Below are 70,518 nucleotides of genomic sequence, written 5' to 3'. Positions count from 1 at the left end.
CAGGCTCTTGAGCTCTGTGGAGCCCTCCAGAGTGGGTCATGCCATGAGACCAGGGGGACTTGGGTAGAGCCCACCCCTCTACGGGTGCGGGAAGAAGCTCCTTCAACATCAGCAGCTCATCCAGGAGAGCCAGGCACAGCCAGCACTGTCCCAAGACACCACGTCTCCTTCTTCTGAGCTGCTCCCAGAGTGTCTCCTATGTGCTTTGGGGTCTCAACCTCATGCAAAGACCCTATGAAGTGCTTAAAGATGGCATTCCAAAGCACTGGTCGCTCTTGACTACATCCAGCCACCTGCCAGAATACCTCAAACAACCTCCAAAACTGGCCTCCTGAGGTTGTTCTACAGGGGATCTTTGCAGAAGGGATCAGCTGAAAAGATAAGCAGTGTCTACCAGCTCTGTGCCAAGTGCCTACTTCTGGCTGGAAATGCTAAGGCTTGGGAGGGTTTTCTCTGCTAACCTAGGCCCTGCTGATGCAGCTGTCAGTGGTTAGCTGGATGTCAGCTTGCCAGAGCATCAGGGAAGGCTTTAGCTCTGCACTCCCTACAAGCAATGCAGGACCTGCAGGTTGCTGACTCTGCCACATCTCTTGCCATTACTCCCTCAAGCAAGTGCAGCTCCCTGAAGCAAGACTGCCTGCCCAAAGTTTGTGTGTTTGCTCTCACCAACCTGTATTTTTTAGCTTATTATGCTGCTACAGACACCCAGGTTGGCTCTTTCGTATGCAAAGACTCCAAGGGCTCTGCAAAAGCTCTTATGTTGGATGGCAAATGCATTAATCCTGGAAGCTCATGTGTGTGACATGGAGATACAACACCAGAGAAAGTGAAGTGACACCCAGGCATAAAGTACAAACACTCAGTCTCATTTATTTGATCCTGCTCTCATGTCAAGTGTTGTAGCTGTGGTTCTTACCTGCTTCTTTCTCTGAGACTTGTCCATTACCTCAAGCCAAACAAGGGCTTTTAGTAAAAGGGCTGGGTGCAATTTTTTGTCTGTAAATTCCAACCTTTCTGCTTGTGACTGCCCCAGCAATCATTCACAGCCACCCAGCTCAGCTCCCTGCCCTCAGTGAAAACCAGCCCTTCTGGAAAGGCAAGTTGTGAGCAGGGCTGCAGAGCTGCTGTGGATGACCAGGCAGTCACACCATCCCTGAGGAACAGTGCTGCTCTGGGGAAGGGAAGGTCAATGCCTCCGTGCTAAACCAGCCACAAGAGCACGGAACTGAGTTTCCCTCGGAGGAACCAGATGTATGTGCCTAGAGGACAGCTGGTGACTGATAATTCATGTTTCCACCATGTTTATTGGGTAAAGCTAACTTAGGTGTCTATGTATGAGCACATCTGCTCTCGTCATACACACAGTTAATGACACAGGGTTGTACTTTGCAGCTTTGTTGTTCTGTCCGGGCAGGGGACAGAGCCCGTGCTCCCACCTGTCAGAGCCAGAAGGGAAGGCTCCTCTCTCCTAACATACTACATCAATATTGGTGTGTCATGCTCCAGTGTGCCATGATCTCAGAGTGACAGCACCCCAGACTGATTTGGGTTGGAAGGGACCTGAAAGATCACCTAGATCCAACCCCCCTGCATGGGCAGGGACCCCTCCCAGCAGCCCAGGCTGCTCCAAGCCCCATCCAACCTGCCCTTCAACACTGCCAGGGATGGGGCAGCCACAGCTTCCCTGGGCAACCTGGGCCAGGCTCTCCCCACCCTCACAGCCCAGAATTTCTCCCCCACATCCCATCTCTTCCGGTTTTAATCCATTCCCCCTTGTCCTCTTGCTACAAGCCCTTAATTTGCTTCAGACAAAGTCACTGCAGAGCGTAAAAAGGTCTCAACCAAGTATGTGTGTCATCCTGCCACCATGGAAAAATCTCATCCCAGGTGCTGTCCAGAAGTCACTGCATGCAGTCAGCACTGGGGGACTTTTCTCCAGCAATGTGGACATCACCAAACAGATTCAGGGCATCCCAGGTCAGGACAAAGCCTGGTAGCTGTGCATCCTGGCAGGCCTGGCCCCCTGGCAGCTTTTCTAGGGGCAGCTGAATGGTACCCAGAAAGGAAACTTCATTATAGGAAGAATATGCAGTGCTAGGAGCAACAGAGTGATACTCAGAGAGAAAAGGAATTGCACCTAAAAAAGCCCCCAAGCTTTAAAAAGCAAGCAGTGAACCCTGGAGGGGAGGTGGAAGATCTCCCCTTCAGAGGGGCAGCCCTCCTCCTCTGAGCTGGAAGATTCGTTGCCCTTTTGCTCGCACGGGCAGGATGGTTGAGCAACCCAATAAAGGGATGGGAGAGTCTGTCTGTCCCACACAGAAAAGGTTCAAACTGGGAATCCAGGCTGTGGGTGCCTGGAGGAGGCACAGGGAGCAGGAGGAAGATCCCCCGAGATCCCTGCAAGGATTTCTGCAGGACCACACCTGGCAGCCTCCGTGTCCTCTGCACACCAGGCATCCTTGAAAGGTGAGGACATCAGTTTTATCTTGCCAGTGAAGTCTTTGGTCCAGAGAAAGAGCGATGGGGCCTTCCTGGTTAACAGCAAGAAGCTAATTAGATTTGCTCCTAACTTAATCAAATTCTGAGCAAAGTCATTAAGAGTTCTAATGGCAATAAGTGACTTAGAAAGTTGCTAATGAGATGCCACAGGGAACTGCCACACAACCAAAGCTGGAAGGTTTATTCCACAGTTGCCCTAGAAATTGAAAGCATATACATATAAATAGATGTATATATTTGCTCTTAAATGGGAGCCTGCAAGAATGGCATTTCTCTTCAAGGTCCTCCCAAGGAAATGGTCCAACATACTTCTGGGGACTGTGTCAAGTCAGTTTAATGGTCTGGAGGAGAGTGCCCCTCCTGCCAGGCACTGAAGAAGGGCCAGCAGATAGCATGACTCAGTGGCAGTCACTAGCTTTTCTACTCTGCTGATTTTGGCAGTTCCCCAAGGAGCTGCATTCCAGATCCTGCAGAGCTGCAGCAATGACACCCAGCAGTGTAAGCTGCAGAGTGGCCTTAAAAGGGATGGATGTCTTACACCTCACCAGGAAAGGGCTGGTGTGTTTTCCTTTCTTAGAAGTATCTGCAAAATAAACCCTCTTGTGAGGCTATGGGTCCTTCCCCCTGCCCCAGCACACACCCCAGCTGGGCAATACACAGCCCTCAGTAATTCACCTGGTTGCCAGAAAGTCCCCTTCTGAAGGCTGGCCACTCCTTCATCATCAACTCACATTATCTGGATCACTAATTACTAATTAATCCCAGTGTGGACTTCACATTCAGAGGCTTTTCATCAACAAAACTAATTCCAGAAAAGATAAATTGTATGTTAAAAGTTCTCCAGGATTAAGGATAAATTAATTACTACAAGAGACAAGCCCTAACCTCCTGTTCTCCCATTTAACATTCCATAGTAATTGTATTTCTGCACTTCCATCAGAGTAATTCAAGACACTGCAAAGGTGGGTAGACCAGCATTATGTGCCAAGAGAATTATCTTCCTTCCAAGTCACTGCCAAGAGCAGGAACAAAGCCCCAGTCTCTTTGATATTACATCCTTGTATGATTGTAGCATCATAAGCCACATTTTCCTCTCATGAGGCATCACTGAAACCCTCGTCCCAAACTGGGTATTTTCATTTTGTTTGCTTTTGTCATAAAACTAAACTGCCTTTGCCCCTGCACCGCTCCAAGCCAGGAGGCATTTCTTTTCAGTGGGTCAGGGGTGGGAGGAGACAGGATCAGAGTGAAGAGACCTGGTTTTATTTCCTTTTCCTGTGCCCTCGTGGTCCCCAGGATGAAACCCCTGCTCCCCTCCAGTCAGCAGCAACTTGCCCAACAGCTCAGTGAAATCAGAACTTCACCTCAACAGCAAATGGCAGCAGCATTAGTACATGGAGCATTTTCCTTCCTTTCATGTCTTTTGAGTGTGCACTTTTTAATTTATTTAGGCAGAGGATGGTGTGGAATGCTTGCTTTTTCCACCAAAAGTCATGTCTTCATTTCAAATGCATGACAGAGATTTAAATACTGGAAACCAGCATGGAAGGCAAACATTGCAAGTTGTACTTAACTGCTCTGGGTGAATGAATAAGCTTTACAGAGCAAATGTAAACCAAAACCATCTGAACATAAATAAGCTGGTTTCAGCAGTCCCAGCCTACGTCTAAATTTAAACTTCACTTCAATAAAGCATGAAAAACACTAAGCTTACACTTAAGAGAAGGAAAAAAAAAGGGGGGGGCAGGGAATAAGAGTTAATTTAAAATTCAAAACAGAAAACAAAGAAACATCTTAAACAGTGCAATGTAAAATAGTGAGAGGCGACTAGCTAACAATTACCTGATGGTATAAACAATACCAAAGTGGGATGCACAATTCTAATTGTCAAAATGACAGCAACTGTGGTATTTTGGCAGAGGTGAAGGCGTCTGAATGGTGGCTGTGACTATTTCTAGCTAACAGGGTAAATTAATCTTTTTACTACAGCAGTTAACAGCACCATTTCATAAGGAAACCCGATGCTGCTTGTCCCTGTTTCAAGAGCTGTATCTAAACATCTGGGATGATTTTATTGTTAAGAATGGTGCAGGGAAGGAGGAGAAAAACCCCAAATGTCTTGCTATGTGCTAAGTTACATATAAATTACAGGTTGCAGGTCTCCAAGAAATTATAGTCAGGAAAAACATGCCTCTAATTGGTTTAATGGTTCTCAAGCAGAGAATATAGAACCTGTACTACATTGCAAAGAGGCTGTATTTCTATTTATAGGACAAAATTACAATAAGGACTAAAACTACCATAAGGACTCAACCATGTATTTTCACAGGAAGCAGGTCTGGGAGCTCAGCTCTTCCATAAGAAAGCACATCAAGTGTTTCAAACCAAGCAAAAGTTGCAGAGAGTAAAACATCCCTCATAATTGTCTCTATTTTATTCAAGCATTGAAACAGAAGATACTTGATATGAAGCATGATAAAAAAAGAAAATGACAGAAAAAGAAATTTCAAGAAATCTGGAAGCTTTTCCTGATTTCATAAGCTTAAAGAAAAATTTGGAAATCAGGTGTCATTCTCACCAGGAAATAAGTTTTACTTCTTGTAGGTCACTATCATAGCCCTTTTTTACCCCATTTTGGGAGAATTATGCAATTATTGTCTCTGCTCATCCACAAAGCCAAAAGCAAGGCAAGAACACAGAAGCCATGTTTGTTTTCTGCTAATAACATTTGCTCTCCTGGCTGTTTACAGAAAGTATAATCACAGAGAGTTTATTCATGAGAGAAATTAAGAATATCACTGATTATTACTCATATTTTTGAAGTGAATGGAAAGCAAAGTTTAAGTCTGTCCTCTCCACTGCTTTTCATGAAATACCAAGGGAGATTCTGATTTAATTTTATGCATATTTTAAAGTCTGGAAATAGTAGACAGGACCCAGAGGCACACTGGAAAGATGATTAGAGGAAGGGAAGAGGTAGTGAGGCAAGGTCTTCTCCACTTGGTGGGAATCATAGAATCATTAAAATTGGAAGGGACCTTAAATATAATCTAGATCTAACCCCCCTGCATGGGCAGGGACACCTCCCACCATTCCAGGCTGCTCCAAGCCCCATCCAACCTGCCCTTCAACACTGCCAGGGATGGGGCAGCCACAGCTTCCCTGGGCAACCTGGGCCAGGCTCTCCCCACCCTCACAGCCCAGAATTTCTCCCTCACATCTCATCTCCAGCTCCCTCTGCCAGCTGGAAACCCTTCCCCCTGCTCCCATCCCTCCCTGCCCTTGTCCCAAGCCCCTCCCCAGCTTTCCTGGAGCCCCTCCAGGCACTGGAAGGTGCTCTCAGGTCTCCCTGGAGCCTTCTCTTCTCCAGGCTGAACACCCCAGCTCTCCCAGCCTGGCTCCAGAGCAGAGCTGCTCCAGCCCTCCCAGCATCTCTGGGGCCTCCTCTGGCCTCTCTCCAACAGCTCCACGTCCTTGCTGTGCTGGGGACCCCAGAGCTGGACACAGCCCTGCCACAGCAGCTAGAGTGGCCCGTGCCTCTGCACCCACTCACAGCAGTGCTGGTGCCTTCTGGACAAGCTGACTCTGTAAACTTGGTCTGGGCTAAGCAACAGTCTGGCCAAAACCCTGCATAAAGCAGCATTTGCAGCATTTCTCAGTGCTCAGCCTGGAGCAGTGCCATCCCACTGCTGTCCCTTCTATCTACTGTTCAGCAATAATTTAGCTAACAATCCCGGGATAATTTCAGATCATGGGCTAGCCTGTGCTCAGCAGTGTGTCTTGCCATTTTCCCTCCCCGTGCCAGTGCTGGCTCCAGAGAAGGGCCACGGGGCCAGCAGACCCCACAGCAGCCTGGCCCTGGCTCTGCCCTGGCTGCTGAGCAGCACAGCTGGCTGCCCTGCAGAAAGGAAACACCCGTGTTCCTACATGGCTTCCAGATTTTATTTCCTTCAAATCATCATGTTTAGTGTGGCAAAGTGGTTTTTGGTCCAGGGGGAGGCTTCCCAGGGTCGGGCACAGTAACACAGAGAGCAACTGGCCATGAGTGAACTGGGCTGAGCTGGTGCAAATTGCTGGACCCATCGCACAGCAGTTTAAATTATGTTGATCTCCACAGCAACCAACGTACTGAACGAGCTGGATTTTCACTACAAATGCACGAGGTTTCTAAAGCACAGAGTGTGGTACACAAGCTCTTCTCCCCGTTGCAGGGCACAGGGAGAGGCAGCCCCTGCTCTGAAGTGCTGTTCCCGGCCTCCCTGGGCAGCACTGTGCCCAGAAGACAGGGCAGGACAGGGAGGACTGACCCCCTTCTCTTTGAGAAACAGGGGAAAAGGACCCCATCCCAGGCAGGGATGAATTCTGGGCAACACTTGTGCTTTCCAGGGAGGAACAGAGGGACAAAAGACAGGGCTTTGCAACCTGTGGTTAATGAGACAGGCGGGAAGATGACAGGTGCATCCACTGTGGCTTCGGACTGTTTCTTTGACCATGAAGAAAAAAACATGGCTATTTTACCCAGGAAAAACACCTTAACCCTCTGTACTCCAGCCAGGGGAAAAAATGTCATGCCCTCATGACTGACCAAGAAAATGAGTGAGACTTGGGAAGAAACAGCATGTTAACATTAAGAATGCTCCTGATTAAAACTGAACTCTGGCAGTGGAGAGCAACTATTGACAACACTTCTGCTTCAGGCAGGCGTGATTTGAGCTCTCCCTTCATCCTGCAAACACTTAACTGTGCATACTGAACTATCATCAGAAACAGTCCTTTTGGATTCTGGTCTAAACCACAGAAACTTCTCTCAAACACAGGAGAAATAACAAAAAGATCTTGCAGATCTCCTCCGTTCACCTCTTGCAAATAGGATCAACCTAAAGTCAAACCGTCGTTTCTCCCAGTCTCAGCTTTACACCGAAGCAATTATCCCAGTGTTACCCCTTCTATCTAATGATAAGCAATAATTTAGTCAAAAGAACACCAGACAGCATCAGAGAAGCATGCACCTTCATCCTTCAGCCACAGAAGCACAGCGTTTGCTGCAGAGATGTCAGATTGCCATGACATGATGACGACTGCGTATAATTGATGGCAGGAGTGGATAATGTCTTTCAGCCAAATGAGTTACTGGCTGGTTCTCCTAATTCTTTGTCCAGATCATGGTTACCTTAGCAACTTCACATTACCCCGGGGAACTTAAAACACATTCTTCTGCTGAAACACAGGCAGGGTGCCGTGCTGTCTGGTGGGTGCTTCCACACCTCCACAGCATGTTGCCAATACACAGACAGTGTATATCCAACTAATTATTTGCCTGAAGTATTTATTATTATTATCATTAAAGTAGGATATAGTAGTTCATGGCAGGAAAGACTGCAGGAGTCAGGAACAACTGCAGCACACGTTGTGCAGGTATGTTTCTGTTTCACAATTCTGCTGAATTTCAGAGGGGAAAGGAACAGGAAAGATTTAAGCTCTCACAAAACACTTCTCTGTTCTTCTCCATTTTCAACAGCCTTTTGAAAACAGAAACCTTGCCTGTGTTTTGATAGATACACCACAGAAACAAATACCATATATTTATATCCAAACACACATATGCACCAGCACAGCTTGAGAACTGATGGAAAACAGAGGTTAGTTTAAAACTGCATAGGGGTTACACAAAATAATTCCTCTTTCTAAATGCTCCTTGATCTTTCCTAGCAATAAATAACCCGTTGGGGCAATCTGAAAATGATACACCTCCCAGTCTCACACAGCCAGTGAACAGGAGTAAAAATAACCTGCAGCCAGAAGTTACCCAGGCTCAGCCTTGGCTCTAGGCAGATGGAACAGGCAGGAGTTTGGGAACTGTGGGTCTGGGCCCTGTGTGACACCTGTTGTGGGGGCTGCAAGAAGGGACAGGAGGGCTCCACTTTGTGCTGCAGTGACGGACAATTCCACGCAGGACAGGGACGAGGGATCACAGGAATCTCTGTAAAACCAGAGACTGCACAAAATGTAATTTGGCAAGGCTTGTATGATAGACAGCACTTCACTAACTTACCCCGAGGTTTCATGAACGCAGGGCAAAAACCACATACGTGGTGAAGTAGATTAAAAAGCCAATACTGCACTGAATTTTAAAGCTACATTTTGACATGCTTATAATTGACTTGCTCTTGAAGGCTACCCAAGCCAAAGTACAACCATTTCTTAGGTACACTCAAACATTTTGTTTCCACTGTCTGCCGAAGTGCGTTTTTAACCTGCACAAAGGAGGAAATGGAGATTTTTCCTGGCAGACCAGAAAATACACCCACATTGTTCACCTCTCCTCCAGCAGCACGAGGTATCACTAGAGCCTCAGCTGCCCCATAAACTACAAAGACCTCGCAGTGCATTAAAGAAGGAACAAATCATGCACTTGGCTGCTTTGCAGCAGTAATTGCCTGTTCCTCCCCCAGCACTGGCTACTTTATTGTTTTTAACTATGTTTGTTAAGATTAAGTGCCAGCCCTAGGAACCTGAGGGGTCGGGTTTGTTCAGACTGGCCACGTGTTTCAGGGGGTTCAATCCTGCACCACGATGACTGTGCCAGGCTGAACGCATCAGAACTCTGGCTACAGAACCATCCATTACCAAGCATAAAGAAATAAAACCCCCAATTACCCAACAAGCTGGGTCATGGCAACCACCTGCACGATCTGATCCTACCGGGCAGGAGGGGGTGGATGTCCTGCCATGGGCATGAGTGGGGGGAAGATCAGGCGAAAAACTTGCAGCTGTGGGAGTCCTTTGCAATTAGTCACCTTCATCAGGCCCTTGCCAGCCCACCCTGTGTCCCCTGTGCTCTGCTGTCCTGCAGCAGTGGTGCTGCAGGGGTGCTGAGCCGGTCTGCTCTGCGTGGCTCTGGAGGGGCCAGATACAAAGGGATTTCTCCCAGCTGGAAACCCTTCCCCTGCTCCCATCCCTCCCTGCCCTTGTCCCAAGCCCCTCCCCAGCTTTCCTGGAGCCCCTTCAGGCACTGGAAGCTGCTCTCAGGTCTCCCTGGAGCCTTCTCTTCTCCAGGCTGAACACCCCAACTCTCCCAGCCTGGCTCCAGAGCAGAGCTGCTCCAGCCCTTGGATCATCTCCGTGGCTCCTCTGGCCTCTCCAACAGCTCCACGTCCTTCCTGTGTTGGGGGTCCCAGAGCTGGACACAGCTCCACTGCACATGACAGATGTCACTGAATTTTATCTCCTGGTAACAGTATTTCAGGCCGTGCTTGTTAACAAGGCTGGACTTGATGATCTCAGATGTGTTTTCCAGCCTTAGTAATTCCATGGTTCCATGACTCTGGAACACAGAGCAGTGTGCAAGCTGAGCTCTTCACAGCACCTAGCTGCTGGGAGGTCACTGGGAAGTGGCAGGAGACACCAAGATTTTAGTAATGTTGGTTATCCCTCAAGCTAGAACCTGCCACTATAAAAGGACAGAGCTTCTCCTGTGTCTTCATTTTAACTGGAAACAGCAAGTAATCTACACTGCATCTATGGCACAGGGAGCCCAGGCAAGGCACCTCTACCAGTGGGATGCATGACAGCTTTTAACTACTGTCCTGCAAACCAGGGGTCAAAAATGTCACACACACTGTGGCACCACTTGGTACTGATGAACAGCTCTACCCACGTTAGTGTGACAGCAAAGCAGCTGCCCTGCTCAGGTGTCTGTTATGGATTCTGGAGCCTAATTCTTGACCCATTTCTGTCAGTCATCTCTGACTTATGACATAAGCAAGTTCATTATTCAAATGTCACAGCTTTCTGTGAGTAACTGTGATACCTCAACCACGTATCTAACATGGTTTCTCATTTTAATACACAGTACTTGGTTTCTTCCTTGTTAAAGTCTTCTACTGACTTTAATTACACTCATGAGAATGGAAAAGTGAAAAAAAAAACACCTTCTTTTGCTAGGCCTTGGGTGGAAAGAAAAGGTTTTATGACTCAGAGAATCACATTTTGGTGACTTTGAAACTTCTCATACTCCTGATCCCAGGCTGAAATCCACTGTTGACATCCTGTAAATGAAGTCAGATCTCAAAGTACTCAAACTGATTAAATGAAAGCCAGGCAGACAACCAGTGCACAAATAGTTCACTTCTTGACCTTACATGCTTGGCAGATATGCTTATATTCACAGATTAAGTGGCTTGGGGAGGAAATATGGACCTTATGCTGCAACACCTACGTGTGTTCGCATTTATATTTTTTTAAAATAACGATGTAATATCCCACTCCCTCGGGAACACCATGTTAATTGTTCACCTGCCAGGTCTGGCTTCTGTAAGTCTCTTTGCCAGCCCCAGTTCCCACGCCGTAGCGACAGGGTTTGTGACTGTCTGGGTTAGTTTCCTCCTCGGGACCACTCACAGCAGACCCTTCTTCTGGCTCCCAAGTGCCTGGGCAGGGGGCTGGAGCTCAGGGCTGGCGGGTGGGAGGCAGCCAGGGCAGGGCAGGAGCCAGAGGTGCCGAGATGGGGTCACCTCAGAGAGACACAGCCCCTGGAAGGAGCACGAGGCACCTGAGGAGCACGAGGCCACAGCATCATGGAATCCCAGGGGCTGGGAGGGACCTGGGAAGACCACCCAGCCCAACCCCCCTGCCAGAGCAGGGTCACCCAGAGCACATCACACAGGGACGTGTCCAGGGGGTTTGAATGTCTCCAGAGAAGGAGACTCCACAGCCTCTCTGGGCAGCCTGTCCCAGGGCTCTGTCACTCTCACAGGAAAGAAGTTGTTCCTGATATTCACATGGAACCTCCTGTGCTCCAGTTGCACCCACTGCCCCTTGTCCTGTCACTGGACATCACTGAACAAAGCCTGGCTCTGTCCTGCCCTGGTGCAGCTTGAAGCCCTTCCCTCTAGTTCTGTCCCTAATCACCTGTGAGAAGAGACCAGCACCAACCTCTCTACAATGACCTTCCAGGCAGTTGTAGAGACTGATGAGGTCTCCCCTCAGCCTCCTCTTCCTCAGGCTAAACATTCCCAGCTCCCTCAAGCCTTCTTCATCAGATGGATTCTCCAGGCCCTTCCCCAGCTCCGTTGCCTCCTCTGTCCTCGCTCCAGCACCTTGAGATCTCTCTGGAATTGAGGTGCCCAAACTGGACACAACACTCCAGCTGTGGCCTCACCAGGGCTGAGCACAGGGGGACAATCCCCTCTCTGCTGCTGCTGGTCACTATTTCTAAGACAAGCCGGGATGCCACTGGCTTTCTTGGCCACCTGGGCACACACTGGCTCATGTTCAGCCGCTTGTCAGTGAGAACCCCCAGGGCCTTTCCTGCCAGACACTTTCCAGCCACACTTCCCCAGGCCTGGAGCGTTCCTGGGGTTGCTGTGGCCCAAGTGCAGGACCCAGCACTTGGCCTTGTTGAAGCCCAGACCATGGACATCAGCCCAACAATCTCATCTATCCAGGTCTCTCTGCAGAGCCTCCCTGTCCTCGTGCAGATCAACACCCCCACCCAGCTTGGTGTCCTCTGCAAACTCACTGGTGACACACTCTGTGTCCTTATCGACAGCATCAATAAGGAAGGAGTCAGAATTCCTTCCTGGAAGCCCAGAGAAGATGGTTTATTGCAATTCTCTGACCTGCTGGAGCTGCTTTAAGCGGATACAGGCGTTGCATCCCACCAGACTCCTCAGCAGGAAAGTGAAGAGTATCACAGCTGGTAGCAGGAGGAGTGCAGATGGTGTGTGAAGCTGGAGTACTAGATTTGAGCACCCAAGTAACATTCAGTTACTTTAGGTTCCTGTTTTAAAGTGTCATAATAAAAGTGTGCTGCACTGGAAGTGTAACTATCAGCAGACAGTGCAGCTGTCATCTCACTTAATTAGCTCCTGCCTGCTGCTTTCAGCAGATTTGGTCCAGCTTGGTTGGGTTAGCAACTTCAAGTAATACAAGGTGTGTGTCTAGTCCAATCTTTACCTGAGTCCAAATTACTGAGCATTATAAATCTAATAATTGATGGTGAAAAAGCAGCCTGTGACAAAGCCTCTTTCAGGGATATGGGTTGCTGAGGATGCTATTCCCTGTGTACCTGGAGCAACCAAAGTGCAAGCTAGGACAAAATTAAGTGACACTTTTGTCTTGCCCATAACAGCTGGGTTGTGTCATTTAGCTTGGCTAAACTTTCTCAGAAGGTCTGGCTTTCTTTTCTGTATTATTTTTAATCTAGAGATCTTAAAATAAAAAATCTTGAAGAGCAACTCCTGAAATTGGCCAACCAGGCTGATAAAAATCTAGTAGAGCTAGATGCTGTTCAGGAGCAAGAAAAGCTTGGTCATCAGTTCACCCAGGCTGCCTCAGAGTTTAAATAGCTCTAAAGATGAAGGAAATAACTGTGAACTTGACATTGCTCCTTGGTGGAGTTTCTGAGGTAGGTCCTGCTCTGTCCCTGGAAGCAGCTGGGCAGAGCCCTGGCATCCCTGCTGCAGAGCCCTGTGCATGGAGCACTCAAAACCCTGCAGACCTTGAGGCTGAAACAGCCCTTCACCCTCTCTTGGTCTGCATGAACCAGACTTTTCCAAAACCTGGTACTCAACACGGTAACAAAAAAATACCTCCTAATTTTTGAAGGCACAAGTGGTTGTCTCCAGCAAGCTTGCTGGAGGAGTTGGTGATAATTTTGATGACAGCCATACAGGTTTGGTGGGGGTTTTTTTTGGCAAATGATTCTTTTGTCATGTAAATAATGTTGGAATCCCCGAATTGGTCAGTAGTGGAGGAGCAGCAGCTCTTCCTACAGATCCCTCTGTGCAGGGTTTTAGCCGTGGTAGCTGAACAAAGAAGCAGCTGCAGTTCAGTAACTCGTTTGGGGAGCACAAATCTGAGAGTTTGCAGTTTTCACCTGTGAAACATTCTAGTAAAAAAACCCAAAAACAACACAGCAGTGTTGCAAAATCTCTCCTTACGGAAGGCATAGAGGAAGAGAACTTGGACAGAGCGGCTGTGTTTGATTTTATCTGTGCACAGAAAGGTGCTGCAAAAACTGCCCGGCACTTTTTGCTGATTTCAGTACCGGGTGAAAACACAGGAAAAGCAGTAGAAGGAATGAAAACAGTCTGCTTTTATCTGCCTTTACTTCCCTTTGGTGGCTGCGTCTCCTCCAAGCATAACCATGGCCCCCTGACTCCCTCTGGCTGCTTCCATGTCTCCCCTGGGCACACACTCTGCTCTCACACCTCTGTGCCAGGGCCTGGATGGTGCTGTTGCCCAGCTACCAAGCTTCTTATTTAACAGCTCCTTTCTCTTCTAGGGCAAAGCAGACCATGGATGAGGCAGCAGGTTACAAATCTAGCAGCACGGTCAGCTTATTCCCTTCATACACTCTCCTTCTCCACTTCAAACAACAACCCCCCCCTCCAGACCTTATGTATGGATAGTGGCCCCTGCTTACAGACAGCCACCATCAGAATGAAGCTTAAGCTTTCTAAGATGAAATTATTTCTCACCTTGACACTTGTGGAATGCTGTTTGAAAAAAAAAACAAAACAACACCTAATTATCAGCAGGTCCAGAAACTGCACAAATAGTAAAGCTCATCTGAGCATGGAATTTGCTTTTTTAAACAAGAAAGGGGGAAAATGAAAAGCCTTCTTCCATATCTACTTGAACTGATGGAAGAAATTATTTCACTAAAGCATTTTGTGTCAACATTTCTTAATTCAATTTTGCAAGATAAGGTTGAGCAATTTACTGTGAAGGAAAGCTCTGTCATTAGCCTAAAGGTGTCCACTAACAAAGCAGCAGCAGCTTAAGTGGCTCAGCATGCAATCACACCTTTAATTAAAAAGGTGTAACTTCACACACTGACAACACCACAGCTTCTTCTATATAGGCAAGGCCTAAAGACCCAAGGCTCTGCAGCAAGGAGAATGCAAGGCTGCTGGCTCCCATGGGATGCATCCAGGGTGTTCTCCTGGGGGGTGTTCCTGAGAATATCACCTTGTAAAAACAAAGGGTGAGCTGTGACACCACCACCAGCCTGGTAAGCTCTCCATTATTTGTGAGCCTCCTGTTGTACATCCCTGTCCACGCTGACACTGATCATACAAGAGCTGGACCAGATCCTAAGTTAACTGAATGACCAGAAAGGTTTCATTTCCTGCAAAAGATGACTGACACTCTGCGTGTCCTCTCGTGTGAAAACTCAGAGCAGAAAGAAGATCTGCAAGAGGGTGAAGTGAGGAAAAATTAGGCTTTGCTTTTGCAAGTGCTGAAGGTGCTTATTTTTCCACCCTGAACCTTTGGCTGGTTTTACTGAAGCTCCCAGCTGTGTGTCTCATGGATGAGGTTCCCTCTGCTTTTCCTGGGGCTGTTGGAAGGGGAGAGGACCTGCTGCCTTCTTCCTGCAGGGATGTGTCTGGGAGCTTGCTAAAGGGGGAGCAGATGGAAAAGTCTCAGAGTTGGGAGCTGAAGCAGGGTGCTCTGTTCCCAGGTTTTTGTTCAACTGGTACCTGAAAATACAGAGGAAACATGATATACACCACACCCCAGAAACAACAAAGAAAACAAAACAAAAGACCCAATCACTAAAGAAAGAAACAGAAGAAAAAGGAAAAAAAACTCCCCTAAGGGCTGAGCATGTTTTGAGAGAGCTGAGAGCTGAGAGGGGGGTGAACACACTGACTTACTAAAAGCATAAACTTTCTTCAAGGCACTTGCAAAAATGTTTTTTCTTCAACTTTCTTGTACTTTTCATTTTTGTGTGTGCAGACACTGGCTTTGCTGCAGATCTTATGACCTACACATTGAGGTACTGTGAAGAAATCACTGACATCTGCTCTCCATCCCCTGCTGGTCCCCGAGGTGCTATTATTTATATAATAAAGTTATTTTAAGAAATATCCACAGTCTGGAGAACCAATCTTGCAGAGAAACAATGCAGGCGACCTCAGTTGCCACAAATGGCAGAGTTCAGATAGAATTGTGCATTATATGGTCCAGAGGTTGTGCCTCTTAGCTTTCCTCTTGTCTATTTTATTTCTTTAGTTTGGCCAGAAGATAAACATCACCAAAAAGTGAAGCTCAACAGGTAGATACTGGGAAATGTGCTGAGGGAAGAGCATTGTATGAGGGTGTGTATCTATATCTACATGTATGTATGCATATGTAAGGTGTGTGTGTATAAGAAAGATATTTTGGTCTAGGGCAGTACAGAAGAAAGAGCAACTACTAGTGCAGGAAAAGGACAAAAAAAGGGGGAGATGGAAACTGAAATAGTCTGACCGTGGCAGCCCAGCGCAGGGCAGATATGGACATGGTTTTGAAGGTAAAGACAAGATTTTAACTTGTCTTAACTTAAGAACATGCTTGTGAAGAGAACACCTTTTAACTAGTGTGGTTGTAAACCCCAAGACTGGACAGGTACTTTTTGGTGCCAGCTGACTGAGGGGCATGGTGAGCAGGCCTGAGACTGGGTATGGGGAAAATGGAAGTGAAGTTATTTTAAGCTGCCTGTGAGATATTCTCCAGGGATGTAAATAGTTTAAATGGCAACCTGCAGTCAGCAGAACTGTTGGCCTGTAATTTTGGTCAGTGCTGAGATGATCTCTCTTTCATGTCAGCTCCTCCTGTGCAGCATGTGGGAGCCTTTGGGTGCTGCTGGCTCCTCCTCTTAGGAGACTGTGGGGGGAGAAAAAGGGGATTTCATCAAACGGATAAAATCTGAATAATCACGTGCCTGCACTACACTCACAGAGCAGTGTACCAAGATGAGGACCAGCCTGTGCTAAAAAGGCTGCAGGCTGCTGTTCTGGTGAGTGGATTAAACTGATGGGATGATAAAGCAGAGCAGCTCCCTACAGAAACACTCAGTTATCCCTGATTCACCCCAAGAAATCTGCTTCAACTATTTGGATGCCCAGCATATTCCTTTCTATATGAAAAGGAAGAAAAACAACAGCCAAGAAACAAACCAGTAGCTAGGGATGGTGCTGCAGCAGGTGAAGCTGCCAAAGGCTCCGTGAGGGACCAGGACCCCTCATCACAAGCTGCTGTGTGTGGACAGCTCAGGGCAGGGAGGACCCTGCTGTTCCCACTTAAGATGGCTATTTTTTTTGGCTATTTTTTTCAAGGCTGGGACAATTCTTTCCCCAGTTCCTCCATCTCCTCATCCTTCACCTGAGGCCCCAGGGCAGGGGCAGCCAGAGCCTGGAGTCCTTCAGGGCAGGAACAGCAGCTCAATGAACGCAGCTCACCTGGTCCAGAGAGACCTGGGCAGGCTGGAGAGGTGGGCTTGTGCAAACTGCATGGAGCTCAACAAGTGCAAGGTCCTGCAGCTGGGCTGGGCCAGTCCCAGTCCAAGCCAGGCTGGGGGAGAATGTCTGGAGAGCAGCCCTGAGGAGAAGAGCTGGGGGTGTTGGTGAGGAGCAGCTCCCCAGGGCCCGGCCATGTGCTCAGAGCCCAGAACCCACCCGTGTCCTGGGCTGCATCCCCAGCAGCGTGACCAGCAGGGCCAGGGAGGGGATTGTCCCCTCTGCTCTGCTCTGCTGAGACCCCCTGCAGGGCTGGGGCCAGGCTGGGGTCCCCAGCACAGGAAGGACGTGGAGCTGTTGGAGAGAGGCCAGAGGAGGCCCCGGAGATGCTGGGAGGGCTGGAGCAGCTCTGCTCTGGAGCCAGGCTGGGAGAGTTGGGGTGTTCAGCCTGGAGAGGAGAAGGCTCCAGGGAGAGCTGAGAGCACCTTCCAGTGCCTGGAGGGGCTCCAGGAAAGCTGGGGAGGGGCTTGGGACAAGGGCAGGGAGGGATGGGAGCAGGGGGAAGGGTTTCCAGCTGGCAGAGGGAGCTGGAGCTGAGATGTGAGGGAGAAATTCTGGGCTGTGAGGGTGGGGAGAGCCTGGCCCAGGTTGCCCAGGGAAGCTGTGGCTGCCCCATCCCTGGCAGTGTTGAAGGGCAGGTTGGATGGGGCTTGGAGCAGCCTGGGCTGCTGGGAGGTGTCCCTGCCCGTGCAGGGGGGATGGGAACGATGACCTTTCAGCCCCCTGCCAGCCCCGGCCGTTCCGTGATTGACTATCGCTAATTAACCTCCCGCTCCCCCCTCCCCCCGCCCTTCCCTGCCGGCCCCGCCCCAAGCCCCGCCCCCCGAGCCCCAGGCCCCGCCCCCAGGCGCCCAGGCCCCGCCCCCGGACGGGCGGGATGGCGGCGCGCGGCGGGCGGGCCCGCGCAAGATGGCGGCGCTGCGTGAGGGGCGGCGGGGCGGGCTGCGGGGCGGGAGCAGCGGCGGCAGGAGCAGGAGCAGCAGCAGCAGCAGCAGCCTCCTGCAGGTCCGGCTCAGCCGCTCCGCCCTGCGCGCCCTCGACACCTACCGCGCCTGCCAGGTGAGCCCTGCGGCGGGGCCGGTCCCGCTCCCCGAGGCGGCCGCGGGGGGTGGTCGCGGCTCTGCCCGCCGCGCGGCGGGAGCAGCTTCTCGTCCTGCCCCCGGGGGGTGTGTGTGTGTGGGGGGGGGGGGGGGGTTCCCGGTGTTTGTTTGGCGGGGGGAGGGAGGCCGGGCAGGCAGGCTGCGGGCCCGCGGGGCGGGAGCGGCGGGGCCGCCTCGGGTCGGTGGGTTGGGGACCCCCCCGGGGGCTGTGAGCAGAGAGAGACCCCTCCCCAAGGGGCTGTGAGCGGAGAGAGACCCCTCCCCAAGGGGCTGTGAGCAGAGAGAGACCCCTCCCCAAGGGGCTGTGAGCAGAGACCCCCGGGGGTTGTGAGCAGAGACCCCCCCCCCCCCGGGGGCTGTGAGCGGAGACCTCTCCCCAAGGGCTGTGAGCAGAGACCCCCCCCCGGGGGTTGTGAGCAGAGACCCCTCCCCAAGGGTTGTGAGCAGAGACCCCCGGGGGTTGTGAGCGGAGACCCCTCCCCAAGGGTTGTGAGCAGAGACACCCCCCCCCCCCCCGGGGGTTGTGAGCAGAGACCCCCCCCCCGGGGGTTGTGAGCAGAGACCCCCCCCGGGGGTTGTGAGCAGAGACCCCCCCCGGGGGTTGTGAGCGGAGACCCCCCCCGGGGGTTGTGAGCAGAGACCCCCCCCGGGGGTTTTTTGGCCTAGACCCCCCGGGGGTTGTTGCCCTTTCTGGGGGGCAGTGCCCCGGTGGTTTGGGTGTAGTTTGAAGTTGGACAGTTCTGCGCGTTGGAACACATGACAAGTTGGAAATTGTGCTGACTGTAATAAAACTGCCTCCTTTACTGCAGGTAAATACATCTTGGGAGAGGTTTAATTATTTCTGATTTATGAAGCAGCCTGGGTAAATTATTTACCTGTGGGGTTTTTTCCTAAGCTAGGATCAATTTCCAGGGTAATGTAATTTTGCGTGAAAAATGAGCTGCACATGCCTAATCACCAGGATATTGCAGGCTGCATGAAGAGCTGTTTGTGATCATTCTGATCAGGGAAATGACTGCATTTCTTTTCCCTGTCTCATTCTTTCTACCTCTCTCTAGCTGTCAATGGGAGTGCAGCTCTTCTTGCAGGTCTGGGTCCTGCTGGAGCGTGGCTGTTTGAGCAGGGGTTTGGATGTGCCACCTGAGCAGTGGAAGGGTAGGGGAACACGGGAAGTTCAAGCTCCATTGCTCCAGCCTCTGGGATTTCTGGGTTTAAAAAGGCACATCTTTTAAACTACCCCACCTAATCACGCTCCCACCTCATCCAACTCTTGCAACTGGCAGAAAAACCTGTGGTGCTGCTCAGGAAACGATCCTCGGCGTTACCCTGTTGAAGATGCTTTTTTGTTTTCATGATATTTGGTAAGAATAGCAGCAGCAGGGGGAGGAACGACACAGGGAGAAGAAACTATCCGTTTCTGTTTGCTCCATTTTAAATAGGTCCAGCTGCAATTTTGCTGTCTTTCCCCTCTGTTGGGTGCTAGGGGAGGACAGGATGGATGGTCTGCAGGTTGTGGCACCTTCCTTCTCTTCCCATAGCCTCAATGCTCAGCTGCTTTGCTGACCCGTTCAGTTCTGACTGTGCAGCTGAAATATCTGCAGTAAAGGTGTAAAATCAGCATTGCCAGGACTTGGGGAGGGCAGTAAAGGGGATGCAGGGAACCTGTAGCTCTGTGCTGAAGATCTTACCTGTGTGACACAAGTAATACCACAGGAAGCCTGTAGAGGTGAGAAATCAGGATAACCCTCTGCTGACTTACTTCTCCCATCACCTGTAGAACCTAGACAGCAGGTAATCAGGCTCTGTATACTTAATTGATTAATGTCCACAATTAAACAGTCTGCATAAAGAATGAAGCACTTGCTCCTGGTTGTTACCTCTGCTAAGAATTTTCCTAGCTGGCATGACAGCTAAAGAAAACTTGAAAGACTCTTGAATTCTTACATTAAAAGCATCTAACTTCACCTCCACCTTCAGAGATGCAGAACAGAGGTGGTTTATCTTCAGCTGCCCTGATTTCTGCAGCTCAGTGTGTGCCAGGACGAGTCCTGATTCCCTTCTCATCTGCTCCAGTGTGGCCTGGGGCTGGCTGGGTTTGGGTGGTGGAGGACATTCTTCTTGCCTAGGTTTTCTTAGACAGTATTGAGCAGCATGCTCAAAGGTCCTCAAGCATCATCTGTGGCAGCATTAATTTAAAGCATGGCTAGTTTTTTTGAAAATCAAGTCCTGTGTGGCAGGGAGTGTTGCTCAGGCTTTGGCTCCGTCAAGTGCTGGGTGTTGCTTTTGGGGGCCAGAGCTGCAGCTGCTCTTTGTAGAGACAGTGGTGAGAAGAGCGGGGTGACTTTCTCTGGTGCAGTATCCGTGTCCCATGAGTGGGCAGGGGGTCCAGGGCCCTGCTCCAAAGGCAAAGCTGAGCTGTCCCTGCCAGCCTTGGGCAGAGCCTTGCTGGCTGGCGGGACCACACTCCAGGATCTTGCTGCTGCTGGACGTGGCTTTGCTGACCCTGGTGACATTCCTCGAATCCCTTGTGTTGTCCTCTGGGACTGTTTTGAACCGACTTCCTCATTTGGGGGGGTTCTCCTGTTTTACCACCCGGGTGCAGTGCTGGATGGAGAAGCCTGAGAGCTCAGGCAGTGGGAGGGCTCAGAGGGCATGTGGCCGGGATAAGCCCTGGGAGCAGAACCTCCCTTTTCCAGTGGCAGCTGATTAGATTAGCTCAGGTTGTGGTGTGCAACCCCACCCTCCGTGCAGAAACTTAGCCCAGCAAATAACAAAAACCACTTTTTGGAGGCCTACCTGTAGCATTGGCTTACTGTGTGGTCCTCAAAAGTGTATGAAGAGAACAGGCTCACAAGAGGTGGAGTAGTTTTACCTTGGTGCATGCAGACCCTCTCAGCTGGCTTGGCTACAACATATCATAGAATCATGAAGGTTGGAAGGGACCCTAAAGATCACCCAGTTCCAACCCCCTGCCATGAGCAGGGAACCACCAGACCAGGCTGCACAAAACCTCCTCCAACCTGGCCTTAAAAACCTCCAGGGATGGGGCATCAACAACCTCCCTGGGCAGCCCATCCCAGCTCCTCACCACCCTGAGAGTGAAGGATTTCTGCCTCATATCTCACCTCAATCTCCCCTCTCTCCATTTAAAACCATTCCCCCTTGTCCTATCACTATCTTCTCTAATAAAATACAATATATTAAATATAATATATAATTTCACACTCTGGTGGTGGCCTGACCTGATCTGCTGACTGCCCTGAAGCAGGTCAGAGGATACTGCACAGAGTGGTGCCTGCAGAGCAGTGGGGACAGCAACTGCCTCCGACTGATATGTCTTTTTGAAGAATTAATGTCAGTCTACAGTTGTGTTTCAGCTGTGCTTCTCCAGGTAAAAGCAGCTGGAGGTGTATATTTTATTCTGCATGCTGTTCAAGCAAAAGCTTTGGCATGTGAAATCTGAGCTTTTCAAACCAAAGGATAATTGTGACCCTTAGGAATCTGTTTTGCATTTAAAGTTTTTGCTCTTCAAACAGTCATTGGGGTGTTCCAGCTGCAGAGCTGCTGAGTCAGTAAGCTTCTAAAATGCAGTCTTTGCCTGATGTTCTCCCACTCCAAGCAACTGAGATGGAGTCACAGGGCTCTGCCATGTTTCCTTTAGGAGGGTTGGATTTTCCCATGGCTTCCATCTGCCTCAGGTAGCCAGGGTTTGATCTGGGGGTTAGCAAACTCATTTGTTTTAAAGGTCTGTCCTTTTAGGGAGCTCTGGTGGTGTCCTGCTGGGAATGAGGATGTGCTTCTGTTCACAGATGGGACAGATGTCTTAGGTTTTGATTTCATTCCTTTTGAGGTCAGCTCCCACATAGACACCTTGTTAGCCTTTTCAGAAAGGCAGCTTGTATGGCCCCACAGCTGTGCTTCAGTTTAGGTGTGTAAAGGTGGGGAGATGCTACCTCAGATGAGCAGGTGAGTCTTGGCTGGAGAGGGAACTAAAGGTCGATGGCACAAAGAAGACAGGGAAGATAAGCCCTAGGAAGAGAGAAATGCAAACTGGAGTTGACTGGGAGTGATGGAGAAGACTGGGAGCCAGAATTATTTGAAGCTGTGAGTGAGCAGCCAAGGGCTGAGCTCAGCTGGGTATTGTCCACTCTGCCTCCCAGGGAAGGTGATGGGCTGAGGTGAGCAGGGAGCAGAAGCATGTCTGGGAGAGTTTGAAGGGAAGAGTCTAAACAGCATCCAAGGAACAGGAGAATCTGGTCCTTGCAGGGAACTTCCAGAGCCTGCAGTAGAGCTGGGAGAGGCCAAATTGCTCCATTCTGCTGTTGGCACATAAATGAAAATCTGCCACTAGCATGTTTGCCACCAACATCCAGCCTGCAGGAGAGGGGTGTGCTCTCTGGGCCTAAGCAGGAATGTGCCTGTGACACCTCCTAGTCTAAACATGCTGAGGGAGACTTGATGGCAAGTTGTGGTGTGTCTATTTTCATTTGATTTCTTGAAATCAAGTTTGCATGTATCCTTTATGTAGAGGGTAGCGGAGTTAATTGATCCAACCAAGACAAGTATTAATTATACATGCATTTTAATAAATGACTGGTTGATTGGAAGCTTTTTTAAACCTATTTCCTGATGGCAGGAAGGCCTAGGTGATGTCACTTTGCATGTTTTTTGTGTTGTTGCTGACTTTTGAGTCTGATTTCAAACAAATCTGTTATTGGGGGGGGAAGTCACAATCCCTACAATTTCTTTGGGGTAGCTGGGTGGCAGCTGTAGTTTTCCCAGAGGTACTGATGCCTTGCTGTCCTCCAGAATTCCTGCCTTGTCTCACACAGGGGACTTGCCCTGCATAAATCAGAGGTCTGGTATGAAGTGACTAAGATGCATATCCTGCTTCAGATGTCGGGAGGTTGTGGCTGATGAGACATGGGACTGCAGGAAAAGCCTGGGGCAGTGTCCTTGCAAACATGGTGGCTTGGCCATTGTCCCTTGCCTGCTCCTTGCTCAGGGGATCACTGGAGACACAACTGAACGGGACATCCAGAGTGAAATGTTGAGATGGCTTGATTTGGGGTTTCCTGACTGCTGAAAGCAGAAAGTCCTATTCTACTTCTTTCCATTGGAGAAAGCAACCATTTAACTTATTTTTCGGGAGTGCCATCTTCTAGGTGGGCGAGTTGAATGAGGTTATGGAAGAAACCCACGAGTGCTGGAGGGAGCAGGTAGAGAAAGGAGCTGGACCTTCCTCATTCAGGCACCATGAGCTGTTGAGCAGTTGCTGCCCATGCAGCAGAAATACAACTTTGTTTTCCAGTAGACCTAAGATTGGTTTGTCAGCTTCCCTAGGAGGAGCATCCCACCTTCTGAGCCAGCACCTCTGCTGCTTCCCTACTCCCAAGGCTGTTCCTGTCTAGCCCCAGGGCTGCAACATCATTGCTGTGGCTGCAGGAGATGGGGTGAGCTGATGAGATGCACCAGGGGACCCCGTTCCCTTCCACATGTGCATGTTGCTCCTGCTCAACCCTGGTTCTGGTGCCAGTGCTGGTTGTCTGGTTTTGGGTCTGAGTGGTCAAGCATTCCCTTTGGCAGCATCCCTCATGGAGACAGCACTGCTGTGCACTGGTCATGGGTACAGGGGAGGGAACCAGGAGCTACAGCTGAGAATATAAAGTGCCGTCGAGTCTCAGTGAAGATGAGAACTTGGATTTTTCACACCTGATGTTCAGAACTACCAGGTCATCATCTCTTTCTGGTACTGCTTCTGAAATGGTAGTAGTGCCCGTGGATGGTGAACAGGAGGGTTAAGTGCACTGGTATTTGAGGTATGGAATCAGAGAATGCCAGGTTGGAAGAGGCCTCAAGGGTCACAGGATGGATAGAAATGTTTTAGAAGAGCCACTGGTTCAAAGCAAAGTGAAGAACTTGTTTGTATATGCAGAAGGTATCAGTCTTACTATATTTTACAATATTTGAAGCCTGACTGGGACAGGTTGCCCAGAGAAGCTGTGGCTGCCCCATCCAGGACAGGTTGCCCAGAGGAGCTGTGGCTGCCCCATCCCTGGCAGTGTTGAAGGGCAGGTTGGATGGGGCTTGGAGCAGCCTGGGCTGCTGGGAGGTGTCCCTGCCCATGGCAGGGAGGTTGGAGCTAGGTGGTCTTTAAAGTCCCTTCCAACCCACACTAGTCTGGGATTCTGGGATTGTCTGGTCCCTCCTTTCTAGGTAGGAACACAGTTTAGATGAGGTGGCCCAGCCCCTTGTCAAGCTGAGTCTCAAATGTGTCCAGTGTTGGTGAATCCACCACTTTCCTGGGGAGATAATTTCAATGTCCACCTATTCTCATAGTGGAAGATTTCCCTTACGTGTCCAATCAGCATCTTCCCAGGGGTAACTTGCACCCATCACCCCTCATCTTCTCCATGTGACTCCTTGTAAAAAGGCAGTCTATATCTTCTTGGTCACCACCCTTCAAGTCCTGGACAATGTTGAGGAGCTCTCCCCTAATCCTTCCTGAGGAAACCTAGCTCTCTCAGCCCTTCCTTGTACTCCTGGTCTTAATGAAGAGCTCTGTGTCTCTAGGGTTTGTGTAGTAACCAAGTTGTGGAACCATGTGCTAAAGGCTTTTACAGTGCTTTGTTTTCCTGCTCACTGAGCAAGACTGTTCAGATTATGTGAAGACATATTTTTAAAAAAACAACCAACTACAACTACCCACTGTAACTGCAAAACTTACCAGAATGGCTGCATGGAAGGCACCAAATTCCTGGTGTATCTCCATATCCGTGCATAAAAATGGCTCTTCTGCCCCACAATGTGGTTGTTTCCATATATTGCACATGGAGATGTCAGAGCTGGTGACCAGAACTTGGGTTCCTCAGTCCCTGCAGCCCCTGGGAAGTGGGATGTGACTGACACCCTGGCTGGAGTGTGTATGTGAGGAGGGGTCCCCCGTGGCACTGGTATGTGTCTGCAGTATTTGATGGATCTGTGCAGGTAGTCTTTCCTTCAAATGGTTTTTCTTCTCCTTGAGAGAAGGAAAGACAATATAATATATTAATGTAACTTTGTGTAGTATTAATATAGTATAAACTAAACATTAGAGCTTTTCTCACTTTATTATAGCAATATTATATTAATATACAGTATGTATAGAGAGAATATAGTTATGTATGTATTATATATATAGTGTATATATAGAGAAGAATTCTATCTGGATATAGAGAGTCACAGAATGGTTAAGGTTGGAAGTGACCTATGAGCAGGGACACCTCCCAGCAGCCCAGGCTGCTCCAAGCCCCATCCAACCTGCCCTTCAACACTGCCAGGGATGGGGCAGCCACAGCTTCCCTGGGCAACCTGGGCCAGGCTCTCCCCACCCTCACAGCCCAGAATTTCTCCCTCACATCTCAGCTCCAGCTCCCTCTGCCAGCTGGAAACCCTTCCCCCTGCTCCCATCCCTCCCTGCCCTTGTCCCAAGCCCCTCCCCAGCTTTCCTGGAGCCCCTTCAGGCACTGGAAGGTGCTCTCAGGTCTCCCTGGAGCCTTCTCCTCTCCAGGCTGAACACCCCAACTCTCCCAGCCTGTCTGTAGAGTGGAGGTCATATCATAAAATAGAATTCCTCAACATAAGTTATGCTGATACATGGTCATGCTGTGGATTGGCAATAACCTTTCTGTGCTGAGTGCACAGCTCTAAGCCCCAAGGCAGTGAGGAGAAGCTGCTGGGAGGAGGAGAGCTGGGAAATCCTTTGGGTGGCATTACCAGAGAGCCACCACTATCTGGTTCTGTCCTCCTGCATAATATGTAGCTCTTTAAAACATATAAAAGCATATGAAAAAATTTATTATACATCACAATCCAATGTGCTGATAGGAAGGCATCATCTGCTCACCCTGAGTCAACGTGCCTGAAAAACAGTAGATAATTAGCTTCATATACAAGGGTGGTGCCTTATATATATCTGAGTTATTTCAGTATAGTGTGTGTGTGAGCAGATCTGGAGTCTTGTGAGCAGGTTCAGTCCCTGCCCAAAGACTAATAAAAGGAAATTACTGCACCTGGAGAAGAAGGCCAGGTAACTCTTGAGTTTCTGTCCCCCAAATTAGAGATTGAAAACCTGACTGTCACAGGTTCTGCAGCTAGTTTTGGTTTTTTTAACCCATCCTGTGAAGGAAAACTTACTCTGTATCTTAAATTAAATCTTTAGATGCAAATAAAGAGCAATTGCCTAAGTGAAGTGTGGCTGGAACTGTTTGTAGCTTAGTTTTCAGCTGAGCTGACACCTGATTATTCCTGCCCCTTAGCAAAGTGATGCACACGTTGCTTCAGCTGGTTCAGGTTCTGGGTTGTTCCCTTCCTTGGATTAATGAGGTGGGACTCAGGAGTTTGTGCTCCAGGTGTGGGGTCCTAGGGTTCTCCGTTTTGCACTGTTAAAGAAGTTTTGGGCTGAACTGGCCCAGCTGGTGGGAGTGTCAGCTCAGGTGTTGGGGGGGAGGAGGTGCTGGTCAGATTGGCACCAGAGGAGCAAGGTGCAGGGATGGGTCTGGCTTAGTGGTGGCTCTGCAGGGTGGAAGTGAGCCCACCTCTGACCAGGTGTCTATCCTGGAGCCAGTTTCACTTCAAATGTTCACCAATGGCCTGGAGAAGGCATTAAGATGCCAGAGCTTAGAGGCAGTGCTCTGGTTTTTCAGGTGTTCAGGAGGTTAGGGCGTGGGGAGCACAAGCAGTGTTTGCCCCTATCCTGCCTGTGGCAAGGATTGGTGAGGGGATGAACAGGAGGAGCCTACAGATCAAAGCATGGCTATGTGGTTGGTGTCCTTGGCAGGACTTTGGGTTCTGTGACCACAGGCTGCTTTACAAGACCCCGGGGCTGCTGGCAAAAGATGAGGTACACCTCTCCCAACAGGGGAAAAGGATCCTGGGTCAGGAGCTTGGAGCACTCATAGAAAGGTCTTTAAACCAGACTTGAAGGGGGGTAGGGCTAAAACTGGGCTTGCTGGAGAGGAGCCTGGGAGCTGCTCACCAGTACCAGCAGGAGGGATCCCAAATGGTTGTGATCACACCCCCATCACCACTGCTACCCCATGGGGAATAAACCAGGCCAGCCAGAGTGGCGTAAAACGTGTCTCAGCTGTCTCCCAAAATGAGACCCAAAAGGTCAGCCTCCTGAAGTGTCTGTGTACAAACACACGCAGTCTGGGGAACGAACAGGAGGAACTGGAGCTCTGTGCTCTGTCAGATAGTTATGATATCCCAGGAGGAACTGAAACATGGTGGGATGATTCATAGGACTGGAGGATCATGATAGATGTTCCAGGCTGTGTGTAAAGACAGGCAGGGGAGAGGAGTCACACTCTGTGTTAAGGAAAATCTTGGATGTATACAAGTCTGTGATGGTAATTGTGGTAACCCTATTGAAGGCCTCTGGGTCGAAATCAGAGGTGTCATTTCCAAGGGAGACCTCACAGTAGACATCTGTTACCAACCCCTAAACCAAGACAGCATGACCAATGAAGCAACACTTGGGTCACTCAAGCAAGCTTTGGGTCAACAAAACCTGTTCCTGATGGGAGCCTTTTAACTACCCAGACATCTGCCAGAGGAGCAGTGCTGCAGCTCACCTGGCATCCATCAGGTTCCTGGAATGTGGAGCAGACTGCTTCCCCACACCAGTGTTGGATGTGCCAGCCAGGAATGGGGCACAGCTGGACTTACTACTCACTGACCAAGAGAACCTGCTCTGTGATACCTCGGCTGGGGACAGACTTTGCTGCAGTGACCACAGGATGGTGGAGTTTGGGTCACTGCTGGGCACCATGAAGGTTAATTCCAGGACAGAGGGTTTAGATTTTAGAAGAGCAAACTTCAGCTCACTCAAGGCTGAGTTGGAAGGGATCCTGTGGGAAGCTTCCATGGAGGATGAAGGAGCTAGTGAGTGCTGGGAGTTTTTCAAGAACTGTCTTCTAGAAAAGCAAACCAGTTTGTCTCCTCTAAAGGCAAGGGAAGTAGGTGGAGCAGGAGACTCCCTTGGCTTAACTGTGAGCTTCTGGGTACGAGAGGTGGAAAAGTGGAACATTACCTGTTGGACCTGCCAGGGCATACAGAGATGCAGTTGGGAAAGCAGAAGCTCAGCTTGAGCTGAAATTGGCCAGAGATGTCAAAACCTTCAAGAAAGGGTTCTTCAGATATGTTAACAACAAGGAGAAGCAGAGATCAAGAAGTCCTCATCCCTCTCTACTTGGTGCTGGTCAGACCACACCTGGAATATTGCCTTCAGTTCTGGTCCCCAAAATGTATGGGACAGACTGGAGAGGGTCCAGAGAAGGCCCACAAGGATGATCAGAGGACTGGAGGACTTTTCATGTGAGGAGAGACTGAGAAAACTGGGTTTGTTCAGCCTAGAGAAGAGAAGGCTTCAGGGGAGACCTTATTACCATGTTCCTGTACTTAAAGGGTGGTGGCTGCAAAGAAGATGGAGACTCCCTGCTGACAAGGAGAGACACGGAAAAGACACGGGGTGATGGGCACAAGTTGCTCCTGGGGAGATTTCCATTGGACACAAGAGGTGAATTTTTCCCCATGAGGACAGTTAAACACTGGAACAGTCTCCCAAGGGAAGTGGTGGATTCCCCCACATTGGACAGTTTGAAGTCTCAGCTTGACAGGGAGCTGAGCCACCTCAAGTAAACTAGAGTAGTACCTAGAGAGGTTAGACCAGAAGGTCCTTGAGGTCCCTTCTAACCTGGCGTTCTCTGATTGACCCTGAGCTAAGGAGCTCCAGAAAGACCTTGCTGACCTGGTTTGGTGGCAAAAAACACGGCATGTGGTTTTCAACACAGGTAAAATGACATGTAGGGGGGAAAAAAAAAAAAAAGGTCTGTGTGCCATAGAACTTGAAATGGGCAGTTGCAACTGAAGACTGAGAGATCTTGGAGTTGCTGTTTCCAGTCCTGAGAAAGCATTTGTTTGGTATGCATCAGCCAGAACATCTAGCAAAGAGCTGGGCACCCGCTGGTAGGGTGGCGAAGGTCCTGGTGGTGCTGTGTAAAGCTCTTGGGCACCTTCATTTCATGTCCCCTGTGCAATCCTGGTGTGTGAGGGATGCAAGGGAGGAGAGGTGTCCTCTGCTCACTGTCTCCAGCTGCAGCAGCTGCCTTGCAAGGAGAGAGGGTGAAGGACGTGGGGCTGCAGCTTGGGGAGTTGTCAGTGATGAGGTAAGAGCTGATACTGCCTCTACCAAGATACCAGAGCACGAGGGCAGCTGGTGGGACCATCGAAGAAAAGCAGGTGGGGCAGGTGCTGGATTTCTGCAGGCTGCTGTTGTAGGAGGCTGGTGGCAGGCAGCACCAGCAGGTTCAGAGAGGGGCTGGACTAATTAAAAGACAGGTGCACCCTCTGACAATCCTAATGAGACTGGGTGGTGGGGAAGGATGAGGGGCATGAGCATGAGAAGTGGTGAGACTGTGGTATCCTGCAGAGAGCTGCTTTCCAAAACTTCACCTTCCGTGCTGTGAGAAGAGAAACACAGGAAAACTGAGTTATCCTGAGGGAGCAGAGGGAAGGGGGGCTTGGAGAAGTGCTCCCTGCATCCCTGCTGAAGCCTGAGGTCTTTGTGGTGGCTGTTCTGTCCAGAGCAGTCAGTTTGTTGGACACTGAGGGGACAGAAGGTTTGGCTGAAGGGCCAGGGCCCCCTGCTTACCACTCCAGACCTTGTACTAGGAGGTAGGTGAGACTTTCTGCTTGGTACCCTGCTACATTCATGGTGTTTTGATGCCATTTCCTCACACTGAAGCAGGGGAGGTGGCTGGTTATGCCACCATGGTTTCTCAGGCTCAAAAACCAGCCTGTGCCAAGTCCTGTGAGAAGGTGGTGGCTGCTGCCTGGTCCCGGGCAATTGTGGCATTGCCCGTCGGGCTCGGTGTGTGCTGAGCTGCCTGCATGTGTGAATTTCTGTCAGAGCACTGCACCTCATTCTGGTAAACCTCCACAGGGGATAGGATTTGTAACTGTGTGCTGGGCTTGGTGTAAGTAACCCATTGCATTCTTTAACTGAGTTAACTGCTGGGTACACAGATGGGTATGTTAACACTCTTAAACTTGGTGCACTTTGAGAACTATGTCTGGCTTGAAGGCAGAAGAAGGCTCGTGGAGCAGGTGAACTTGGAGCTTTCAGGGCTTAAGGCTGCACATTTTGTTGGCTGATGCCTACCCTGAGGTGGGGCATGAGCCTGTGGTTGTGGAAAAACAAGCATGGCTATTTTTCTTTTAAAGACCCCACCGATGATTTGCGTGGCAGCCCCATCTCTCCAGTGGTGCTTCTGCTGAGCCCCCCGGCGGGGCTTGTGGTGCTGGGAGGTGCTCACAGGCACCTTCAGCACCCGAGAGGCTCAGCCTGCTCTCCTGCTCCAGCTCCAGGACCCACTGTCACCTTCCTGAGCAGGTCACCCAGCCCAGCGTGGGTTCTCCCCTGGGTGAGTGAGATGGGCTTCATTGCAAAAGGGTGAGGTCAGAGGAACCTGCAGCTGGAGGGAGGAGAGGACAAAGGTTGGGTTGAACTCTCCTCTCCAGTGATGCTGAGGCCTGAATGCTCCTGCCTAGCTCCTACATTTTAAGTCCATAAGCACTTGCTTTTGCTGGAAGAAAGCCTGTGTTCATCAGGATTTCATCCTTTGGTGCAACTCGTTCAGTGTAAGTGTTTGCAGTGGGTTGGCAAGCACCCTATAATGCCCTGTGGACAAAGCCTAGCAAAGGGAGCTGGACAGCATAGCTGCCCTCTTTTTGTGTCCAGCAGCATAATTTCAGGATTCAGTAAAGCTGAGCAAGGTCAGCATTGCTGCTAAAATGGGATATCCTTATCAGTGAGGTCCTGCTGGCACTGGTGGTGTTGCTGTTTGGGCTGTGTTGCGGAGCAGATCTGACCAGAAGGCAGCTTGTGACAGAGAAAAGTAGTTTCCAACTAGCAAGCTCCTTGATTTTCTTATTTTTTATTCTTTTTCCTCCCCCCTGTACATTTGCAAGTCTTCACGTGCAGTGCAGGACGCTTCCATCCTTGCAGCCAGGAACAGGCTGGGCTTGGTGCAGTTGAAATGATGGAGAAAAGGAGCAGGTGGCTTTTGTTCTTTTTGGCCATGTTGCCCCTTTCTCTTGGCAGATAGGCAGCTGAAGAGGAAAGGATTGTTTGAGCTCAGAAGCTCTTTGTATCCAGTTTGGTTGCTCTGAATCTTTTTTATGGTTTTCCTTAAGGCACGTGCTAGCTGAGGGAGTTACCTGAAGTTAAGCGTGTAAGAGCAGAAGAGGGATGTTGATCCCTGCCTTCCTGGGCATGGCCCGGGGCAGCAGGGAAGATTCTGTGCTGGGAGGTTCGGTTTGAAGCCCTGTGAGTGTTCCTGGCAAGAGCAGGTGCCTGCGTGGGGGTCTGGGTGTAGAGCAGGTCATCTGAGCATTGTCCTAATGAGGGAAGCCATCGTTAGCAGGACCTCTTAAATAGACAGGTGCCTGTGTTAATCATGGAATCACAGAATGCCAGGTTGGAAGGGGATCATCTCAAGAATGAGATGGATCTGTGATTCTGTGATTGATCTAAGCTGAGGAGCTCCAGAAGGACCTTGCTGACCTGGCTTGGTGGCAAAAAAATGTGGCATGTGGTTTGCAACACAGGTAAAATGACACGTAGAGGGGGAAAAAAAAAGCTCTGCATGACATAGAACTTGAAATGGGCAGTTGCAACTGCAGAATGAGAGATCTTGGAGGTGCTGTTTCCAGTCCTGAGAAAGCATTTGTTTGGTGTGCATCAGCCAGAACATCTAGCAAAGAGCTGGGCACCTGCTGGTAGGGCATTGAGGGTGGAAGTGAAGGTTCTTGTGGTGCTGTGTAAAGCTCTTGGTCACCCTCATTTCAATGATGATCTGGTCCAAGGATCATCTGCTCCACTCCTTCTAGGTAGGAACAGAGTTTAGATGAAGTGGCCCAGCCCTTTGTCAAGCTGAGTCTCAAGTGTGTCCAGTGTTGGTGAATCCACCACTTCCCTGGGGAGGTAATTCCAATGTCCAACTGTTCTCATAGTGGAAGATTTTCCTGGTGTGTCCAACCAGCCTCTCCCCAGGGGTAACTTGACCCATTGCTCCTCATCTTTTCTGTGTGGCCCCTTGCAAAAAGCAGCCTCCATCTTCTTGGTGGCCACCTCCAAATACTGGAATCAGTAATGGGAGCTGATGCCCAGAACTCGGGAACAGGTAATGATGGTGTCATTGAACAATGTTCAGGAGCAAAGCCAACCACAATCCATGAGTGGCTGGGACAGCAGGGCAGAGTTTGGGATGGGGAAAGCACATGGTTTTGGCCTCCCACATTTCAGTGGCACTTTGGAAAGAGGAGGAGCTGGTTTTCCTTTCACTGCCAGCAGATACCACTGTACAACTTCCAGTGTTCCCTTGGGCTCCTCAACCCCTGGGTGCTGCTGCAGCCCTTGGCCGTGGCTGCCACGTGGGGTCAGGCATGAGGAGCCCTCCAGTTTGGTGTGGGTGCATCCACCTTCTCATTCTGCAGCAAAGTAACTTCTGCTGGAGTGTGGAGGTTTGTCATTTTGCTTACCTTCTGCTTATTTCTCTTGTAGAATCGTGTTTCTTCTCAACCTTCAATTCAGTTCCAACGATCCAAAGGGGTGAGTATTTTGTTCCCTTGTTATAGTGGAAAATAAATGCAGTGTAGACTTAACCATTTCCACTTTTTTTTTTTTTTAATTAAAAAGAAGATCCCACAGACTTTCACAAGATCTGCTTAATGCAAGATATTTCATTGTATATTTACTTAAGAGTTGTAGCTGAAAGAGTAGGAGAATCATGCTGTAGGTGCACTTCTTTTTTAGTCACCTTTTAGCCTAGATCTGAAAGCACCAGGAATAAATTGTAAATCATGAACTGGGCAGTGCAAATTCAATGCTTTAAAAGGGACTTCAGGTGGTTGCTTTCAAGGTGTGAAGTGAAGCTGCTGTTTTGGGGAAAGGGGTTTTGTGTATCACAGACTGCTGATGGTTCTTGAAACTGTTCTGAAATTCCCAATAAAACAGAGCATTTCAAGTCTCTTGATGAATGAAAATGGGAGGAAACATTGGCTCCTAAAGCCAGGTCCTGTTAAGCAATCAGTCAGTGGTGCAAACTGGAGAACTGAAGCTGGAATTAAATACATTCTCTAAGGAGAATGATCTAAGATTTCGGGTTGAATGTATGATGGCTAAAGACTCACTGTAGGAGACTGAAGTACAGATTGTGCTTTTCATGCTGTTAGCCTGAATTCAGACCCATTAACTGATCCAGTTTTCCACGTGTCTGTGTGGTGCTTGTGTAGCAATAGGTGGGAAGGGATGAGAGGAGGATGGGTAAGGTCTTTATGCTGATGTGAGGAGCTGCTCCAGCCCGTGGTGTGGGACTGCAGTCCTGGCCCATCCATCAGCTTGGATAAGGGATACTCACACATGGGGAGAACCACATCTGTAGCCAAGCTCTCTGTGCAGGCAAAAGTCTCTTAACATTGCACTGTTAAGAAAATCCTTTCATGTAACACCTTATTTGCAACTCAAACTATGCTAGCAAAGTAGTTTATTTGCTAGAGCGAATAACCACTTCAGTTAAGACAGCTGGACAAAGCAGTTGTATTAGGAGAGAATGGCAGGGAGTGCAGATGGGTTTGAGTTTGTGCTGCAGTAAGAGAGGGAAGTGATACTTGCTAATTTGGCTGGTAAGTTACCCAGTAAAAGGGACCAGCCAGCCCTGCTAATGAGCTTCCTGACCTGGCTGTGATGACAGGAGTGTGAGGGATGGAGCAGGAGCCGAGCTCAAAATAAGCTCTCAGAGTATAAATAATTAACCCAGCTGTTGGCATGAAGTTCAGCAAGTAGTATGCTGTGAAAGAAAAATGACCAGCACGCTTCCTCTACCCTGCAGCCCCTCTTCCCCTGCAAAGGTTCACCTGCTGCTTTCTCCCAGGTTCTCTAGTAGCAGCTTTAAAGCAGCAGTAGGTGAGGTTTGAGGTGGTAGGAGGCTGGGGGAAACCTCAGCTGTGAAAAATCAGAGGGTTTTGTCAAGAACTGTCAAAATCTAGGGGTCACAAGACTGCTGAAGGGCCAGATGTTGGCTTACAGGGCTGTCACCCTTGTTGCTATTGAAATTTTCATCTACATATGTGCTTTTTGGTTATGAAACTCATCAGGAAGGTCTGCTCCCATGCTCTGTGAGATGGAAACATCTGCAGGCACTTTCCTGCCTGCTGCAGAAGCAGTAATCTCTTATGGTACTTTCCATACTTGTGTAACTGTCCATTAATTAAGGAAATGCAAAGAAAGGAGTTTATTGCAGGGGATTCCTTGATCCTGAATCTCTGCAACAGGGAGAGAAATCCTAAGAACCTTAAGGCAGATGAGAAGTTAAAGCAGGACATGTGCTAGTGCATGAACAGCAGGAGAGGAATGGTTAGCGTGTTAGTTACTTCTGTACATTGTGCAGCTGTGTTCTGAGCGTTCCCAGAGTGCACAAACAGCACGGTGGGGACTCTTGGAAAGGCCTGCCTTCATCTTCTGGACTGGTTTCCAGTCAGAAATCTCTGGAGTGAAAATTGCTCCAGGTGTTTCTCAGTGCCAAGGCTCCCTACAACAGCGAGATGTTTCCTTAAGCACTGCTGAAAGCAAACGGGTTTTGTTTGTCTCTTGAGAGCACTCCCTCTGCAATTCAGGCAGCTATCTAACTCCCAGCTGAGGATAAAATACTAGCATGACCAAAAGAAAGGCTTTTTTTTTTTTTCTTCTTTTGAAAAATATTCCAGGTCCATTTACATGCAGTCTAGTCCCAGTCCTCCACGGATTATGGGAGGGGCTGGAGTGGAAGAATAAAAAGAGCTTTCTGGCTTGGGTGGTCTAGAGTTATGTTAGATGGGGGAGCTGGGAATAGGAGCCTTATGCTAGAACAGGCAATGGAGGAACTCTTATTTCATGTTTAACAAGAAGCTGAGGTTGGTGTCAAAGGGGTTCTGCAGTCACTTTGCAAAAAAAAAAATCAACAAAATAAAACACAAGCTCAATTTTTTTCTGTTGTACAGTGGAGTTGTTCTGAAGGGATCTGGGAATTGTTGCAGGCACAGAGAAGGTCTCAGAAGGCAGAACAGCAAATCCAGTGGTGCAGTAAGGAGATTTGTGTTTGATGTAATGACAAGTCATCTGTGAGTGCTGCACAGCTGGCCTCTGATGCTCTTCAGTACAGGAACCACACTGGGAAGGATTTGCACAAAACACAGCTAGGAACGCTGTGATTTCCAAATGAGTGAGATGTCTGTGACTTTTTAAAACCAACTTTTGCATCAGAAAACAAAGTCAGGAGCTGAGAGGGAGAACTTTTCCTCCTGGAACGCCGTACTCCCAAACAATCTGGATGATAGTGGCTGCTGGTGGCTGAGATAGCTGAAGGACACCAAGACTGCAAGAAGTGGATCATTGCTGGGATACAGATTAAATTTCAAGAAACACTTTGTAATTAAAGGTTTTGGAGCACCCCTGAGCAGCCTGGGGAATGTCTCAGCTATGCTGTGACAGATAAAATAGCTGAGGAATGTGAATATTGGCAATTGATTTCAGGCAGAAGGGATAGTGGAAAGGGAAAACAAAAGGTCTGTTTATAGTCCAGTGTGCTTCTGCATGGATAAAGCTTCAAACAACCACCCTTTCCCTGCTGGGCCATCACTCCTGCATTTTTAATGTTCTCAAACTTGCAGATATCTTTCTTATTATCTCAGTTTAGTGCTTAGGGTCAACCAAAACCCAGCAAAGAGAGCTGCTCTCTGTCACCCCCCTTCAGCTCCCCGGGGAAGAGAAAAGGAGAAGAAGGAAGAGAGACTTCAAGCCTGGGAGGTAAAACTAGAAGGGGTTGACTGGAACAGGGAAGGGGCAGTAACATCTGGGATAAGGAGCAAAGGCACAGGTCTGGACAAAGCCCCATCTCCACGATGGCTGATGTCAGTGTCTGAGGGTCCCTGCAGCAGGGCTGACCCAGGGAGAGGGTCCAGGGCTCCTGCCAGCCCCCGATGGGCTTGGGTCCTGCAGAGCAGCTGTTGGGCTGGTGAGAAGGAGCAGGAGTCTGTCTCCAAGGTGTCTGAGCACAGGGATGCAGCAAGGAAGAAGGGCACAGGAAGAGGCAGAATTTCCCACCCTCCTGGCTTTTACAGGGCATGGCAGGAGATGGGAGGAAGCCCTGACCCCTCTGTGTCCTGCCCCGGATCCCTCGGGGTCCTCAACATGTCCTCTCATCAGAGGGATGCCATGAAACTCCCCTGTGCCCCCTCAAGGCAGAACCCTTACATAGAGATAAAATGTGTGATGTCCCTGATCTCCTGCTGCAATGGATGTGCCTCTGCAATCCCTCCTTCCTCCAGTGAGTTTCCAAATTGGTTGCCTGGCTGAGGGAGGTGAGCAGTGTGGAACCCTCAGCTCCCCTTTTCCAGTTTTAATCCATTCTCCCTGCTCCCATCCCTCCCTGCCCTTGTCCCCAGCCCCTCCCCAGCTTTCCTGGAGCCCCTCCAGGCACTGGAAGGTGCTCTCAGGTCTCCCTGGAGCCTTCTCTTCTCCAGGCTGAACACCCCAACTCTCCCAGCCTGGCTCCAGAGCAGAGCTGCTCCAGCCCATCAGCTCTATGGAAGGAGAGGGGGAGAAGATAGAAAACCAAAAAGTCTTCTGCCTTAAGGTTATCCATGTGTCTGCAGGTCAGCATAGTTAGTAAAATGTATGCATTTGGAATGGTTTATGTGTAATGAAAAATGTAAACCTGTTTTGCAAGGCAGCCATATGTAGTCACAGTATTTCTGTAGAAAGACATCTTAATTTGCTTTGTGAAAGGGACACTGGCAATTCACCTGCTGTAGATACAGTGGAGGAGGAGGAGGTTTAGTGGTTGCAGGAAAACAGCAGAAGGGCTATTAGAAGTAAAAACAAAACAAATCAGTGCTGAATTTTTTTCTCATGTTTGAGAGGAGTTTTTCGAAGTTTCAAATGGATCAGTTAGGTTTCTGGAGCACCTTAGTCTCCTTGGAGCTGCAGACAAAGGAAGGAACTTTTAAGCTCGGGAGCAGGATTGCCTGGGCAGGAGCCACTGTGGCAAAAATCCAAATGATGCTATGGCAAAAATGGCCCCTCTTGGGGTTTGTAGAAGTGGAAGTGATGTGAAGCACAGCAGGGTGTCCCTGCTGAGCAGGGGTGTGCCCTTCCCCAGCAGCCGGGGCTTGAGTAAAGCTTTGCTCTGGAGGAGCAGTGAGTCAATTTCAGCTCAGAAAATGAATTAATTGATAGTATTTCTCAAAATAAAATAAACTTGTAGAGCCTAACACCAAGGGTCCTGCAACTGTTAACTTTTGAAATCCTTTAATCCTGTTGTAGAGGCTTATGTCTTGAGCTGGACACTGGTGCAAATGCTGGCACAGGGTAGGAATCAGCTCAGGCTGAGATACCACATCTTATCCTTAGAAGTGGTGAGATGGTGATGTTGGAATGATTCTGAGAAGAGATAAGGGAGGGAGAGAGAGGACTGGAACACATCTGCTGAGTAGAGGCACCTAAAGTATGGTGCTCGTGTCAACCTGATGAGATGATACCTCCTTCAACAGGAGGAGATAGAAGTGGGTGGATGGATTCAGAAAGGTGACTTTGGCTTGGAGAGGAAATTAAGTCTGGCCTGAGCTGAGGGTGGTGTGACAGCACACAGTGTCAGCAGGAATGGTGGAAGAGAGAAGGACAGAAGTGACAAAAAGCTGTGGGCCAGGGAAATTGGAGTGAGTCCAAGCAGGAGTTTGAGGAGAAAATGGTGAAAACTGCTCCTGTGTTGGCGAGCTGATGAGGGTGATTTGTCAGGGCCAGAGAGCGTAGTAACAGAAGAAGGGATTAAAGTCAAGGGTCTGAGTTGTTCTAGTGGATGTTCTCTATTACTAAATCTGTTAGAGGGTCGGAAATTGCAAGCCAGTTTAAGGGCCTGAAATTTAAAGTGACATTTTGCAGTAGGCTGAAGAGGGTCAAGAGCACTTGACAGTCATCCTGCAGTGCTCCAGCCTGGCTGCTGGTGACAGTGGGACCAAGGCTCTGCAGGCATGGATTTTGCCAGGAGGACTCCCTTGACAGAGGGGTGAGGGCCAGGAGACAGGAACCCAGGGTGCCTTTTTGTGCCACAGAACTTTTTCCCCGGGTTGCACAGCTGCTTGATTCAAACTTGCTGGAGTTGATCTGAGCTTGTATTAAGTCTTGAGGTTGTTGGGTTTTTTTATCACTTCAACATTGAAGCTTATTTTCATTTGAGAAGATTCAGAAGTGCTCTCTGCATCCTTTTGTTTCCAAACAGCTAGCAGTAAGAAAATATTACCATGTTGTCCTAAAATCTCAAATTTCATATGCTTTAAAAATGTTAAGATTAGTCTCTACAGAAGGTCTATTATTCCACTTTTTGTCTTCTGTATCCTGTGCTAAAACCTTTTCATTTTAAATTGAGTTCAAGAGCACCCTGTACCATCTCAGTCCTTCCTTTCTGGGTTTTCCTTTAGCATATCCAAGCTGGCATCGTGGCAGGTTTCAGTGTGTATAAAGAGGTTACAGACACTTTGCTTTGCCCTCTGGTGCTGAAAAGCAGTAGTTCATGTTACAGCTACTCAGACTCTAGGGAAGAAGGACTCTTCTGCTAGTGCTGTCATTGTGCATTTTCTGCAGTGATGTTGTTCATCAAGATGGCCTAGAAGAAAACTTGTTTTTTTAATTATTTTTCTGTGGATTTTTGCAAAGCATCCATGTGGGACTGGCACGGCCTGGCTGGCCTGAGGGGAGCAGCAGGAATGTGGTTTTTTGGAGCTGTGCTTCTGGCTGGCCCTTAGTCTGACTTCACATCCCCCACACTGGTGGTCCTAAGAGTCTCTCCTAGTAGCTGTGTCCTAAGAAGGTGACATCAGTGATGGAGATTCAGGCACTTGGAAGCAGGAGGAGCCTTATCCCATCACCCAGTACATAACCTGGGTGAAAAACCTGCCACTGAGTGAAGAACTGGGGTTGGTTTAAATTTGTCTGTGAATTGTATGCAAGCATAAATGGGATTGTGTTTTCTTTGTGCAAGCCTAGAACAGAAGCAGAAAGAACAAATGCCTTGCAGCTGCCATCAAGTAAGAACGATCTGCTCAGCTACTTCTGTCTTTTCAGTGTGGATCTAGAAAATTGGCTTTCTGCATCTCCATTAGCCTGGAGACATGCCTTGGACATTCATGGTGAGACTTCCTGCATGCTGATGCCAAGTCTGTGGGCTAAATAAGCAGTCACTCTGTTTCCAGAACTGGGAAGTAACTCTTCTGCAGTGGCTTCTGACACTACCTTTTTCACCTGTCACCTTTGGCAAAGTCTATTCATCAGTGGATTCACTAAAAACAGGGTTTTAGCTTTTTTTTGTCCCCTTAAACAGGAAGGCAGGAGGGCAGTGGTACAGGTGGTAAAGCAGTGGGAGAAGGCAGCTGTGAAGTAAAGCAGAGAGGAGTGGTAGAAGGGAAGGATTTGAAACAAGCGGCTGTTCACTGCAGAGCAGAAAATGTGGCCAAACCTGGTGGGGAGATCTGAGTGTTCACCTGCCTGTGCCTTAGGTGCATCCAGGCTGGTTGTTTTCCCCTTCGGTGCCTGCGTTCTGCCTGTGGTGTTTCCTGCAGGAGGAGCTTGTGTGGGTGGTTCTGGTAGCATCACAGGGACACTGAGACTTTGAGGCATGAGTAGGTGTTATTTGCTGCTTTGTAAATCCTCGTCCACCACAGCTTATCTGTGACAAGGGATCTTATGAAACAGACCAAGCAATGTTCTTTGAGTGTTTATTGGTTGTGAGCTTAGCTAGAAGGTATCACCTAAGACAGGTATTAAGGTCCAAGCTGGGTGCCAGCTGGAACTGGGTCACCTGTCTGAGGCTCTGGAGCAGCAGGGAGGGCTGCAGGTGTTGGGTGGGATGTGTGGGGGAGCTGGCACAGGGCTCAGCACAGCTCCTGTGGATGCATCTTCTGGCGCTGGAGACAGGGTTTTGCACGATGGGCTTCTCTGTGAATGGGGCAAGAAGCTTGTGGAAGGGGGCACGTGTGTGGCAGAAAACTGATTCCCTGCCTTCCCATGCTCATGCACATTCTGGGAAGTGTGTGGGCTGTGGACTTGCCAGCCCAGAGCAGTTAGTTAACATGTGTGAAACTGGGCAATGTTAGGGGAAAGATGCTTGGTTTGTTTTATTAGGAGGGTGCCTAAACCAGGGGGGAGAGATTGTTGTGAACCATGTTCAAAACCACTTGTTTTTAAGATATCCTCTTCTGTTCTCATGACTAGTGTCATGCCCAGAGTCTGGTGACTCCTTGGCTGAGATGTGCAAACATGCACCTTCTCTTCAGGGCTTTCTCATCTCCTTTCATTGCCCTATTTGTTGGTTGCTGGTAAGGATAAAGTAGATCTGATGAAGGATTGTGGCAAGGACTTCCCTATTTCTGGGAAAGTGTGTATCAGCTGTAAATAATGGTGGGTGTTTTGCTGCTCAGAAACCTCCCTCTTTGCTGTGAGAGAATATAGCAAATTCCTTTTCAGTGTATTGCAGCCACATACCAGCCAGGGTGCTCTCTACACCTGGAAGGTTGAATATAAATCAGAAGAAGCTTCTCTGGAACAAATGTACTGACAACAGGCTTTTGGTGCTGCTTCCTGATGCAAACAGAAGTTTATTTTCTATTATGGATTAATATTTTTGCAGTGTGTACTTTATTGATACAGGCTCCTCAACCTTCTTTTGCAAGTATCACTCAGATAGGAAAAACACACTCCTTGCTTCCAAGCTTATCTCAAGCTGAATGCAGTATCTTTGTTCTGATTAGGCCAAAAATCCTTGAACTGCCTACTGAACTGTTCAGAACCATAAAATATAAATTTGAAGTGTAAAAACAGGACTGTTTATTCAAAACAGGAGGCTTATTTGCAGAAGCTGCTGAGCCCATAACCTGCTTCCAAGTCATGTTTTGTCTTGCAAGATACAGAAAGTAATGGCAAGTATGTCAACAGCAGTAAAACTTGATGTTGAGGGTTTGAGATGGCAGTAGTTTTCTTGGCAAACCTAAGTGTTTTGTTTATCCTGTTTTGTTTTCCCTGGGTTGCTGGGAATGTGTTATATCCTAGGAATACTTTCCTAACTACCCACATTAGTCTGCACATTACCCAGCAAGAACCTCCTGCTTTACACGTGTGCCACCTTAAGATGAGCTTACTTGATCTGTGAGGGCATGGGGATGTCTTTGCAAAGAAGCAAGGAGAGAGCCTTGAAATTCCTGGAGGTCAAAGCTGGTGGGTATGGTTTAGTAGGGGATGATGCACTGGGGCCAGGGTCTGAACTGCTGTTCAGCCCCATTGTGGTTCCCTGGAGCTGCGGTGTGTGGTGTGGTGTGGGAGAGGGCAAGAAGTCCAGAGGCCATGGAGATGATCTGAGGGCTGGAGCAGCTCTCCTACGAAGAGAGGCTGAGAGACTTGGGGTTAATTCAGCCTGGGGAAGGCTCTGGGGAGACCTTAGAGCACTTTCCAGTGTCTGAAGGGGCTCCAGGAAAGCTGGGGAGGGGCTTGGGACAAGGGCAGGGAGGGATGGGAGCAGGGGGAAGGGTTTCCAGCTGGCAGAGGGAGCTGGAGATGAGATGTGAGGGAGAAATTCTGGGCTGTGAGGGTGGGGAGAGCCTGGCCCAGGTTGCCCAGGGAAGCTGTGGCTGCCCCATCCCTGGCAGTGTTGAAGGGCAGGTTGGATGGGGCTTGGAGCAGCCTGGGCTGCTGGGAGGTGTCCCTGCCCATGCAGGGGGGTTTGTCCTACATGATCTTTCAGTTCCCTTCCAACGAAAACCATTCCATGATCTATGATCTCTGTTTAGTGATGAGCTGGGAGGTGGATCCAGGGCCATGTCCCATGGTCCAGCTCCTGTCAGGGTCTGCTGTGCATCCTCCAGTTTGGTGTTGCTGGGGCCTCATGGTGCACCCCAGTGTGGCAGAACTGGGGCACCCGGTGTCGGCTGCGCGCTCGGCACTCGCTGCAGGTCATTTGCTCCATAACTAATTAATCCCCATTTGGGGTTTTCCCTTCAAAACAAGGTACCTTGCACAGCCTCTTCTAAAGGGTATTGTCTACCTGTTTTCAGACCTCCATTCCACTTTTTCAGGACTGCTGTGAGTTTTAACTCCATCCTCATGGATTTGTGTAGTACCTGCAGACACAATACTCATTCTTCCTTCAGTTTCATAAATCTTTGGGCTTCCACTTTTGAACCACAACATGGGTAATAGGCTTGTCTGATTTAATTGCATTTAGTATAACTCAAATTGCTTTTTGTTTTCCTTTGTTTGTTTGTTTGTTTTCCTCGGAGCTTGTCCCAGGTTTATTAAACTGGGTTATCTGGCTTATGAAAAACTTGCCTAAATTTGGCCTGTTCAAGGGACAAAGCTTTTGGCTGTGTGGGTATTCTGAAGAGATAAAAAAGAAGTTTACAAAAATGAAAGGCTTATGTCAGCTGCTTTACAGATTAAATAATAAAAATTTGGAATGGAGGAAGAAAAGTTAAATTTTTGTTCTCAGTTTAGCTGCCTGCATTGCCACTTCTGAAATGTTCCAGCAGAGACATATTCTCCCACAGTTCTTGTGTCTTCTTTCTCCAATTCAGTGAACACCTGAGGAGTGGTCGTCTAGTTCTTGCAAAGTTTGTGAAAAATATATCCTAAAAAATTTGAGAATGAAGTTAAACTTCTAGACCTTTTAATCACTGGTTACAGGAAACCTGTACCTTACCCAGTTTACTTCCATCCTTACGTAAAATGCACAGCTTGCTCTTTTAAGCATATTAGTTCTTTCAGGTTAAGTGAAAGAATACAGTGTTCAGGCGACTTGTCTTCCTCTCACATGTCCAGTCCCTGTCTCAAGCTGTAAACTCTGCCAGTACTGGTGAATAAACTCTAAATGGTAGAGGAGTTTTTTTGTAGTAGCACTGTGTGCAAGTGACACGGACATTTATGAAGACCGACCAGTCTCACAAGCAAAAGACAGATTTCTGAGAGACAGATGAATATTGCTTTCTTGATTACTTGTATTTGATGTTCCATTAAAAATTTAAGCGAATTACAGAATAATTTTAGATTTACTGCAAGCTAATTGTGCCTTCAGAATAAGGTATTTGGATGGCAGGAGGCTCTTTTTGTGTGTGTGTCTGTATTGTTTTGTATAGCAGCACATTGAAAAATTTGCTTATGCCAATAAACATTTCAGTGATTCCTCATATTAACATTTTTGTGCTCCAGCAGAACGGGCACCTTCTGTACTGAAAGATGAGTTCACCCAAGGAAATCAAGTTTTGTTGTATCTGACTGAACTTAAAAAAAACCCCCAAACTCTTGACGTTTGACATTTATGCAAGTTGCTCCATCTAGAGCTGAGCAGAAGAAAAAGGCTTTTAGCGCCTGTTGGAGTTGAAATTAATCTTTTATAGTTTAAGAAGTTACACTCTTCTCATTTGGGTGTTGCTGTTTTTTTTTTTATTATTATTGTTTTTCCTTCTTGGAGCAGACTCTCTCTGTGCTGCATTAGGACCCAACCAGCCCAGAAGCCAGGGCAGTGTCCCATGTGGTCTGTGCCAGTTGCTCCCCTGTGTTTTGGTAGCTGAGCTTTGCTCTGTTTAGGTGCAAGCACTGGAGTATAATCAAAGTGAAACATGTGCATGTTAATTCCACTAAATGGGAAGGGATGACTGACTGCTTGAATGCCCTGCTGAATTAGAGGCTGAGTGGCTGTAGCTGTATCAGGGCTACGTGACAGACAAGTGTAGCCAGGGCTGCTTCCAGAAGCAGAATTATCCCAAAGCAGCCTCCTCAGTGACACGACTGAAATGGCATCAAGATGCTAGAAACAGTGTCTCATTTAAAGTTACGTTCCTAGTTGATCACAAGCTAAGAAGTCTAGACTGACGTTTTTATGTAAACTTTTATTTTTTTTCTTCCTTTTAGCTTATTAAAATTCCCAAAGTTGGTCTGCCAAATGAAACACATGCATTTAGCTTCTACTTGTCAAACGTTGGCAAAGATAATCCTCAGGGAAGCTTTGACTGTGTCCAGCAGATGGATTCAAGGTAAGTTTTCCTTAATGTTCTCTTTCATGGCAAATTCAAGTAGATTCTGTGGCTTTGAGCATATGGTGAAAAACCTGTAACAGGAGCGTGCTCCTAGTGATGAGCTGCAGTAGAAAATTAATTCCTAGCAATACCATGATTTCTTGCTAATTCTAAATGCTTGCTTCTACACAGAATTCTTTTTGGTTTTGCTCTTAAAAAAGTAACCTTTTGAGTACTTTCTCACCACTTAGTGCTATTTTTAAAAGCATTTGGAGTTCAGCACCGTCCGAGCTAGACCAGATCCATTCTACAACCATAAGTAAATATGATTATGGCTGGCAGTGTGCTAGCCTGCTGGCCATGATGGATAGCTGTCTCATTTTAAGAACCACATGAAAGTCACCTTCCCCATAAGTGCATGACCATGGTGTTTCAGAACCCAAATGTAACACAGCGGCGCCTTGTCCCGGGTCCTTGGAGTCACAGTGGACAGTGTTCAAAAGGCAAGAAAATACTGTGCTGGTACATGAAAGTTTGCTTCAGCTCCCAGAATATGGTGTTCAGCATCCTACTGATGTAGTCCAGTGGTGTCGGATAACTGTTTGTTGCATTTGATTAATTAGGGCATGGCAGAGTTTGTGTATTGACCTGGGGAAGCTGATAGCAAACAACGTGTCTCCAAAGGGCACTGCTCGGGTTCTGGGTTACAGGAGAGCTTCTGCCCTCAGGTTCAAAGCAGAGGTTTCTCTAGATAGTGGGTTTGAGGAGCAGTAAGGAATGAGCTGGTTTAACAGTTCTCTAACAGGACATTTCTCAGCATCCTCGTCTTCTTTCTTTCCTTAGCATCTCCTACTACAGTGCAGCCTTTCAGTGAACTTCACTTCACTGGTGGGACTGGGAACAAGCCAAATGGTTTAGTGGCAGACCTGGGGGAGCCTGGGTTAATGTGGGGCTTTTGGGGGGTTTATTTTATTAAACTGTCTCTGAAAGGGGTCAGACAGCTGCCCAGGCTGGCACAAAACAAGCAGCAGGACTATATGCCAGGGGTGAGAGGTCCTGCCTCTCCTGAGTGTCTTCAGTTAACCTTCAGTTAAATTGAATGGGATTCATTTTGTAAGTAAGATTAAATTTCAGCTGCTTTAGCTCTGAATAATTTGCCGAGGCAGTTTTAATGTGGTTTTACTAAACTAGTTCAAAATCTAACTCAGACTAGCTTTCACGAGGTGCTTTGTGCAAAGCGCCTGCGAAGTGTAGTGTTCTGCGTGGAGTCACCTAGAAAAATAAAACCTGAGAGGGCTTCTGCAGGGTATCTAGTCTTAATTTTGTGCTCAAGGCAGGTCTAGCTTCCAAATTGTCTCAGGTTTTGGAAATGCCCAGGCACAGGATGGGGATTGTGCAGTGTTTTGGTCAGGGTTTGGCTGCTCCTGGGGTGAGAAAGCGTGTAAGGGCAGCAACACTGGAGGGAATGGGCAACAGGTTAGAGCTGTGCTTTTAGGAGACAGCAAGGACCTTTTCTTTCTGTTGTAAATGTCCTGATTTAAGAGCAAGGAATCGGTACATTGCTCTAGGCTATGGACAAAACTAGCTGTATCATCTTGACATGCCAGTCAGTGGCTTGGTCCAGCTTTGTGACTTTCAGAAATGACAGAGTAACTTGAGGTGTGAGATTCTTGACCCTTCCTCTTGGAGCCTTGATGGTGAGTTTTAGGGTGGTTAAAGTGTTTCAGGGTTAGTGAAATCCAGTGCCCTTTCCCTTGTCAGAGCTATTGGGAAGGTGGGTGCTGCACAGCATACTCATTAAGAGCAGGGATAGTTTGGCTGTTTGAAACAAAGCCTCTGTTGGTTGGTTGATCTGGGTCAACACAGCAGGAGCATGTTTGGACTGACCATGGTAGACTGGGCTCCTCCAGAAACACCTCCTAAAGCCCAGCACCCTCCCTGGCACTGTTGAGGAGACCTTGCTCTCCTTGCTCTTGTGTGGGGCTTGCTAGAAGTGCCTCTTTTCAAACAGGAATCATAGAATTGTTTTGGTTGAAAAAGACCTCTAAGATCACCCAGTCCAGCTGTTCCCCCAGCCCTGCCAAGGCCACCCGTGCCCCATGTCCCTCAGCACCATCTCCAGGGCTTGGAAACCCCTCCAGGGATGGGGACTCCCCCCTGCCCTGGGCAGCCTGGGCCAGGCCCTGACAACCCTTGCCAGGAAGGAATTGTTCCCCAGATCCAACCTCAGCCTCCCCTGGCACAACTTGAGGCCGTTCCCTCCTGTCCCATCCCTTGTTCCTGGGGAGCAGAGCCCGACCCCCCTGGCTCCAACCTCCTCTCAGCAGCTGCAGAGCCAGCAGGTCTCCCCTCAGCCTCCTTTGCTCCAGGATCAACACCCCCAGCTCCCTCAGCTGCTCCTCATCAGACTTGTGCTCCAGCCCCTTCTCCTTGAGCTCCAGCCCGTTCCCCAGCTCCGGGGCCCTTCCCTGGACACGCTCCAGCCCCTCCATGTCCTTCTTGTCCTGAGGGGCCCAGACCTGCCCCCAGGACTCCAGGTGCCCCCTCCCCAGTGCCCAGCACAGGGGGATGATCCCTGCCCTGCTCCTGCTGCCCACACTGTTCCTGATGAAGTCCAGGATGCTGGTGGCTGCCTTGGCCACCTGGGCACACACTGGCTCATCTCTAATCTCTCAACCAACACCCCCCAGGTCCTTTCTGCCCCAGGCACTTTCCAGCCACGTGGCCCAAGACTGCAGCACTGCCTGGGGTTGTTGTGACCCGAGGGCAGGATCCAGCACTTGGCCTGGTTGAGCCTCTCATGTCCCTGAACCCTCGGGGAAGCCGGCGGGTGAAGCAGCAACAAACAATTCTCTGAGCGCTCACAGGGTGGGAGGTGAGGAGGTGGACACCTTGGGAGGCAAGATGAGGGGGCAGTGGGGTGCAGGCTTTGAGGGGAGGCTGGTCAGCCCTTCCTGGGGCCACCGTGGACCACCTGAGCTGGAGGAGAGGAGGTGTGCTGAAACGAGAGCTGGGCAGCTGGTGGAAAACCAACTGCCCGAGTTGTCCCTCTCATTGCCACTGTAGCACGGGCCAGCACAGCCACCAACACTGCCACTCAAACAGGGGGATGTGAGGACGTTGCCATTACACCAGCAGCTAAAACTGGAACAATTTGGATCTGTAGAGACAATTGGAAACACATCCACACCCTGAATAGCTATCAGAGCTGGAACGGGGTTTTCCTCACCTGTTAAGGCAGGTTTTTAATGTTCCTGATACAACCATACTTCTAAACCTGAACTAGTGCTCAGGCTCAACCTTTTTCAATGTTTTTGTAGTTCTGGAGCCTCGCAACTTAGTTGCCTGGGACTTATAAAGAATAAAATTACAGTATGTCCATCAAGTGATTCGTATCAGACGACCAGAGAGCGCATGACCCAGGCGGAAGAGGAGTCGCGTGATCGAAGTGCAAAGGTTATTAAACCTGGTGGACCATCTGTAGGTATGGTTGTATTTCATTTTCTACTAGATGTCTGTCAATTCAAATTCAGTATTTCATCTTTTCAGCGTGTCCCTGGGGAAGGTGGTCATGTTCAGAGGTTTTGGCTGTAGGTAGCTTGCCCTGACGTTGCAGATTTACCTTCTCCTGTTGCTGCGTTCAGATATTAGCCTTTTTCCCCCCCAGAAAGCCTCCCAGTCCTTTCTTGTTCCCACATCACTTGACTGGCTGAAATTTTGACCTTTAAGGTGAGAGGTTTTCATCACCCTGTGCTCTTAAATTCTGTGGTTTAGTAGCCAATGATTTGTTTTCATCACTGTGTTTCTGAGTGCCCAAATACTGTGATGAACTATTACCCTGAATTTGTAACCTGAAAAAATTGACACTGAGGAAGTCTCACATGTACAAATTTGTAAGCTTAATATGAAAAACTTTGCTTTTCACGCTTGCTAATGTGGATTAAGTTGTATTTTGTGTCTTGGTCATTAAGAAACAAATGTTACCACAGGACAATGTTTGGGATTTGTTTTGGTTTAATTTTGGCATCTTCCCATAGTTTTAATAGTTTTCCACAAAACAAAAAGGGTTTAGGTGGTGTAATTCATTATTAAACTGTTCTGGGTAATGTTTCCCTGAGGAGCCTGGAAGCTGCAGGTCATTGGAAGGTGTGACCTTGACACCAAGGGAGCTGGGCAGGAGTTAATACCAGGATGATTGAGGTGGGACTTCATATTGTCCAAACTGCCTTTTAATGACAGCATGAGAGGAGCCACTTCTGTCTGCTTCACATCATCTTCTTGGGGAAGTTCTGTTTTACATGTGGGTGATCTGCCTGATTCTTGTTAGTTGTTTAAATGTAACTCCAGTGAACATTTAGCACTAAATGGAATCACAGAGTCACAGAACCATTGAGGTTGGAAAAGCCCCTTGGGATCACCCTGTCCAACCATCATCCCTACCCTGCAAGGTTCCCCCCTAAACCATCTCCACCAACACCACATCCAAATGACCCTTGAATACCTGGGGTCTGCAGGCTGGCAGTGGGACAGCAGTGGTGTTTGGTGATGGTGATACTTGGCACTGGCAGAGCTCAGGGATGACAGAACCACAAAATCATCATGGTTGGAAAGGACCACTAAGATCACAGAGTCCAACCATCAACACAAAAAAAAACCCCAAACAAAAAATGAAACAAACAAACAGAACCAACCACACACAGTCCACCAAGAAACACCCACAAAAAATCCCCACAACCTCAGCCACTGGAGCATGCCCTGAAGTGCCACATCTGCATTCATTTCTTGAATACCTCCAAGGATGCTCAACCCTGGGCAGGCTCTTCCAGTCCCTGACCACTCTTTCAGTAAAGAAATTCTTCCTAATATCTACTCTAAAGCTCCCCTGCTGCAACTTCAGGCCATTTTCTCTGGTCCTGTTGTTATTTACTTGGGAGAAGAGCCCATCTCCCTACAACCTCCTTTCAGGCAGTTGCACAGGGCAGTGAGGTCTCCCTTCAGCTTCTTCTTCAAACTAAACAGCCCCAGCTCCCTCAGCCTCTCCTCATCAGACCTGTTCTCCAGACCCCTCATCAGCCTGGCTGCCCTTCTCTGCCCCCTCTCCAGCACCTCCATGTCCTTCCATCCTGTGGTGCCCAAACCTGCCCCAGGGCTGGAGGTGCAGCCTCCCCGAGGAGCAGAGGGGCAGGATCACCTCCCTGCTCCTGCTGCCCACACTGTTCCTGATGGAGCCCAGGATGCCATTGGCCTTCTTGGCCACCTGGGCACTCACTGCTCACGTTCAGCTGGTGTCAACCAGCACCCCCAGGTCCTTTTCCCCCAGGCACTTCCCAGCCACTCTTCCCCAAGCCTGGAGTGTTGCCTGGGGTTGTTGTGACCCAAGTGCAGGACCTGGCACTTGGCCTGGTTGAACCTCATAAAACTGGCCTTGGCCCATCAATCCAGCCTGTCCAGGTCCCTCTGTAAAGCCTTCCTACCTTCCAGCAGATCAACACTTCCAGCCAGTTTGGTGTTGTCTGCAAACTGACTCAGTCCCTTCATCCAGATCATTGATAAAGACATTGGACAAGACTGGTCCCAAAACTGAGCCCTGAGGGACACCACTGGTGACCAGTCACCGACTAGACTTGACCCCATTTACCACAACTTTCTGGCCCTGGCCATCCAGCCAGTTTCTTACCCGGTGAAGAGAACACTTGTCTATGCCATGATTCACCAGCTTCTCCAGGAGATGCTGTGGGAGATGGTGTCCAAGGCCTCAGCAAAGTCGAGGCAGACAACATCCACAGTCTTCCCCTCATCCAGTAGGTGGGTTGCATGGGCATAGAGATGAGGCTGGTCAAGCAAGACCTCCCTTCCATAAACACAGCCTGTTTATCATCCTCTGATCCCCTGCCTGCCCTGCACTTGGTCACGGGGGTGACTTTTCCACATCCTTCATGCAGTACAAGTTAGGAGCTGCCCCTTCTAGTCACCTTAATGCTTGGTTATGTTTCCAGTTTGCTCTTTGTTTAAATTGGAGACACGGCTTCCGGGAGGTGTGTTGTTTGAATCCTGCTTACACCATCTGGTTTGTTTATCTGGATTGAATTCAACTTGTCGAAAGGCTTGTAAGGCGTTCAGTAAGCAACCAGCAAGTTCATGGTGTTCTAAAAATGTAACCATGTGTGCTTGCAGGCTTGGCTTTTGAAAACCAGGAGGGCAAACTCCAAGGAACATGCAAGGTGGAAAGATTATTGAGGTTTGGCCTCCATATGGAAGCAGGTTTTTGCTGTTCCTGTGGACAAGCTCAGCTCAGTCTTGGTGTCTGACAGCAGAAAGCAAGATCCAGGACTCATTGTGTCTCCCTCATCATGTACCAAGCATGAGTTGTTAATAGGAAAGGGCCTAGCTTCTGTCACGTCCTCTGCTGGATTGCAAACAGTATTTGCTGCAATGATTTTCTGTAGTGTTACGTTATTTTTTATTATTATTTTTTTTCCCCTGTACTATAGTAAATGGTATTAAAAAAAACAAAATAAAGATAGAAAAGTTTGCATCTTTTTCTGGAGAACAGATTCAGGCTGGGCGGTGGTGTTCTTAAATTATGGTTGCTTCACTTGCACACACTTGCATTGTTCCTCCAGTTGAGAAACTTGTCTTTTTTATAGGGTTTGATCTAAAATGCTGTGCAGGCTGTGTTTAAAACCTCTCTGGCCTTGGTCCCCAGGACTGTTGATTCTTGGTGTATTGGTTCTGACAAACTTAGGCCTACTTCAGTTGAAAATTTGGTGTAACTTCTGGTAACTCAGGTGATTCACACTGTAGTGTCTGTGAGCAGTGATGCAATTGATTGTGTAGGCTTGGTCTGCCTGGGCATTAATAGGAAATATTTTAATTCCGTGGAAGATCTTTGCATCACACTTTGGAGTAATCTTCTAAAAGAAGTGCCTGATTCTGGGCATTCAGAGCTAGAGTTTACAAACTGGGAAAATAATAAAAGCACCCTCTGTATAAATAACCAGTAAAGTCTTTCTACCAAGATCACCCAATTAGCAGCTTTTTTGAAAGCTATTGCATAGTTTTCTGTTAATGCCTAGCTCGATGCATCCTTACTGCCTGCACATTCTTGAAATGCTAATTAAATACAGCTCATAGAGTTTAGCCAGCTTAGTAAATTAAGTCAATTTTCCCAACCTCCCATATATCTTTTACCTTTTCCCTCTCTCTCTTTTCCCTCTCTCTTTTCCCTCTCCCTTTTCCCTTTTTTCCCTCTCCCCCCTCTTTTCCCTCTCCTCCCTCTTTTCCCTCCCTCTCTCACTTCAGGGAGAAGAGCACAGGTCAGAAAAGCACCCCTGAGCATTCCAGATGTTGTTCCTGAGAGGAAGAGGTCGACACCCATTAACCTGGCCAGCACCATCCGGAGGACTCAGACCCAGAGCTCCGTGTCCCAGCGGCCCTACCGGGACAGGGTGATTCACCTCCTGGCCCTGAGGAGCTACAAGAAACCAGAGTTACTTGCTCGCTTGCATAAAGATGGTGTCAACCAAAAGGACAAGAATTCCCTTGGAATTATTCTTCAGCAGGTGAGATCATGGGGTTTGTGCCAGTATGTTTTTTCCTTCCTGCTGCTTTTCCTCATGGTTTTGAGGTGCACTGCTCTGACCTTTAAATTAGAAAATATTAACTTACTTGATGCTCTTTGTTTATTTTTCAAGCGTTTTTTCAGTCAGATGCCCCAAACTGCAAGTCAAAGTGAACAAAGGAAAGAAAAATATAAAAAATTTGGGGGAGTGTTTTTGGTTTTGCTAGGATGACAGGTAATAACTGTTTCTAGCTTTGTTGCTCCTAATGTCTTATTTTTGTCTCTCGTTTGTTGTCCTGCTTAACTGAGAGAAACTGACTGTGCTTGCTCTGGAAAGTGTGACATAGTTGGTCATAGTATTTAATATTTCTTGTGACAAGTTTACAAGGAGAGAAGTTTGGTAATCACATAGGTTAGTGCTTGATTTGGAAGTAGCTGGTGGCCTGTAAATAGTTCTTGGCTTCTCTTGGGATCTGTTAAAATTACAATCCTGGGAAAGCTGCCCCGGCCAAGTCACAGATTTAAAAAAGTGGTGGGTCAATTTTGAGCATAGCTTTTCTTTGCTTTCACGTGGATTGTGCCTTTATCTTATTTGAATCCCTTTTTTTTTTTTTTTATTCAGTATCTTTTCCAGTGCTCCTTTGAGTTAATTTCCACTTGTATTTCTTTATCATATCCATCAAAATTACTGGTAAGCGTATAATATTAAGGTGAAGCTTTTAACCTGTGTGTTCTAGAGTGCCACATTAATTTTCTATTAGAACAGTTAGAAAAGGCTTCCTAAAGTATTATAAGATGCAGTGACTCCTCCCTGACTTCTTAAATACTGCCTGTCCCATAGGCTGTGGCTCAATTATGCATGTATTAATATGTAAAGTAAGAATGTTTCCTATTTGTCTAGGAAACAGACTGTTGTGGAACCTATTAAAATGAGTAAAAGTCAATGTTTATACAGCTTTGGTTGATCCTAAAGAGAATTAAAAAAGCTGATTGCTTGAATATGTTAAGTGTCACTGCTTTGTTTGCCCAGTAGCAAAAGAAGTGGTGGGTTCTTTCACCCTGGAGGCATCCACAGTTTAACAGAAGTTCTTGCACATTAATTGAAGCTGTCAGTTCATACTTTAAGTGGATTATAAAATTCCAAAAGCTCAGATACGTGGAGGATAAAAGGTATAAAAAAATGTCTCCTATCCCATTATGCTTGACCACGTTCAGGGCTTTGTTGGAGGCTGTTTCCTATATGTGACCTCATGGCACTGGTTTGCATTGACAAATGATCACACGAGCAGCACTACGCCCTCAAAAGCCATGCTCACACTTTTCTTATGTCATAATGAAGGCTTTTTCTTGTACAAATCTAAAATCAGCAGCTTGGCCTTGCTAAGATCTAATATGTGCAGATTGGCTTCTCTTAAGAGTACAGCTTGAATTCTGTTTTTAGCAAGTGAATTAGTTTCTGGGCACCTTTATGATTTATTTACTTTTAAGTGGAGGACAGACAGATGTGCACACAGACATGAATTAGCAGTATTGATCATGTTTTGGAGGAAAATAATAGGCAAAGCTCCAAAACACAATGATGGTGTTTTGAGTTGTTCATTGTTGTCCATCAGGCAAATTGACAGACTTTCTGAGGTTTTCTCTGAAACTCTGGAGGAGTGTCAGGTGATGAAATCTAAAATAGCCCCTGAGGTGCCAATGGTCTCAAGGTTTACCAGCTCAATTTAACTTTTTGAGTAGACTTTGCATTTTTCTTGAGGAAGACAGAAACCCATTTTATTTTCAAAGGTGTACAGCAAAGCAAGCACAAGACCTTCTCCTGACAAGGGTTTGTTGTACTGAACCCCATGCCTGCCAGACAAGGAGTGCATCTGAGCCTCTTCCCCTCTCCTTAACCATTTTAGCACTAAATCCTGTTTACAAAACATAACTTGTTGGATATGGGTAACAGTTATTTTTTTTTTCCCAGTCACTTGTATGGTTTAAAACCAATGGGGTAGATGAATCATTCATCTTTGTACCAAAAAAGCTCAGTGCCAGTTGGGTTATCACAAAACATTGTTGGTGGCTGAGGCACTGGAGGAGGAAGAGCAGTTCAGTTTATCAGGAGAAATGAGGAGGTACTGTGGTGGTTACTGTGATGGTGGAAAACATGGCTTGTCCCTGGCACAGTCTGTGCCCACCATCACAGTGTGGCTGTGTCTTCCTGAAGGTCAACAGCTCTGAATTGCTCTGTGGAGATGGTGTTCTCCATGTCTCAAAAAAAAAGTAAAGTCAATGGAAACAGAAATGAGGCCCCTCAGCTTATGTCATGCAACGAGGGTGTGAAGGTTTGGCATAGTTTGCCTTAATTCCCAGTGCTGCATTAATGACAAAAAAAACACTAACCCAAAACAGGTGGTGCAGAGAGAGGTTTTCAGAGAGCATGTTTTCTACAATCAGCAGTTTGGGGTTTTCTTGCATCCGAATCTTTGCCTCCCAAATTGCCCACACACTCCAAAATCAGTGCTCATCATATGAGAGCTGCTTTGCTCTTCACATCTGAAAACCTGGAGAACTGGTGTGTGATTTTGTTTTCAGCTTTGACTTGGCTTTGCAGTACCAATCTTATTTCTGTAGTTTGCATTTAGGTGTAATGAACATTTATTTTCTTAAATGTCTGCCTGTAGGTAGCCAGCCTGAACCCAAAGGATAATTCTTACACTCTGAAGGATTATTTATTTAAAGAAATTCAAAAAGATTGGCCTGGATACAATGAAATAGATAAACAGTCATTGGAGTTAATGCTTTCTAGGTAAGTTCAGTTTTTAGGGGAAGGAAAAGAGCCATTTAAAATCTTTTTCTGGGAAATGAATGTCTTACTTCCCTATAATGAAAGAACTATGACATAGACATTTTTGCCTTGTAACCTGAAATGTTGGGTCATCCTTACAGAAAATTAAATTCATCTCAGAATGCCAGCAGCACCAGCCATTTGGAATGTTCTGTAACTCCTGATAAAGATGCTCTATCAAACACTTCCCAGGTATTTTGTTGTGGTTTTTTTTTTTTGCATTAGTGTGTTAAGATTTATCTCACGTTATATTGGTGTAAAAGCTGTGATGAGAAGCACTAGTATTTCAAGTGTCTTTAATGCATAAAAAACTGAAGCATTTGTTTCTAATTGAGTTATTATATCTTTTTTAAAGATGGTTGCACTGTTAAAGACTGCAAAAAAACTTATGGCCACATAACTTAATTCTAGAATCCCAGGTTGGAAGGGACCTCCAGGACCATCTGGTCCAGCCTTTCTAGGAACTACTCTAGTTTACTTGAGGTGGCTCAGCTCCCTGTCAAGCTGAGACTTCAAACTGTCCAATGTGGGGAAATCCACCACTTCCCTTGGGAGACTGTTCCAGTGTTTAACTGTCCTCATGGGGAAAAATTCACCTCTTGTGTCCAATGGGAATCTCCCCAGGAGCAACTTGTACCCATCACCCCTTGTCTTTTCCATGTCTCTCCTTGTCAGCAGGGAGTCTCCATCTTCTTGGCAGCCACCCTTAAGGGTTTCTAGGTTTAGTGTTTGGTCTTTTAGAATAGTCATTACAATATTCAGAAAAGTAAACAGTTCCTTTCTACAGTATTTTGTAAATACACCTAGATCTCTGACAGAGACCACCCCTGTTGTGTTTGAACAGCCAGCACGTTGGCCTGTTCAAACCACAACTGTCCACCTGCAGCAGATTGTTCTTGCAGAAGAATAAACTTCCCTCTAGAGTTTAAATTCATCTGCTGAACTTCTTGGTCACCCATTATTGTTACACAACCCTGCACTTTCTGGTTAGATACTTGAAACTGTTTTGTGTTGCCACGTAACTTGTTAATCTTGGTGTGTAGGTCTTCCAGAGACAAGATGTGTATGTATTTTTGTTACGTGATTGCATGTGTTCAAGGCTCTTTGTGATGTAGTAGTTGCCCTACATAAAATGTGCCCAGAGGTCCTCGTGCTGCTGCTTAAATACAAAGCTTAGGGAATAAGGACATGTTACAGCAGTGATCCACTTGGAGGGTTATTTTTTTTCCTTACAGGAATGTTTTAACACCTGTTTTGGTTCAGGGTGGCCCAGGTGTGAAAGGCAGATCTGCATCACCAGGTGGTCCCTCTGCATTCCCCTGGCCTTTTCAGACAGAAAATGTTGTGTGTCCTGTTTTCCTGTCGATACAAGAGGACAGTGCAAACCCCTTCAGAAGAAGCCTGGAGAGCTCTGCCTAAAAGGCATCAATTTAAGGAAGAATTTCATGCTTTTTGTGACCAGAGCTGTGCTTCCTTGCCTGCAGTGTACAGCAGCAAGGTGGAGAGTGTAGGAAGCCTTTCACCACTGCAACATTTATGTACAGCAGAGGAGGGAGGGCCATCCTCAGTTTTCCCCTGACCCACCAGTCAGAGCATTAAAGGGTGCAGGTCCCAGGGGCCTCTTGGCACCTTCCTCCATGGATGTAGAGTTGGGATTTATTTCCGTGGGGTGGCACAGAGCTGTGCCTCTTGCTTGTGGTCCAAGCTGTTGTGTGTTCCTCAGGGTGGGCAGTGTTTGTGTGCTTGCTGGAGAGGAGTGTGAACCAACTTCTTGGCTGGACACACAGCTGTAGCAAAGCTGTTTGGGTTTTTTTTTACCCATTCTTCCAGCTTTGCACTTCTTTGCACTCTTGGTAAGCACACCACAGCCTGCATCTCGGGGCTGCTTCAGTAAATCATGGGTCTGTGTGGCAGTGGAGGCTGAACCCAGAGTGTCCAGTGTGGGGGAATCTGCCACTTCCTTGGGAGAGTACTCCAGTGTTTGATTGCCCTCATGGTGAATAATTTACCAATTTCCAGAGGGAAACTGGGACCTGAACAATACTCACCCTCCTTGCGGGAAGCCTTTCCTAGAGCTGCTGGAGGGAAGCCCCCCCCCCCCCCAAAGCCTTTTAGTTGTAATTTTTAAGAACAACTTGCTAAATTATAAGATTGGGAGCTAAGAATGGAATCAACCATGTACTGAGCTGCAGTACTGCCTTGTCTGGCAGCCGTTTTTATGTAAGAAAGATGTTTTCAACAGCTGCCCGTTCAGACACGCTCCCTTTTTCAGACGCGGGAGCGAGTTCTGCTGGTCTTTAATTTTCTCTTTTCCCAATGATTGCAGAAACGGGTTTTGAATTCCGTTTTCACTGATCCCCTGATGAACAAGAAGCAGAGGATCTCTCATCTGACCAGCCGGATCCCCCCACTCTTCCGGGGTCACCCCTTTGCCCCCAGTGACACCCCCACTGCTGCCCGCCCGCCGCCTCCCGCACCCTTTCCCGCTTCCAACCCTCCTCAAACTGCCAGCTCCATCTCCCCCAGCACCCCTGAGGGGCGAGGGACACAAGACCTGCCACTGGATGTCTTCAGTCAAAACAGCAGGAGCACCCACAAGGACCAGCAACAAAAAGATACCTCTGAAACCCCTCTGGGGATCCTGGCGCCCGCTTCCCTGCCCGAGAAACCTCCCAAGTCCGTGGGCCAGAAACACCAACAGCCTGAGAAGGGAAAAGAGCATGAGGAGGAGAAAAGGACAGTGCAGGACACTTTGGGTGTGAGCAAGGAGAAAGGCCTTGAAAAAGAAGAAACTGCCAAGCTGAAAACATCCTCCCAGTTGGATTCAGATGAAGGTATTTCCAGTCGCGCTGCTTTTCCTAACTCTTACATGGCATCCCTGGTGGAAAGGGGGCAGTAAAACCAGGGGCTGGAAATCCAAATGGCCTTATTTTTCTCACTTGCTGTGTATTAAGTGCTCTTGTCATTGCCCTTATGTCATCGTTGTGAAAAATCTATTTATCTATGTATTTCTTAATCCACTTGTGGTACATCCTAACTTAGTTTTGAAAAAAAAAACCACAACAAACCAATGAACAAAACAACAACCAAAAAAAACCCAACTAAACCAGAAGCTGGACTCGATCTGCTGGAACCTTAGCTAAAATTAGGTTCACTCCTAAGAATTCTCACGTTGTAGTACAGAAATCATTAGAACAAAAGTCATAAATTGATTACTCTTGGGCAGAAAATGCTGAGGAGGAAAAGACAGGTACTAGAAAAAGAGAAGGGAGGGATTTTTTTGCTTGATTTCCAGTAAGCTGAAAGTTTACTGAAACTTTCTGCAAATTTTAGGGTCTAGGTGCTGAAAACAAACACCTGTCACAGTGCTTGCTACATGCTGTTTTACCAGACATTATTGTATTTCACTCTGTGTCACAACACAAGGTTCACAAAACTCTGCCTTTCCAAGGAAAGTCTAAAACCTACATGAACAGGCCTGTGGTTTGCTGGAGTTTTGGTTTGAACTGTAGCTCCTCTCCATCTTAGCTGCACGACTTCAGAAGCTGTGGAGATGGCATTGAAAAGCTGAGCAGAAAGGCACCAAAAATAGGTGGTTTCTTGGCCACACACGAAGTAGGGCAGAGCTGAGCTGCTGGGTGAGATGTGTGAGCTGTCTTGTTTCAGAGGTGTCGCTGAGAAATTGACGGTCAGAATGAGCCCTTTCCTCCCACAGGCACCTTTAGAGGGTGCAGAGAGGTGTCCTTGTGGGTTGGGGTGCCCTTGAGATGGTCTTCTCACCTCTACCCTGGACATCCTACACACAGGGCTTGGGATTGCTTTGAAAATGTTAATGCTAGAATTTATAAACAGCTGAGCATCTTCCTCCAGAAGCCAGGGTTCTGAACAGCTGGGGAGGGAAAACTCTCTACCACATTACAATCTGGTGCTTTCATGGAAGCTTCCAAGTGGACCCAGCCATGCCCACAAATGCACTTGAATTCCTGGAAATAAGATGCCCACAGCAAAACTGTTCCCATAAGTTGTATTGCACATACTGTGAATATTATTGTTTGCATGTCTCTCAAATTTTGTTACCAGTTCTGCACTTTTTTTTATACTCCTGCTTTATGCCACGTAATAATTTTAATATTTAAAAGCAAAGGAATCAAGCAGAACTTCACATGGTGACTTTCTTTCTGCATAACTTAGAGGTCATACAGCTTAGAGGTTTTCAGGAATGGCTGATCTTTACTAGAAACTGTGTTTAAACAGTGACAAAGTAAAATAATAACGAATATAAAGGGTTGTGTGTTTTCTAAGCTTGCCACAAAACCCCAAATGAAAAGGAGAGAGAGATTACTAAGGTACAGTTTCTTCCTGTTCCAGCTAACTTTTCTTTACAGTGGCTATTTTTCTTATTTATCAAAAAGACAGGGGGCTCTGGAAATATTCCTTTAAAAAGAGGGATTAGAGATTAAGTGTACTGTGCTTTCAATAATGCCATTTAAAAGAGCAAACATGCAATTTACAAGTGCAAATAAGTCCTGAACCCAGTATAGCCACGTTAATGAGGAGCAAGGCTTTGTTAGGGGTTATTGGAGCCTGAATGCCAGTAACCCCTTTGCAATGCTGTTGACTTCCCAGCTTAGAAGAGCACTGAAATTAAATCTAACTTTGGATATCCCTAATTGGCAAGGAAAGAGGGGTAAGAACATAGCATGAAAGGAACTTCAGCTTACAAATCTGACTCTTGCTGGAACCTGAATGTTGAGATAGATCCTTTTAAATATATATACGCGCGTGTGTGTGTGTACCAGGCTGTCACCTTTTGTGCCACTACGTTTGTTGCTGCACGACTTGAATTGCTGTGCAGATGCCACAATGTGTCTTCAAATCAGAAAAGCTGACCTGGGGTGAAGGCTGCAGCTGCAAGGAGCCTGCAGGATACAGCAGCCATGCCCTCTTTCTAAACCCCACTGTGGAGAAGATTGTGTGAGCTCTGTTACTCATTTAGAATAATCTGTATAAGTAATCTGCTGTGAGAATAAGACTCTGAAGGATTTTGTCAAGCCTGTCAGGTTGGTGTTGTTTGGCTGTATTAAAAGCCTCTATTTCAAGTGTCAAAATTCTGCTTTTCTGTAGGAGTTAAAGAAACTTGCACTGCCTCCAAAGATCCTCCTTCACCAAGTGATGACTACTTAATGTGAGTAAAGCAACAAGTAAGAATCTCTTGCCATTCATTAAAGCAGTGAAAAAAAAAATATATCACTTAGAAAAACTCTTACTTAGCTACAAAATTGAAAATTCACCAAAATGCAATTTCAGAGTAACAAGAAGTTTCTTTAAATGACTCAGCTGCCTTATTTCAGTACCTGCAAATTATGAACTCTGAGGTTGTCCCTGAGTTGTTGCAGAGGAAAGGAGGTGTTAGAAAGAATTTGTAATGTACTTTAGAAGAAGCTTTAACAACATCTAATTTCCTTCTTCTCCAGGAGCACAATAAAAAAGGAATATGAACATGTACTGTTTTCTGTTCAGAGGTGAGGTGACACAGGAGGAAAGCTGAAGGCTAAAGTACTGAATGCTTCCAATTTTGACATCTTTCCTGTGTTTTGTCTGCTTAGTGTGTCTCAGTTGGAGAGCTGGGAAGATGACAGGCTGAAGTCCAGTGTTACCAAGCCTATATATGCATTAACCATCAGCATTATTTTCTAAAGATTTGATGTAAAATGGGCACTGACTAACTCAAAGCTGCAGTAAAATACCCAGTTTCACCATGGAGTTGCAGACCAAAGAGCAGGAGAAAATAGGAAAACCTCAATATTTTAAATTGTAGCTGCTTCTTTGGCTCCCAAGCCTGATGAAAGTGCATTAAACCTGCATGTGAAGTTTTACATTTCTGCAGTGACTGGCACATTGTGGTCTGTAGAATTACAGAAGGACTTCCCTGTCGGTTTAATTTTAACTCCTTAAAGGTTGTCACTCATCAGATTAACATTCCCAAATGATAACATAAACTTGCTATATAAAAAAAAATGTTGTGATCCTTGACAGGTATTAAAGGATTTGCTCTAAAATGGAATCACTCTGATAACAGAATCATTGAGTTGCCTAAATATTTTTTTTAATTTTCAAACTTTTCTGTCGGAAAGATTTTTCTTTGCTGCTGTGAAAGAGAGAAAGAGCTTCTGCAGTTGCCCCATGTCTGGGTTTTTTAGCCCTGTTTTACTTTACTGTTTTTACCTTTTTTTTTTCTTTTTTTTTTTTTAATTGTCAAAGTTGAAGGAGGCTGTGGTGGAATAGCTGGAAAGCTATTAGGTTAGCCTAATCTGAATGAATCTCGTTTTCTCACCATGAGGACAGTTAAATATTGGAACAGGCTCCCAAGGGAAGAGGTGGATTCCCTCACACTGGACAGGTTTAAGTCTCAGCTTGACAGGGAGCTGAGCCACCTCATGTAAACTAGGGCAGTACCTAGAGAGGTTGGACAAGATGATCCTAAAGGTCCCTTCCAACCTGGCATTCTCTGATTCTAAAATCAACTGCAACACCAACAGTTATTGCTAAAAGTTAACAAACCAAACAACAAAAATTCATGCAGAATTTGGTGAAGCTGGTTTAGTTGTGATTGGGGGTGAAAACTTCCATGAAGAATTAATTCTCTGTGGAAGCTCTGTGGAAATCTCACAGGTTATCTCCTGGCCCTGGTGTCCTGGAGAAAACTGGGTGGTTCTGTTTCAGAGCCCTGCCTGATCATGACAGAAAGATGGAAATCTGGGAGCACTTGCCATTTGATGTGGGCTTCAGGGCTTTGGTTGTTCATTCCAGCTTCTCTCCCTGTCTCTGAAGGTCATGAGTAGAATCACAGCCTTTGTGTCAAGATACTTCCCATAAAGGTTTTACAAGGGTGTGTAGTGATGGGACAAGGGGTGGTGGTTCTAAGCTGGGAGAGGGGAGATTTGAGGTTGGACAGGAGGAGGAAATTCTGGGCTGTGAGGGTGGGGAGAGCCTGGCCCAGGTTGCCCAGGGAAGCTGTGGCTGCCCCATCCCTGGCAGTGTTGAAGGGCAGGTTGGATGGGGCTGGGAGCAGCCTGGAATGGTGGGAGGTGTCCCTGCCCATGGCAGGGAGGTTGGAACCTGATGATCTTGAAGGTCCTTTCCAACCCAAACCATTCCATTCTATGATTAGGAGAGTAAAGGAACTTCAGCTTTTTAAGAAAAGTTTCAGCAAAACCTAGGAAAACAGAACAGATTCACTTTTCTCCCCATTTCTCTCATTTCTTCTCCCTCCACACACCTGCTGGTACAAACTTTCAACTTGTTACGTTTTTACTGCTCATTGAAATTAAGGTTAATTTTAAGGCTAAGGTGGTTGGAATGATTTGTCCCCACGTGGGGGTTCTGAAGAGAACCAAGCCTTGAGGCTAGGAGGACCAGAGCAGTGACAGCAGTGGGAACTGGTGTCTGTTACAGTGCCACTTGGATTTCTGCAGTGAGCTTGTTAAATCCCCTCATCCTGGTTCAAGGGAGAGGGGAGTCAAGCAAGCTCCAACCACATCAGTGGCTTTAAGCACCTGTGGGTTTTCCCCTCCTTAGGAAGGTGGTGTGCTGGGCTTTTTCTAGTTTCAGATTTCTCTGCAGTTTGATTTTGCTCTCTATGGCAGCTGCCTCAGTTGGATGCACAACCCACAGAACTGGTGTCCACTAAAATGATGAAGTTTTACCACTGGCTGCACTTTGCTTTGTTAGAAAGGCACGAATGTACCCAAAGACCTAAGCTGCCTCCAACTCCATCAATGCAGTCCCATCCAAAAATTTAATCAGAATTAATTTCCCACAATAATTATGACTTTATTAACCATTCACAGAGATTATAATCTAGTAGTTCATCTGCTGATGGGTCTGTTGGTCCTTCTGTATTTGAACAATTGCTGATGTTTCCTAAGGATGCTGCAAGTTGGGGAATTTTTTTGCACAGCCTCTGAATAAAAGCTCTTGGAAGTAAAATATTAGCAAGTAACTGTCAAAAAACCAACAGCAGATTTCTGTCATTAGCTAAATACATTCCCTTGGAGCAAGTATTCTTGCATGCAGAAGCAAAGTCCGTCACAGTCACCCTGACTTGCTGCTCGTGTGTCTGTACTTGATGTTGGCACTGAAAGGTCCTTGGTGTAAAACTGCACGTGTCCTGATTTTTCCACCAGGAAATACGTCCCCATCGTGTCCTATGAGCAGCGCCAGAGCTACAAGGATGACTTCAATGCAGAGTATGATGAGTACAGGAGCTTGCACGCCCGGATGGAGAGTGTCACCAGGAGGTTCATGAAGCTGGATGCACAACGGAAGCTTCTTTCTCCAGGGTCCAAAGAATACCAGGTAAATACAAAGGGATAAGACTTCTGAGGTTGTGTTTCATCTTCATCAAGTCCACGTTCTCAGCACAGGCAGGATCTTCAGTCTGTTTATCTCCCAAATGGTGTTGAGGTGGCTTTAAAAGGCTCACCAGGTTCTGTGTCTTGAGTTCCTGGTCTCATGGTTGGAATTTCCAGGCTCAGGCTTTTCATCTGGTGAGGTGATGCTGTCACATGGATCTGGGGACACGACTGGAAGCACGTGGCCATAATCACAAAGCTTTCCTGTTGTTTCCTCTGATTTTAGACACTTGACTAAACCTACAGCCACAGCTTGCTCATCTTTCAGGTGTCTGCTCCCAGCTACCATTTCAGCAGAGAAGGGTGTTCACAGCCTGATATTCTGGCTCCCCAGCTGGACTTCTCTGACTTGGACACACCAATTCCACACCTTCAGTATCGTGGTTCTTTAGTTTTGTGGACACACTGAGGACCCTTTTTTTTTTTTTGGTTTTTATTTAGCTTTTGGCCAGACTGCAGGTGTGTTTGTGAGCAAAAGGAGAGTTCTAAAATCCCTGGTACACCTGGGTCAGACAAAGGGGAGCCTGGCAAAATTTCCGTGCCAACTCTAGTGTCTGAAGGTTGACAAAGCCTTACAAAAAGTTGTTCAGCCCTCAGACTCCGCCTGTTTGAGCTGCCCAGCAGTGTGAGGGAATCCTCAAGCATTCTCCTTTTCTTGCCTGTTTAAGTTTTAAGGTTTAAGTGCAGGTCTTGGCTGCTGATGGGGGGGCTGGGGGGTTATTTTTGCCATGCAGGAGAGCGGCGCCTGGTGGAAAATTTGAAACACCTTGAGTAGAACCAAATTTCTCTTTAGTGTTTTGCATAAATCTGCATTTTCTGGAAGTAAAATATTCTTCATGATGTTGTTGTGTTTGTTTGTTTCTTGTTGTTTTTTTTTTTCCTGAAAGATGCTTCATGAGGAGGTCTTGGAAGAGTATCAGAAAGTAAAACAGGTACGTGCCACTCCAGACCTGTGGGAGGTGATGGTCACTGGCCTTGTCTCCAGGCTACTTTGAAGCCAAGGACATGAAGTATTAAACTCTGCAGAGATGTTTCCACGCCCTAATTGCCTTTTCATCTTCCCTTTACAGTCCACCCCCAACTACTATGAGGAGAAATACAGGTGTGAGTATCTCCACAACAAGCTGTCTCATATTAAGAGGCTGATAGGGGAATTTGACCAACAGCAAGCAGAGTCATGGCACTAGGCTTCTGCCTCCACCACGACATGTGAATGAACTAAAGCTTATTTATTTAAACTTAACGTTACTTGCTCTAAGGTTCTGAATATCACTATCAAACTTTTACATTACAGAAGTTTCAGTATTAGCAGACTTAAGTTTTCTACTTTTGTTGCGATGTTGCTTAAATGCATATTTGAAGCTGCTTTTTCTGGTCCCTTCTTTTCTTCAAGACTTATGTTTGTCCACTGAAATCATTTTATCAGCAGGTGCTGGGGTACCCAGCAAAACTGTGCACATTTTAAGAAAATATTGTAGCAAACTGAAAAGCTTTTTGGACAAATATAAGGCTGTTCTCTGACCTTTCTTGTTAATGCAAACTCTTTGCCTTAAATGGTAGAAGGTTTAGAAATTTGCACAAAACAAAACAACAACAACAACAAAAACCAAACACATTGTTTTGGAGGGTTAAAGAGGGATGTACAACAAGAAACTCACCCCTGCAACTTAAACCCCCCATTGCAGTGGTTGCCTTAAGGTGTTTCCTCGTGTGTTTTTAGTGTGGTTAAGTCCTTAGCTGCACTGCTTCCCACTCTGCTGGAGCACCTGGGAAGCACTGTGTGTGTGTGTGTGTGTGTTCTCTGTGTGTGTGCAAGGATGTGTGGGTGTGAGCAAACGTGATGGGGATAAAATAAAACATAAAGCTGCTACTCCTAAGAAGGCCAAACGCTCAGGTTAAAACAACTGACGAGTGTTGCTGTAGGTTTGTTGTTTTTTTTTTCCTGTACAATTGCTACTTCTGTTGTGGGAGGTGAGAGCGTTTCCATTTCAATAGTTTTCGTCAGCTTTAATAATATTGGGGAAATTGAAACTTTGCAGAAATGAAGCATATATAGTTTTGGGGCAAGATTATAAAGGTAAACATGTAGGTAACCTATTTATATACTGCTATAAAGTATTTTTTTGAAGAGAGATATGCAAAGAAGCTATTGCCTACATGAAATATATATTTAAAGACTTTTTTTGTTGGTTTTTTTTTTTTGGTCCTGGATGCCAGGAATATAACTAAGAACATATATATTTAACTATAGAAATACTGTGATCACAGAACAGCACAAACTTTCATTTCATGCAGTTCTAGGTTTATGTTGATGTAAACCATTGCTCACTTTATCATGTGAAAACGCAGGTTATTTGGTCAAAACTGAGCAAAATCTTCGTGTGTCTTACTGTGTTTGTCTTTTCAAAATGCTGCCAATTGAAAAGGGAAGCCTGATGTTTACAATCCTGATTATGGAGCTTTTGCCAAAAATGTGGTAGTATTGCTGATAGATTTTACCTCCAGCATCAAAAAAACCACAAAAGCCAACCAACAAAACCAAAACCCTAAACCAGCTGTTGCAAGTCACTGTAAACCAGAAAATGTTTGACTGCCAGAAAATATCCATTCAGGTACATGGGAGCAATTGAATTTTTGCCTTAAATTTCTGGGCTCAGGAGATGTCACCTTGGTGCAGGTGGAGCAGCCAGCACGGTGCACACCCCCCTCTTGCTGCGTGGCATCCATCTTTGTGTTAATTGCTTGAGACCAAGGTGCCTCTGGGCCCCTTGGGTGAGCACAGTTGTTTTCAGCTCCAGATTTCCAAAAAGCAGGATGAGGGGAGTGAGTTCAGCCTGGCTGCAAGGGCTGGATGGGCTCCTGAGCACGCACACACAGCCCTGCCCAGCTGGGGGTGCAGGGGCTGCCCAGCCCTTCCTGGGGGGTGGGTTTTCAGCTTTCAGCCTGGGGAGGCAAAGTGACCATTTGGACCAAAGTGGTGTGAAATTCCTGCTGTCAGGGCCCCTTCTGGGCAGTCCAGTGCTCTTCCAGGTGTGTGCCTGGACCTGGTGGTGCCTGCCATCCTGGGACACACCAGCTGCTGCTGCAGCGAACGCTCCCCGTGCGATCCCTCTACCACTGAGGCTAATTAGCAGTGCAGCTAATTCACCTTTACCACTGCCCTGTGGTTGCATCTTCTGGTTTACAGGCTGTGGACGTGTTGCAGCTGGAGGTGAGTCCTGCTCCAGCACTGCAGGCCACCAGCAGACCAGTCACTGCAAAGGCCTTTGCCTGCAGGTGGACCCGTTTGCACTGGGTCTTTCTCAAGCCTTGCAAGTAAACCCAAACAGCCTGTGTGTTGCAAAAATAGTGCTGCAAATCCACAGATCTCTTCTTTCCCTGTCACTCTACATTCCTGTTCAGCAAAAGTAAATGATGAGAGCCTGTTGGAGCAGGGTCTCTTGACTGTGTCATTGCCTTTCCTGAAAAACTGGTCTGCTCACTCCAAGAAAACAGCTTGGCTGGGGTTATACACCAGCTGCAAATCTGAAGCTGATGATTGATTGATGTAGAGAAGGGGCAACTGTGAATCTCACTGCAGTTTATGCAAAGCACGTGGCCAAGAAGAGAGACAACAAGCCCTTTCCAGTTGGCTGAAGAATACATGGGCTGGGGGGACTGGTTTCCAGTCTGGCTGGCATTTGAGGGAGAAAAACTGTGCCCAGAGTGAATTTATTATTGTGTTGTGTTTTTTTTTAAATTGTAGATACGCTTCAAACTGTCTCTTGAAGCAGGTCACTAGACTGCTTTTAAGTCTTCATTGCACCCTGTCCATTATAAAAAAAAAAAATAAAAATTAAAAAAAGAGTAATATTCAAATATTTTGCAAGTGTTTTGTAGAACAGGTAGACGAGTGTTGGAGGCAAGCTACTTCCAACAGGTTTTAAACATAAAGTTGAGTTCAGCTGTTGCTATTGTAACTTTTCTCATTTGTTAGCCTTTTTAAAATAGAGATGTTGTCACAGCCAGTCTTTCTAGGTACCTGAATCTTGAATCATGCAAAGACCAATGGCTACTTTGAAGTCTAGTTCTTTTCCTAAGTTTACTACCATTTGTTTCTGCACCTGACGGGGGAAGGATACGAAATTTATCATGGGAGGACAGTATTTGGGAACATGAAGGCTTAAAACAGGACTGTGAATCCCCCTTCCTGAGTTTGAGAGTGTTTTACGACTTTTTCAATTGTTTCCATACAAACTGTTTTAAGAATCTGTAGGTGAGACATCCCCGGGGCATTTTGTTAACCAACACTTGAGCCATTGTTGCCCCTCTGTTCTACATCAACCTCAGTTCAATAAAATGTTACCTTTGCAATCCTGAGACTCTGATCTTTCCTGCTCTGGGGACAGGGAGTTCCTCTGACAGGGATGAGGGGTGCCCAGATGGGCCATCCTGTCCTGCTGGTTCCTCACGGAGCCTGTGGAGTGTTGTGCTGCTGCCAGGGCTGGGCAGGGACTCCAAGGGTGAACCTCAGAGCATTGCCAGGGAATGGGGTGGTTTGTTCCCACCTATTGGAGCAAACAGCTTCAGTTGGGGCTGAAAACAAAGGCACTGCTGAGACCCCCCTGCAGGGCTGGGGCCAGGCTGGGGTCCCCAGCACAGGAAGGACGTGGAGCTGTTGGAGAGAGGCCAGAGGAGGCCCCGGAGATGATGGGAGGGCTGGAGCAGCTCTGCTCTGGAGCCAGGCTGGGAGAGTTGGGGTGTTCAGCCTGGAGAAGAGAAGGCTCCAGGGAGACCTGAGAGCACCTTCTAGTGCCTGAAGGGGCTCCAGGAAAGCTGGGGAGGGGCTTGGGACAAGGGCAGGGAGGGATGGGAGCAGGGGGAAGGGTTTCCAGCTGGCAGAGGGAGCTGGAGCTGAGATGTGAGGGAGAAATTCTGGGCTGTGAGGGTGGGGAGAGCCTGGCCCAGGCTGCCCAGGGAAGCTGTGGCTGCCCCATCCCTGGCAGTGTTGAAGGGCAGGTTGGATGGGGCTTGGAGCAGCCTGGGCTGCTGGGAGGTGTCCCTGCCCATGCAGGGGTGGGACCAGGTGGGCTTTGGGGGTCCCTTCCCACCCAAACCATTCCTGATTGTTTTTCATTCAGACAAAGCCTCATGCAGAGGGTGAGAGGAGCAGCAGGAGGCAAAGGGCTGGGGCTGATGGTGCCTTCCCAGCTGTGGCCACGCGCACTGCGGCTGGAATCCCGTCCCTGCTCCAGCTCCTGCAGGGACTTGGCCAGCTGCACGTTTCTGTTGGGACATGTGGGTGGGCTTGCATCATCCCCGAAGGCACTAGCACTTCAGCTGCAGCCTGGTGGAAAATGCAGCCTGAAGAGAAGGTGGAATTATCCTCCAGGAATCAGGCGGCAGGAAACGCCGCCGTTTTTAGAGAGGTTAAACTTGTCAAAATTTTGAGCTCTGCTGATGCAAGGTTGTAGCTGGGGAACACAGCAGGAGTCCAGGAGGCTGCTCAAGACCCTTGGGTGTACCTGAGGGGCAGGAGATGGGGGGGCTGGCATCCCCCCCAGAGGTGACCAGTTCCTTAATAATTCCATTCGCTTTGGCCGGAGAGGCAGGACTCATCGCGGCTGTTACACAAGGACACCAAGGAGAAGTGCTCTGGAGTTTCCTCCTCACATCACACACTTCCCAGGCTGGTTTTGGAGGCACAGACAGGCTGCAGGACCCTCCTGAGCTGTACCTGGGCACAGCCACCAGGTCGTGGGTCTCACACACACAGCGGGCAAGAAAACCTGGATTTTTTTTCTGGCAGGTAGGTCAGCTCAGCCTCTGCCAGCTCTGGTTCTGCTCCAGCTACCTCCAAAAATAATTAGCACCCCCTGGTAACAGCTAGATTGCAAGAAACTGATAAGACCTTTTGTTGTTGTCTGTTTTTTTTTGGGGGGAAAGTAGATAGTGGCATGCAGGCAAATAAAAAGATACCATGGTCTTCAGAAATTGTCATGTATGAACTTGAGCTTCTCTACCCTCCACAGAGGATGAGGCTGTCATGGTCCTGGCTCATCCAGCTGCTCTTCATGTTCACAGAGCATGGCTGGGCATTTGAAAGAGCTGAGGGGAATGTTCTTTGTCCACTTACTGCCCAGAGCCCAGTCCCAAGTCTTTACCCAGAGTGAAGAACAGTGAGCAGCTCGTGTTCACCTTGAAACTCCTCGGGACGTTTCCAGATTGCATGGGAAATATTTTAGGTTGAAAAACACTCAGCCTTCTCCCTGCCAACCACAAAAGTCAGAATCAGGGCTGGTTCTGATCCAGCCCAGTCTGCCTCCCTGACCCATCAGATCAGGACGGATGCAGTGGGGCTGGAGAGGTGGGGCCCTGCCAACCTCGAGGGGTTCAACAAGACCGAGTGAAAGATCAGAGGGTCATGGAATCACAGGATGACAGAATTGTCAGAGTTGGGAGGGACCTCCAGGGGTCATCCAGGCCAGCCCCCCCTAAAGCAGGACCCCCTGGAGCACGTTCCCCAGGGCTGCATCCAGGGGGTTTGAATGTCTCCAGGGATGGAGACTCCACAGCCCCCCTGGGCAGCCTGTCCCAGGGCTCTGCCACCCTCACAGTCAAGGAGTTTTCCCTCCTATTTCCAGGTCACTTCCCATGTCCCAGCCTGTGCCCTTTGCCCCTGGTCCTGTCCCTGGGCACTGCTGAGCAGGGTCTGGCTCCATCCTCCTGCACCCACCCTCAGATACTTGGAGGCACTGATGAGGTCTGTCCTCAGCCTTCTCCTCTCCAGGCTGAACAGCCCCAGCTCTCCCAGCCTTTCCTCATCAGGGAGATGCTCCAACCCCCCAGGCATCATTGTTGCCCTCTCAGGACTCCCTCCAGCAGTTCCCTGTCTCTCTTCAGCTGGGGAGCCACAAAGCTGCCTTGCAGGTCACAACTTTCCTCATCCTGTGCAGGGATGATGTGCAGCCCTGCCAGCCCTGCTGCCCCTGCCAGGGGGAGCCTCCTCAGACCAGTAATTCCCCTCTATAAAAAGCCACACGTGCTCAGCCCAAGCCCTCCCTGGTGCCCTCAGCTCAGCAACCTCCCCCGAGCTCAGAGGGATGGGACAAACCTGCCCTCCCTGCTCCTCCTGGGCAGCCTCAGCCAGCAGAACTGGGAAAAGGGTCTCAGAGCTGGAGGATTTATCTTTCTTTCCCCCCTCATCGCTAAGCCTGGAACTCTTCCTGCTTTCTGAACCTGACAGCCCCGTGCCCAGACTAAGAGCATCTCCAAGGCTCAATGCAATATGGGGTTTCAGAATAGCCACTTAGTTTGGTATCAAACTGAAAAGACTGAACACACACACACACACACACACAAAGTAAAAAAAGCTCCAGGAGGGCATGGCTGAGGCTTCAGGGGCAGACCAGGATGGGCTGGGACATCTGTCCCCCCCCCTGACAGCACTTTCTGCAGCATTATCTAAGAGAAGCTGTGGTCCTGGTCTCCTCCAGGAAGCTCCCCAGGACAGTAACTGCTGCTCTGCAGAGCTTTCCCTGCAGCCACTGCTGTGAAACAGGCACAAACCATCCCCAGGTGACCCTTGGTGGCCCAATTCCATGTCACAGCCCCAGGAATGACAGGCCAGCCATTGTCACTGTGATCTGCAACAAACTCAGTGCCATTCCACTGCATGATTTCTCGCCGTCTGTAGACTCGTGGAATGGTTTTG

The 70,518-nt window shown here is 47.8% G+C and overlaps 1 protein-coding gene across 1 annotated transcript; it reads left to right on the top strand.

The window, feature by feature from the left end:
- The first annotated feature begins 17,696 nt into the window (after nt 1-17,696).
- Nucleotides 17,697-67,178, top strand: ELL2 (elongation factor for RNA polymerase II 2). Its single transcript, XM_051643594.1, has 13 exons — nt 17,697-17,709; nt 17,764-17,846; nt 32,493-32,540; nt 43,914-44,035; nt 47,338-47,501; nt 51,320-51,579; nt 54,248-54,372; nt 54,513-54,603; nt 56,738-57,245; nt 59,536-59,596; nt 62,598-62,769; nt 63,713-63,757; nt 63,896-67,178. The coding sequence occupies exons 1-13, from the start codon at nt 17,697-17,699 to the stop codon at nt 64,010-64,012; spliced, it is 1,809 nt and encodes a 602-aa protein (XP_051499554.1). The 3' UTR covers nt 64,013-67,178.
- The last annotated feature ends 3,340 nt before the right edge of the window (nt 67,179-70,518 follow it).

The sequence above is a fragment of the Apus apus genome, chromosome Z (assembly GCF_020740795.1).
Source record: "Apus apus isolate bApuApu2 chromosome Z, bApuApu2.pri.cur, whole genome shotgun sequence".
NCBI classification, from domain to species: domain Eukaryota; kingdom Metazoa; phylum Chordata; class Aves; order Apodiformes; family Apodidae; genus Apus; species Apus apus.
This window is presented reverse-complemented; position numbering and strand designations above follow the sequence as displayed.

What these genes read in the sequence shown, in the direction of transcription:
- ELL2 (XM_051643594.1), top strand. An exon ending in AGTTCCAACGATCCAAAGGG is followed by an intron (nt 32,541 to 43,913) that starts GTGAGTATTTTG and finishes TCTTCCTTTTAG; the next exon opens with CTTATTAAAATTCCCAAAGT. An exon ending in ACCTGGTGGACCATCTGTAG is followed by an intron (nt 47,502 to 51,319) that starts GTATGGTTGTAT and finishes CTCTCACTTCAG; the next exon opens with GGAGAAGAGCACAGGTCAGA.